At 31.9% G+C, this 70,014-nt stretch overlaps 5 protein-coding genes and 1 pseudogene across 12 annotated transcripts; 2 read left to right on the top strand and 4 right to left on the bottom strand.

Annotated features, from left to right (window-relative positions):
- Positions 1-1,532: 1,532 nt before the first annotated feature.
- LOC123205831 (inorganic pyrophosphatase 2-like) lies at positions 1,533-2,973 on the bottom strand. Its single transcript, XM_044622880.1, has 4 exons — positions 2,782-2,973; positions 2,568-2,689; positions 2,257-2,458; positions 1,533-2,165 (listed from the first exon to the last, which is right to left on the bottom strand). Exons 1-4 carry the CDS (start codon positions 2,923-2,925, stop codon positions 1,791-1,793), a joined length of 843 nt encoding a protein of 280 aa, XP_044478815.1. The 5' UTR covers positions 2,926-2,973; the 3' UTR covers positions 1,533-1,790.
- Positions 2,974-10,756: 7,783 nt separating this feature from the next.
- LOC123205808 (inorganic pyrophosphatase 2-like) lies at positions 10,757-12,150 on the bottom strand. The gene is made up of 4 exons (XM_044622850.1): positions 11,916-12,150; positions 11,702-11,823; positions 11,387-11,588; positions 10,757-11,295 (listed from the first exon to the last, which is right to left on the bottom strand). The coding sequence occupies exons 1-4, from the start codon at positions 12,051-12,053 to the stop codon at positions 10,921-10,923; spliced, it is 837 nt and encodes a 278-aa protein (XP_044478785.1). The 5' UTR covers positions 12,054-12,150; the 3' UTR covers positions 10,757-10,920.
- Positions 12,151-21,581: 9,431 nt separating this feature from the next.
- On the top strand, positions 21,582-30,644 carry LOC123205823 (serine/threonine protein phosphatase 2A 55 kDa regulatory subunit B beta isoform-like). 3 transcript variants are annotated; one of them, XM_044622868.1, is made up of 15 exons: positions 21,583-22,006; positions 22,955-23,246; positions 24,310-24,413; positions 24,528-24,626; positions 24,736-24,855; positions 25,755-25,964; positions 26,430-26,521; positions 27,280-27,398; positions 28,006-28,129; positions 28,311-28,434; positions 28,855-28,923; positions 29,018-29,109; positions 29,197-29,274; positions 29,358-29,425; positions 29,625-30,644. In XM_044622868.1, the coding sequence occupies exons 4-15, from the start codon at positions 24,558-24,560 to the stop codon at positions 29,759-29,761; spliced, it is 1,302 nt and encodes a 433-aa protein (XP_044478803.1). In that variant the 5' UTR covers positions 21,583-22,006; positions 22,955-23,246; positions 24,310-24,413; positions 24,528-24,557; the 3' UTR covers positions 29,762-30,644. The 3 variants fall into 3 exon arrangements, with proteins under 3 accessions (XP_044478801.1, XP_044478803.1, XP_044478802.1); XM_044622866.1 differs by lacking the exon at positions 22,955-23,246 and having other exon boundaries at positions 21,582-22,006; XM_044622867.1 differs by lacking the exon at positions 22,955-23,246 and having other exon boundaries at positions 25,755-25,961.
- A 10,563-nt stretch (positions 30,645-41,207) lies between these two features.
- On the top strand, positions 41,208-42,763 carry LOC123205809 (dof zinc finger protein DOF3.1-like). The gene is made up of 2 exons (XM_044622851.1): positions 41,208-41,497; positions 41,767-42,763. The coding sequence occupies exon 2, from the start codon at positions 41,770-41,772 to the stop codon at positions 42,499-42,501; it is 732 nt and encodes a 243-aa protein (XP_044478786.1). The 5' UTR covers positions 41,208-41,497; positions 41,767-41,769; the 3' UTR covers positions 42,502-42,763.
- Positions 42,764-53,053: 10,290 nt separating this feature from the next.
- LOC123205828 (NADP-specific glutamate dehydrogenase-like) lies at positions 53,054-60,443 on the bottom strand. Of its 6 annotated transcripts, none has more exons than XM_044622874.1 (17): positions 60,205-60,442; positions 59,761-59,789; positions 59,020-59,626; positions 58,283-58,412; positions 57,971-58,172; positions 57,557-57,643; positions 57,398-57,457; positions 57,243-57,329; positions 56,959-57,030; positions 56,717-56,772; positions 55,932-56,017; positions 55,444-55,534; positions 55,189-55,346; positions 54,984-55,075; positions 54,187-54,267; positions 53,737-53,810; positions 53,054-53,469 (listed from the first exon to the last, which is right to left on the bottom strand). In XM_044622874.1, the coding sequence occupies exons 3-17, from the start codon at positions 59,576-59,578 to the stop codon at positions 53,394-53,396; spliced, it is 1,911 nt and encodes a 636-aa protein (XP_044478809.1). In that variant the 5' UTR covers positions 59,579-59,626; positions 59,761-59,789; positions 60,205-60,442; the 3' UTR covers positions 53,054-53,393. The 6 variants fall into 6 exon arrangements, 5 of the variants coding, with proteins under 5 accessions (XP_044478809.1, XP_044478808.1, XP_044478812.1 ...); XM_044622873.1 differs by having other exon boundaries at positions 59,766-59,789; XM_044622877.1 differs by having other exon boundaries at positions 59,020-59,602; positions 59,766-59,789.
- Positions 60,444-64,956: 4,513 nt separating this feature from the next.
- On the bottom strand, positions 64,957-68,860 carry LOC123205782 (annotated as a pseudogene).
- Between the last annotated feature and the right edge of the window lie 1,154 nt (positions 68,861-70,014).

Genomic DNA, 70,014 nt, shown 5'->3' with positions numbered 1-70,014 from the left:
CCCAAGTGACAAAAACACCAGCAATTTAATAGTGGCTTAAATTTAGCCACATGTTCAACAGTATAGGATACACATTGTGCTTGACTCTAATGGCCCTTTTGTCCACCAATATCTTTCCAGTTCATGAACTTGTGGATGATGATAATAAACTGATAACATTGCTTTTAGCCTTAGACTGTTTCCAAATTTTCATTTCTGCCATAATAATGCTCAAGAATTTGGTGGGTTTTCACATTTGAGTGTGTGTATATTATGAAGTTTGGTGACCAAATTCAAGATAAGAAATCAATCCCATATCAAAAAAGAAAAAAAGATTTTATCCACTCGATAATTTGGTTCATTAGAAAAACTTTTATGTTTAAAACTTAGAATTCTTATCAAATTGATGGGCATTTGATTTGAAAAATAATCATGATTTTGTTACATGCTTACATGTTATTTTTATTTATTAATTTTTTTAAAAATAATCTCATTTTTAATTAAAATGACAATTACCATTAATATTTTGAAAAAATAAATATATATTGACAAAGAGGAAGCAATTTATAAAAATAATTTAATTAATTAATTTTATAATTTAATAATATCAAAAAACCTAAAATTATTAGAATAAAAATATTATAAATTATAAACAAAACAAATGTTAACACATGTTAGTTTAATCAAACTAATACTAATTTATACTAATAATAATTTTTTCAAAGTATTTAAGTAAAATAATATTTAATATATTTTTATTAATACCGACCAAATGTAATAATTATTTATATAATTTATACTTAATAATCTTTTAAATAACCTTATATTTGTGCTAATATAATCAAATGAATCCAAAGATAAATGTTTTTAATTTGTATGTCCAAACATAATTGGGGTTTAGCTTTATTTACCATTGGGCAAGGACAATTTCCCACTCAAGTTTTAGTTCAATTTTAAAAATACATCCGTAACAGATAAAAAACTTAAACACTCACCAATTTCTAAACTACTATTAAATATAAGAGTAAAACTTTTATTTAACAATAATATTAAAAAATATATATAATTTTATCTTATTTTCTTTCTCAGGTTTTAAAAATTAACATTTAACTCTCATACATAAACTTTGAAAAGTGACTTCCCCCCCTCCAAATCCCTAATCTTTTCTTTACTCCTCCCTCTTGCCACTAGCGACTAATATGGTTGGTTGTTGGATGATGCTCATCGTCCCTTTACTGGATGATGTTTATTGTCCATTCTAGACAAGAAGTATTGTCCAGATCTAGGTGACAGTCGTCATCCTTGGACAACAATCATCATTCTTTGACGACAGTCGTTGTCCAAAGATCGTCTTCTAGATGACTCCATTATGTTCCTCCACTGTTGGTCAACTGTTTACAGAAGAAAGTCATTGAATTTTAGGGGAAAAAGTAGATTTTTCAAAATTAATTTAGGAAAAAATTTAGTTTTCCAAACTAAAAGGGATAAAATGAGATATAATTTTAATTATTTTAATATTACAGATAAAATGACAAATTTACTTCTTAACACTAAGGGAAAATTTATGGGTGTATTCTAATAAATTAAAACTTGAATGGATATTTGAGTTTTTGATCTGTTATAAATATATATACATCATTTTAACAAAACTTGGGTGGGAAATTATCCTTTTCCCTTCACCATTTGTATGGGCTGACGTAATTGACAACAAGAAGTCACAAGACTCATGTAACTTGGGCAATGTTACACTTTTTTGTGCCACTCTGCTATCATATTTGCATCCGCCTAAAATGAAAATTATCCTGTATTAATTATTGGGGAACCGGGAGAGCTTGTGGCAGAGCCTCATTTGCAGCAGCAGGTGACATTATTTGTAACTTGCAGTCTTCAGAAATCAATTGAGCAGAATTGCTATTGCTATCTTCTGCTGAAATTGAGTTGACCAGTCTTAGAAGAATCTTCTCAAGACCTTCACCATCACTCCAGCTATGAATCTCCGCCTTTACGACCATTGGATTCCGGCAAATCAGATCCCAAACGGGGAAATTCTTCCTCGGCATCACATGATCTCCCTCCACAAGCTTCAAGCTTGGACAGTAATCACCACTGCCATCACCCAGGTAGATTATCTTCTTATTGCTTCCATCCTTGGATAAAGAAGCCTGGATCCTTTCAATAATCAAACCCTGTTGACAAAGTCAAATTTCCTTTTTAATTAATACGTAAAAGACAATAAGCTGACAACAAATTATCAAAATTGATTGAATAATCAAATGCCTTGCACATATTTGGAGGGCAGAGATGGCAGCCATGAGCAGCAATGGCGAAGTCAAGATAAGGGGAGATTCTGAGCCTCCCTTCTTCATCAACAAAGCTGGGATTAGTGTTAATCTCAGAGAAACAATCCCTGATCCCAAGATGTTCCAAGATTGTCTCAATGAAGAACACATTAGCATCACTAACAATCCTCAAATCACATCTGAAAAAAAAATCCCATTATAACAAATGAATGTCAGTTTTTTTTATTTTTCCTCTGAAAGATGCAAAATTTATCTTCAAGAATTGGAAAATTAACGATCCTTCATTACCCTAAATCATGGGCTGCATTAATGGCATGGACAATCCTGGGATGAATAGGAACCTGTTTCAGAGCCTCAACAATGTCTTCAATGGTCTTGCCTTGAGCATGAAGCTCATCCATCATCCTGTCCTGGAAATATTCAAACAAGAAGTATAAACTTCGTGCGGAGAATTTCAAGAAAACTAACAAAATTTATCAGAAAGTGAAAGTGTTACACTGACCATGAGAGAGTTCCAGGGCATGGTGGGGAGGAGCTGATTGAACAAGTCTGTAGCTCCCAAGTGATCAACAACCCAATTATCGCTGTCGACGTCAATAATGGTATTGTCAAAATCGAAGATTACAACAATGCCGGCCATGGACATTTTACTCCAAATTGGAGAGAAAAGAAGAGAATTCTAGACGAACAATTTTTTTATAGGTTACAGGGGAAACTGAGAAGACTATTTATACTCAGAAAAGTGGGCACAATCCTGAAGAATCACTGTTATGCCGAAGGAATATTACGTGAAACAGGTAAAAAACCTAGTTTGGCTTCATCAATCTAGAATAAGCTCTTATTAAATAAAACAATGGGTAAAAAACTTTATGTTATAATAAAATTTTATTCACAAATAATTAGTACAAATTTTATATAAATAATGATATCTAATTATATAATTTTAAATTATAAGTAAAATAATACTATTATATTATATAATAGTATATCACGTGCACAAATATGTTTGGCTATCCATCCGATTTGGTGACAATGATTAACCAAAGTTGTTGATGGGTTGTGGTCAACAGATCAAAGGGTCAAAAGAGCCAAGATCATCAGAATCCGGAAACGCTGGAATAAAGGAATATTTTTTAGGATTTAATCAATTATACTAATATATAATATTTGAATAAAATTATATAAATACCCTTAAATTATTAAAACTAGAAGATGACTTTGATAGTCGGATGAGAATATAATTTTTTCAAACTTAACAGATGAGAATTGCTATTAATCAAGCTGTGGGTGGGAACTAGTGATTTGGCCTATTTTATATTAAAGTGTTAGTAAGTTAGGTTGATTGGAAAGATTTACGAAAATTAAGTGTCAAATTTTTAGGCCAAATAATTATTTGCCCCAAGTTGTGATGAAAACTTATATGACCACAATTTAAATTTGAAAAAGTCATTTTTCACTGGTTTGTCAAAATTAACCGTTAGTTTTCACTAATATCTCTTTTTGTTTAAATATTATAATAAAGGTTAACTATTATTCTTTCTTGAAGCTTAGAATATTACAACAATATTTAGGCCAAAGGACTATTTCCCACCTAAGGTATGCTGCATTCACAAGTTTTCCCTCTTTAATTTTGATAACCTCAAATATTCACTCATGATTAGTTAAAATTAATAGTAGTAAGGGGCGTTTGGTTTGGGTAATGTTTTATTACCAAAATAGAAAGATTACCTTGAAGATAGATTATTTAGAAGATTACTGAGTATAAATGATTACTATATTTGATAAAATTTGGTAGGTTTAAATAATTATTGTGTTTAGTTAAAGGTAATAAAATATTATTAGTAAATTATTTTACTTAAATGCCCTTGAATATAATTATTTTTAAATATTTTTATATTATTTATCATATTAATTAAAAATAAATTTATTTTTATCTCAAAAAATTAATAAATAAGAATATAATTATAATAAAATTAAGATTACTTTGGTAAACTTTAAATACCTAAGATGAAGGTAGTAATCCGATTACCACCTATATTACCTATCACGTCAGTATTGGTAATAGAATATTACTGTACTCTTTTATTACTGATAAATCAAACAAGGGAATAAAAGATAGAATACCAAGGTAATATTCAATAACTTGAACCGAACGCCCCCTAAGGGTAAAATCATTTTTTTTTCTATAATATTAAAAATAAACTAAAATATAATCTCTTTTTGCCCTCCTAAACTTTCCCCTAACCTAAGTTTTAAAAAATGACAGTTTTCCCATAGGGTTTCATTTCAAGATCTTCAGCATCATCTCCGGCTCCATTGTCGGCGATCTCTCCCTCCCAAAGTTTTATCTCCCTCTGGCGGTCTCTCTCCTTCCATTTGGATGTCGGATCGGCATTAGAAGAGCTTCGTCAAGGAGACGAAGTTGTAGTCTTCGTTTGGGAAGACAGTCATCTTCCCAGAGGTCTTCTTTTGGGAAGACAATCGTCTTCCTAGACGAAGACAATAGCTTCATCTTCGTCTAGGAGGACGAAGAACTTCGTCTTCCCCGATGAAGCTCTTCACCTTCCACGGCTCCTCCGATACCAATCGAATGTCCAAATGGGAGAAGAGAAACCGTCAGAGGGAGAGTTCGCCGACAATGGAGCCGGAGATGATGTCAGAGATCTCGAAATGAAACCCTAAGGAAAAATTGTCATTTTTTAAAATTTAGGCTGGGGAAAACTTTTAGTTTTTAAAGTTTAGGGGGGCAAAAAGAGATAAAATTTTAAGGAGTTAAGATCTCATTAATTTTAACTTTTTATGGGTGGGTATTTGAGATTATCAAAGTTAAAACGGGGAAACTTGGGAATGCAACATACCTTAGGTGGGAAATAGTCCTTTGGCCTAATATTTATGTCTAACTTAATTGTGAGGGTATAAATTTTATTTTCTAAAACTTATTAGGGGAAAATATATATGTTTTCTATCTTGTTAAAAAAATTATTATATTTACTCTCGTATATTTTAAAATTTTATTTATAGTTCAAATAGTTTGTAATATAATATTTAAACCACTATTTTGTTACATTTTGTTCAATTCTATAGGGGTATAATTGCCATTTTTAAAACTACCAAGGGGCAAAATGGAATTTTAAAAATTTTAAAACACCTCTGAACTTTTTTTAATTACCAAAACCCCCATAAAAATCACTTTAACTACCCATAATATTTTCAAAAATATAATTTATCCTAAGCATACAATTATATGTCATTGACAATCTTAGAAATGCCCTCCAAGTAACAAAAAATTCACTTTACTATATTTTAATGATCTCTACTTTTATGGTAAGTGCATGTTTAAAAGAGAATTTGTGTCTAATAAGATTCTAATGGGTTTAAAATCCTGCATATGAAACATTGCAAAATTCTTTCAAAACAACTTGAGTTGTCTAGGCTTTCCCATTACTTCTATCTTCAAATACCACAATCTTGAAAATCTGATTTACAACTCCAGAGTCTTCCATTTTAAACTCCCTAGCCAAAAAAAAAAATGCATTTCAAGTTTGCAAGACCATTCATATTGGCATTTGTATCTAATACATCATTGAGAAACTAGTGTTGGGGTCATGCCCTAAGACTACAATGCATTCAAAGATAGTGTAAAAAATTGTTTTATTTATCTCACAATCTCCTTTATTGCATATTTAAATGTATGTTTTTACATCAATGATAAAGGTTTTAAACCTATTGTATTAATCAACTATTGTATGAAAGAGTCAATGAGAGATATCGGATTTTTTCGTAACTCAAAATTGTAACAGGAACTGGGCATTCCATTTCAATAATCAATAGTGTTGTTGTGTTGTATGCCTCTAAGAAAGTCAACTGAAACTGATAAGAAACACCTTCTGGCTGATTGTTCTGTTGGTTTATGATTTCCAGGGAAGTTTTTAGAATATAATGAACCATCAAAGCTTATGGAGACAAATTCATCCCTTTTCAAAGCTGGCAGCTGAGTACAAGTCCAGTTGCAGGAAAAAAACTCCTACCAAAACCTGACAACCAGCAGTGATGATAGTATAATTAGAAAATAAAGAGAGTTAAGCAATTGATATTGTTGTCACATAGCTAGCATTTTTATAGGTTATTAATGTATTTGAATAGTATAAGTATTTTGCAAAGGCTGTTCTATGTGCATGTATCAATTATTGTGAACAGAACTAAAGATGTATGTAATATAATAGAATATAATTCTGGATTTTTAGAAAATATATAAAACATGGGTTGGTTTCCAGTCCCCTAATTTTCACAAGCTAAGTCATCATCCCCGTTGGGTGAATCTTAAGCTCTAGCATTTTGGCCAAAGAGATGGAAGTTTCTGGTAATTTTGGACGAGTGGGAAGCTTTACCCAATTGGTCAATTGATTTGGTTTTGTAACAATCGTGGATTATAAAAACGGGTTGTCGTTTGAAAATCACCAACCATTTCTTTCTTTCTTTTTTTTTTTCATAATGAGAAAACTTTATTTTAGTTAGACCAACTATTTGAGTTATTGATCAGTCCGAGAATCATTACACCAATAACCTCTTTGAGATATCTTTTCTATCTCTTAATTGACTTATCCTCTTATTAAGAGTGTGTGTTAATTTCTTAAAAATAGAAAGTGACAATGTAATAAAATAAACATATACCATCTCTAAGTTACCATGACTCTCTCCATTGTTTATCAAAATACTAGATAATCTTTCTCCATGATTTTGATACTGTTGTCTTAGCAGTCTAGAAAATTTTGCTTTTTTGGATTGTTCTCCCATATGGTAAATTCAGGTTAATTTTTGAAAAAGTTACACAAGTTCTTAATATGATTTGTGGCCTTCAGTATCTTACTCTTATTAGGCTTGATATTACATATTTTTGTTGTGAATTACATTGTTCAGTGATTATCTGCTATACTCAAAGAGACTTGTGTAGTGAAACACAATTTTTTGTACATTAGGGGCACCATGTTTAATGGTTTCAACTTCATCATGACTTCAGTCTTCATCTCTTGGTTTATTTTTATGTTGATTGAGTTGTCGATGTTTCTACTCGGTGATCTATTACTAAAAATTATGTTTTTCTTGATTGTAACCTTGTTTGTTAGATTGTAAAGAAACAAGTTGTTGTATCCTAATCTAGTATTAAGTTAAAGTATCAAGTCTTTGTTCATGTTATTATTGATGTTTGATGGTTCCATTATCTTTTGTGTGAAGTCAACATTTTTCTTTGCTCTTTTTTGATATTTGCTCTGTGATAATAAGTCTGTTTTCTATATGACCACCAATCTTGTTTTTCATGTTTGCACTTAACATATCAACATCAATGTGCGCTTCATAATTGAGTTAGTAGCTTGTGGAGTTCTTTGCCTGCAACATGTTCCTTTGGTCTCTTAATAACTTGCAGATATTTTTATCAAGGGTTTATCATATAAGCACCTCTATTATTTGTGTCTCTAATTGCAGCTTCGTGCTCTCCCACTAAAATTGTTGGGAAGAGTTAAGTGAATATACAATTTGGTTTTGTTTTGATTCATTGCATCTACTTATTTCTGTATTTTGATTGTGACTGATTGTAATTCGATCAATCCATTTTTATAGGATTATGATTCCTTATTGGATTGTATTGTACTTGTGAAAATTATATACATAAATACAATTTTACTCATATTTGTACAATCACCACCACAAATTAGTTTATTCATCAATGAACTTGTTAAATTACGTAGCTCATAACTCAAACAAATTGAAAGAGAGAGAGATAATTTATATATAAAATTAATTACTCCAAGTCATGAGCTGACTTAATGGCTGGAATAAACCCGGAATGTATAGGAGTTCGCTTCAGAACTTCTGTAATATCCTCGATCGTTTTGCCTTGATCATGAAGCTCTGCCAACATTTTATCCTGCAGATTCTGTGCATTAAATAACATGAATTCAGCAGAGTCTTGAAGGAAACCAATCAAGATCTTGCATGCAATATTATGGACTAATTACCATGAGAGAGTTCCAAGGCATGGTATGGAGGAGTAGATTGAACATCTCAGTGGCACCTAACTAAACAACCACCCAGTTATCACCATCGCAGTGGCTTATCAAAATCAAAAACCACCAAATTCCTGCTATTTCTGCTTGAAGAAAAACTATTTTTAGGTTATTACAAGAAAGAGGGTTTTTTATCTTGTAAATGGTATAGGAAGTATATGTGGAGGTCACGTAAAAATAACAGCTGTGATTTTCGAAATATGCCAAGGGACTAATATTTCATCAAGATCAATTTACTGTTGGTTAAAGAATTCATGAGAGCAGGCCATTTCTGAATTTTGAATGAGTCACTTTAATACTGTGGACCTTTTTGGCCAAAAATAAATTCGGATGCTTCCTAGAAAATATAATGTCATGTACTCATTCTAGGTTTATTAAATATTTTTATCAAATATGATATATTGACATGAATATTATATATAATTTGATGCCTACTTTTAGACTCCAAAATCACTTCTATTGTTCAAATTTTTATCATTGAATTTTCATATGTAGTTACCATCCAAAATGTTCAAACTTAATATGTGGATGATAACAGTGATAAGATAGAAAATTTTCCACTATTCCCTGATGCTGTTATTTTTATGATAGAGATCAATCTAGCTACCTTATATCACAATTCAAAATCTTACTTTATCGGGGATGAATTTGAAGGTCAAAAACCAAAGCTGCAAATTGCACCTGGTATGGTAAATTGAAGAAGATGGTCTGAAGTTTCAAATACGCGGAGGCTAGTAAATTAAACAGTAAACAGAAGAAACTAGTGAAATTATTTCAATGTTTATGGTGGCACAAGCTTTATGATCGACTTGTATGCAAAATGGGATGTCAATTCCTGTTGGCTGACAAGAGTCCTCCTTGGTGGCTCCAGTGATTTTTTTTTTTCCTAATTTACAGTAACATTTCTCGGAAACATCTGGAGCTTTAGCTAATAATGCAATTCAATGCATGCACAAAGATATATATATATATATATATATATATATATATATATTTTTTAATATGAACTATCGAATATTTTACCTTGTCTTTGTCCGTTTGACATGCTGACATCCTAAACATGTCCACCTCTAAAGTTTGCTTCCCACAATTTTTTATAGTCATATGGGAGATTTGTATATGTTTTTGTCTTGGTTAATTATAATACATGTCTTTGTCATTATAACATTAAAAAACAACAATAATCTCAAGTGTCGAAGGTTTAGGTTGGAGGTTGTCTTATGTTAATTAACAATTAGAAGACGAGAAATTAGGTCAAACAGAAAAGAGAAAATAGAGGCTGTATATCAAGAATGTTGAGCTAAAAATATGGTCAATAAACGATGATATAATAAGTACAATTAAATTGCTTAGTCACTAAAGATCACAGTGTAATTGTTTTCATTCTCTTAAGTATTCCAATATTCGAATACCCTGTCACTGTTTCACCATAAGGAAGACAAGTCCCAGTTCAAAGTAAATCTGAGGCTTTCATTTCTCCTCAAGAAGGAATAAAAAATGGTGATAGCTACGCAATTATATTAACTAAGTGACAAAAATACCAGCAATTCAATGTGCTTAAAAGAATAGGATGCACATTGTGCTTGACATCACGAAGGGCCCTCTCGCCCACCAGCATCTTTTCAGTTCATGAACCTGTGGATGATGGTGATAATAAACTGACAACTTTGCTTTCACTGGTTCCAAATTTTCATTTATGCCATAATAGAACTCAAGAATTTGGTGGGTTTCAAACCAAATTTGAGTGTGTATATTATAAAGTTTGGCGACCAAATTCAAGATAAGAAATCAATCCCACATCAAAAAAAGAAAAAGACTATATCCACTGCATAATTTAGTTGATTGGGAGGATTTTTCTCAGATTCCTAATAAATTGGAGGGGTGTTTGGTTTGAGATAATTTGATTATTACTTTGACATTAGATACTTAAAGATTAGTAAAATAATCATAATTTTATTACATACTTATATTTTTATTTTTACTTATTAAATTTTAAAAAAAATAATCTCATTTTAAATTAAAATGACAACTATCATTAATATTTTAGAAAAATAAATATATATTGACAAAGAGGTAACAATTTATAAAAATAATTTAATAATATCAAAAAGCCTAAAATTATTAAAATAAAAATATTATAAATAATACATAAAACAAATATTTAACACATGTTAGTTTAATCAAATATAATATTAATTTATACTAATAAGAATTTTTTAAGAGTATTTAAGTGAAAATACTTAATATATTTTTAATTAGTACCAGTCAAACATAATAATTATTTACATATATTAATTTTTTCAAATATATTAATAATTTATTAAATAATATTATATTTGTGTTAATACATCAATTTTTTTAATCAAATGTATCCGTGGATAAATGATTTTAACCTTAGTGATCATTTCTATATGCTGAGACATAATTGGGGTCTAGCTTTATTTATCATTTGTGTGGGCTGACATAATTGACTACAAGAAGTCACAAGACTCATGTAACATGGGCAATGTTACACTTTTTTGTGCCACATTGCTAGCATATTTGCATCCGCCTTAAAATGAAAATTATTCTGTAAATAATTATTGGGGGACTGGGACAGCTTGTGGCAGGGCCTCAGGTGCAGCAGCGGCTGACATAATTTGCAACTTGCACTCTCCAGAAATCAATTGAGCAGAGTTGCTATGGCTATCTTCAGCAGAAATTGAGTTGATTAGTCTTAGAAGAATCTTCTCAAGATCTTCACCATCGGTCCAGCCATGAATCTCCGCCTTTACGACCATTGGATTCCGGCAAATCAGATCCCAAACGGGGAAATTCTTCCTTGGCATCACATGATCTCGCCCAACAAGCTTCAAGCTTGGACAGTAATCACCACTGCCATCACCCAGGTAGATTATCTTCTTATTGCTGCCATCCTTGGATAAAGAAGCCTGGATCCTTTCAATAATCAAACCCTGTTGACAAAGTCAAATTTCCTTTTTAATTAATACATAAAAGACAATAAGCTGACAACAAATTATCAAAATTGACTGAATAATCAAATACCTTGCACATATTTGGAGGGCAGAGATGGCAGCCATGAGCAGCAATGGTGAAGTCATGGTAAGGGGAAATTCTGAGCCTCCCTTCTTCATCAACAAAGCTGGGATTAGTGTTAATCTCAGAGAAACAATCCCTGATCCCAAGATGTTCCAAGATTGTCTCAATGAAGAACAGATTAGCATCACTAACAATCCTCAAATCACATCTGAAAAAAAAAAAATCCCATTATAAAAAATGAATGTCAGTTTTTTTTTTTTTTTCCTCTGAAAGATGCAAAATTTATCTTAAAGAATTGGAAAATTAACGATCGTTCATTACCCTAAATCATGGGCTGCATTAATGGCAGGGACAATCCTGGGATGAATAGGAACCTGTTTCAGAGCCTCAACAATGTCTTCAATGGTCTTGCCTTGAGCATGAAGCTCATCCATCATCCTGTCCTGGAAATATTCAAACAAGAAGTATAAACTTCGTGCGGAGAAATTCAAGAAAACTAACAAAACTTATCAGAAAGTGAAAGTGCTACACTGACCATGAGAGAGTTCCAGGGCATGGTGGGGAGGAGCTGATTGAACAAGTCTGTAGCTCCCAAGTGGTCGACAACCCAATTATCGCTGTCGACGTCAATAATGGTCTTGTCAAAATCGAAGATTACAACAATGCCGGCCATGGAGATTTCACTGCAAGATGGAGAGAAAAGAAGAGAATTCTAGGGTTCCAAAACAAGACAAGAACGAACAATTTTTTGTGGGTTACAGGGGAAACTGAGAAGGCTATTTATGCACAGAAATGTGGGTGCAATCCGAAGAATCACGGTTATGCCAAAGGAATATTACTTTTCCAATAAGCTATCATTAAATAAAACAATGAGTAAAAAACTTTATGTTATAATGGAATTTTATATAAAAACAATGAGCATAAATTTTATATTAATAATATTACTTTAAATTAAAAATAAAATAATATTATTTAATTACATAATAACATATCATATACATCAATATATTTCATGCTGGGCTATCCACCCGGTTTGATGGCCTTGATTTTGCCAAAGTTGTTGGTGGGCTGTGGTCAGGAGATCAAAGGGTCAAAAGGGTCAAAAGGGTCAAGATTGTAACAATTAGGAAACGCGGGAATAAAGGAATATTCTTCAGGATTTAATATTCTTGGAATATCCAGTAACTCCTCCAGTGTTGATTCCTGCTACTTTATGTGGCTGCTGACCTTTGCTTTGCTTTTTTGTAATCGCACTTTAACAGGAGCCCAATCCTGGCAGAATACAACTCGGAATTTTGTTATGATTTATTAATGGGATATGCCTAACTCGAAAACCAATAAAATTTAAAGTCTCTAAATGAGCTCACGTATGATTTCAGACAATTATTTTTTTTATTTTTAATTTACAATAATTTAATTATTTAATAATATATCTCAAATATATATTTATTTAATAATATAAACATAATTTTATTTTTGAAAAAATATGATTATGTATTAATATTATGACATAATAGAATAAAAATACTTTCTTTAAAATAATTTTGAAAAATATTTTGATCAGTTTTTTAGGATGTAATTATCATTTTTAAACCATTGAGAGGATATTAAAATTTTAAAAATCTTCAATTTTTTAAAATTTCTAGAATGCCTATAATTTTTCATTGACACCCAAGTATTTTAAAAAATTAAATTGACCCCTCAAACATTTATCATTTTGAAAAGGAAAAAAGCAAAATAAAAATTCTATGCAAAATGATTGTCTTACCCTTTCACTTAATGGAATTTACTAATGCAAGTGGATGACCAGAGGAAAAAATCTGGCTTTTTGAAACCTAATGAGTGGTAATTTCATTTCAGAAAACCTTGGGAGGGAAATATTCTTTTGGCCTAATTTGTATTCAACTTTGATAGCTATTACATATAAAGGTGCAACAAATATACTCCACCGGCAAAGTAAACTAGTAAAGATATGGCTAGGCATTGATTTCTTGTTGAGTTTGTTGTTATTCTCGTCTAATCTTTACAGGATTTGATTCTAGTTTCTTCAAGAAGAATCATGTTCTCTAAGAGAAAATCAAACGTTTTGAATAATAAAGCACAATCTTCTTCCTAAAAGAAGAAGGGAAATTGTTACATTACTGATAATCTAGTACATTTTAATTGATTTCAGGTCAATTTGACACAATTTAAAACTAAATGGGATAATATTAGAGTTTATACAAAAATATTCAATACGATTCGAATCGATTCAAATGTTTTAAAGAAATGTTATTTTTATAGAATTTATTAGGGATAAATTTAAAAAAAAATTGAAAGACAATATCAGTAATAGCTAAAATCTTTATAGATTGAATATAGTTGTATTTTTATATAATTGTAATTATTCATATTATTCTTTATTTTTATTTAAATATTTTATATTATTATTAAGTAGTAAAAATATGATTTGATTAATTAGATTATCGATGTGTTTTAAAGGTCTTAGTATGTAATTTTTAAACCATTTATAAACAAGACAAAATATTATATTATGTGTTTTATTAACAGTAGATTAGGGTAATTTGGTGAAAAAAATTAAAAAGGTAAAAACGTTTTGGAGAATAAAAATAATAGATAATTTCATATCAATTTAAGTAGGGTCAAGTCAATTTGAATATTTAAATGTTGGCTTGGGGTTAAAATTCTGACATAATTCTAATTTGAGATAGGTTATAATTGAAGTTCTCTGACACAAAATCTGAACTAACATGATATAAACATGATCGGATAATACGAATGGTCAGTTTTACCTACTCCACTGGCAAAGTAAAGGCATGGCTAGGCCTTGATTTCTGGTTGAATTTTTTGTTATTCTCGTCTAATCTTTGCAGGATTTGATTCATGTTTCTTCAAGAATATAAAATAAGCCGCTTGAGTTCTGATAATTGGTATCTTTTAGTCATCGATCTCATTGAAAGCTTCTTACATATAAGATTTCCTATACTTCATCAATACCGTTTGATTTTCTTTAAGAGAAAATCAAACGTCTGATGCTTAACAGCATGGACTCTCCCATATCTTGATATCAAAACTGAATAATAAAGCACAATCTTCTCCCTGAAAAAAGCAGGGAAAAACATGTACTCGTATACCCAGTTGTCACATTATACAGAACCCAGTACGTCTCAATTATTCTCTACGAAAGAGAAATCTCTTTTGGATGGAGAACCTTTATTAATATTAGCAATGGTGTAATGGTTATCTCAAACTACCAGAAGAAGAATGGAAAATGCCACAAGCAAGACCAAAATACAGAAGGGAACTCTTCCATTTTGTAGTTGGTTTTATCTGGGGATCAAGCCTGGAGGCTTCACAAATCAAGATATTAAATAATATTTTATCTGCAAAGTAGTTAACAAAATTTGTCAGCATTCTGCATAACGTGCACATCCAAATGTGACGGGAGCTTTGGCCTTGTTTGCTTTGTGTCCACGATTGCTGGTCTGTCCCCTGGATTTTTTGTGCATCTCAGCCACTTGCAGATAAACAGCTACTTAATGATAAAAGAATGCCTGCCAAACTTATCCAAAGCTATTAGATAGGGTGACTGGTCCTCCTTACAAACTCAAATACGCTCTAATTAAGTTCAATTTTTTATCACGGTTGCTTAATCGATTTCTGGATTTTTTGTAACCTGACAATTCTTATTTGACTTCATAATTGTTTGTGCCTTACATGTGAAGGAATGAATAGCCATATTGAAAACCAGGCTGATTTTAGGTTACTTCACAAAACCAAGATAGAAGAAAGCCAGCCCCATTTTTAGGCCTTTGGCTGGCTATACCCAAAATGGAAATAACCCAATTTTGTAATTTTATCTGAATAAATAATAAAATTATATATTTATAATTGAGTGATTTTAAATTAATAATGAAATAATATTTAATCTTATAATAACACGTTATATGCAAACCCATTTGTTTACTAAAATATATGAATACATAACATTATTCCTGAACAAATTGTATAAACAAATTTCTATACATAAAGCGATCTTTTAATAGTAAAATTATGTGCACAAATAATAAATATAAATTTAAGTACAAATGATAATATGTCATTATATGATTAGATAAATTTGAATTAAAGATAAAATAATATTTAATCATATGATAATATACGATCATTTGTACTTAAATTTATACCTATAATTTTACTCATCTTTTGCCTTTATTTTCGTCTAACCTAATCAAACCATAACCCTTGCAAGAATATTTATATTACTCCTTTATGGCGTTTTATGTCGAAGTGGAAGGAATAGCATTTGGCATCATGTGCTAACACAAAAGCATGAGAACATTTTTTGTTCTTTACTAGTTTCCCTTACTCATTAATTCACAGACAGGATCTATATCAGGTCACATTCAACAGATCAGTCCTCATTTATATGCACTCAAAATTGCTAAAATTGTTGTTGACGATAGCTAGCAACCAATATGGAGCCAACCAAAAGCTCAGTTAGCAAGCCAAATTAACAATAAACTTTCTTCTATAGCTAATTTTCCAAAAGAGACTTTAGTCTTTAGTGTGTGCACTGTGCATTCCATTTAGGAATTAAAGACTAATAGTATTTCTATAGCATTGTTTTTGGCAGGTTCTGTGATTCAATCCATCTCAGTTTTGGTCTTTCATTTTAAAAATTAGGCCTCACATGGTTGGGGATCAATTGGCTAGTGAGGCTTAAACTTCTTACTGAGACAATATCTCTCTGGCTACATATATAAACTATGTATTATTTAATTACCTAGCTATGAGGAATCATTTCCTGATTGAAGACAAATTGGGTTTGCTTTATATAATTGCTCAATCTCTGTACAAATGTTTAAAATTCAAGAAAGATGTATATGGGAAGAGATGCATTAGGAAGAAACAGACAATCAATATAAAACAAGAGAGATGCATGTGGTATAACTTTCTATATAAGATTCGATGGTTATTTAATTATCAAAATGGTAGGTAGTTTTCATGTCCATATATATGCATCAATGTAAACAATAACATATGCTACATTACTTTATTTTAATATAACACCCAAAAGTTAGTTAGAAGAAAAAAATTAATTACACTACGTGTTTTTTAAAGTATAACGATACATATACAAGTGGAAAATGAGCTCAAGCCTTGGGCCTATTTAGGGTTTGCTTGAGGTTTTGACTGGCCAGGTTAGGCTACAGTGATAGGGTTTGTTCAAGCTCTTTTGATATATATAAAAGGAAGGGGTTACGCATATAAATAACGTTTAGAGAGATTAAAAATAAAATTTGTCATGTACGTGTATTTCATTCGATATGTGTGATGCACATGGTGAACTTTTTTGTAATTTTTTCTAATATAAGGGGGTAATTGATAATTTCACATTGGGTTTAATTATTTATTTATTTATTTGTTGATAATATATATCCCGAATACTACCTAAATCATGTAGAAATACCAACTGGGTTTTGGGCCTTTGGCAAAAAACGAGACCAATTTAGATGTTGCCTTCGTCAAATCCATCCAAAATCCCCATTTGACATCTGGCTTCATTTCTGGGCAACAGCTCTAAGTCCATTGGGCTTAGCCTAGTTTTGAGTGAGCCGGCTGGTACCAAACCTTGATGCCTAGATGTCAAGCCGAGCAACATTCAAACTCAAAATCGAATTGGAATTTGATTTCCAAGAGCTCAATTCGAACTTAATTAAACCAAGTTGGCAAATAAACTCGAAGCAACATGGTTTGAATCCATGTTCGGCTAGATCCCCTAAAACAGTGCAAAATTTGATGAGATGAATTAGCTTACCATAAAGCTTCACCGTTAAGTAAATAAATAATATTATATAATATTAAACTCAAAATTAATCTCCTTCATTTCCTTCCTGGCTTCATTTTTTCTTTTCAGTAGCTCTTTTTATTCGTTTTATTTTAAATGAAAAATGACTATTTCCCACCTAAGGTTTGATCAAATAAAATTTACCTTTTATGTTGGAAAAGCCAATTATCCACCCCTTTGTGAAATTTGTTAAAAAATGTTAATTTTTTCTCATAAAATTATTGAAAAGACAAAAAAAAAAAAATCTTAAACTAAATAACTCTTTACCCTAAAATTTTTTATTAAATAATTATTACCTTAATTTATATTATTTCAATTAAAAATAATAAAAAATTCACTAGTACAAGTCTAAATAAGGGTCTCAAAACATATAGTCATATGTTTGGGGCCTAATCATAAATTTTAAAAATGTTAGGACTGTTAAAAAAAGTATTAAGGGATTTTTTAAAATTCAAAAAGGTTCAAGGGTGTTATCAAAATTTTGAAATTTTAATATACCCATCAATAGTTTCAAAAATGATAATTATACTCCAAAGAACTTATTAAAACACAACAAATTAGAAGTGTAAATGTAATATTACAAATTATTAGCACTATAATATATTCAAAAAAATATATGAGGAGAACAAAATAATTTTTTAAAAAGATAAGGGAAATATCCATTTTTGCCTAATAAGTTTCAAAAAATGGCATTAACACTCAAATACTGTTCACAATTTAGGGACAAAATAGAATTTTAAAAATTTGAAACACCCTTGAACTGTTTATAATTTTCAAAATCCCCTTGAAAATTTAATTAACACTTATAATACTTTCAAAAATGTAATTTATCTTAAACATATAATTATATGTCATTAACATCCCTATTTATATTTATACTAATAAATTTTTATTATTATTTTAATAGAAAATAATATAAATTAAAAATACAAAAAATTATCCAATAAAATTTAAGAAAAAAGTGTTATTTAGCTGGCAGATTTTTTTATCTTTTTAACAATTTTATAAAAATATAATATATTTTTAAAAAATTTAACAGATAAATAGAATTTTCAAACATATAAGGTAAGGCTTTGTTATTTTATCAAAACCTTGGGTGAAACATTGTCATTCGGCCCCCTTTTTTTTTTTAATTATGGGCTGATTAAGACTTTTCATATATTTGTTCGCTTAATAATGATTGCTAAACAAGGGACTAATTTCGTCCGTATGCTCATTTAAAATCAATTAAATCCATGATTATCAGAAATATATTATATTAAAAACCGAGCTGTCTTTTTACTGTGATTGGATTTTCTGCTTTTGAAAATAAAACCTTTAAAATATTATATTATATTATATTTGACAATTGCAGCCCTATCAATTTTTAGCTTTTTTGAGATACTTTTGTGAGTCTATTCTCAAAATTTAACAATAAAATTTGTAAACATAATCCTCAATAATCTTCTCATAACTTTTTTAATTAATTATTAATTGTATGATTAGGATACTTTTCATATTATTTTTTTATAGTAGAGAATATATACATGATAATATAAAATATTATTAATTATGTATTTAAATTGATAGAATAATATTGCTAAATTAATACGTGTTTTATACATAAATTTAAAGAGTAATATTATGTCAATAAATAATAAGTATAAATAATAATATTTTATAATATGATTGAGTATTATTTTTTAATTTAATGTGTCCTACACAACTTCTATCTTGTTTCTTTCTATTCAATCACTTACATTCCACAGGACTTTGGTCATTTGGGGTACACCATCCGTCTTCGAACTTTGATGACATGAGCTTCTTAACTTAAAATTAGTTATTTCGGGAACAACTTCCATGTTAGAACTTTGATAATAATCCATGCATTAAGAATTCTCTCGGTCATTTTAGATACATCGTGGATAACTCTCTATATGTAATGCATATAAAAATAATGGTGAAAACATTTTTCTTTTAAAACATATTTTCTAAACATATGGTCTATGTCGTTCAAACTATATTACGAAAGGGATTGGACACCTTGGTTATGTGAGTAGCAAAACTTCATAGTTATATTTCTCTAAACACGTTTATTGGACTACAATACCATCACTCGTGCTCTGTTGCGTGTAATCCCCACAAGTACGTAGCAAAATCATTTTAGTTCTTTTTGAATTTATGAGTTATATTTGATATTAATGAATGAGAAAATGACTAAATGTTGAAGAATTGAGAATTTGGCTTTGTTGAATGGTCATACATGAAAATTGCACACTTATTCATGTTGTGTTAGGTGGATGATATAAATATCATGTAACATCAGATAATTTAATAAGTTGAATGACCGTTCATGAAAAATATACAATTGTTCTCACAGTAAGCTTATTTGAATTCTATTTAAAGAGGCACGTTCTAGCACGACGTCTTATTTTTCATAACATACTTATCCATTTATAAAATTGATATTGTGTCCTCCAGGAAACAGTGTATAAGATGTATATGATCATTTGCCAATTAGGATAGAAATGTCGTATTCAATAAACGGTCATACATAGAACTTATGCATCATTTGTGACACATAAGTTAGGACGTAATGAGTACCCATACAAAAGAGTGCATGCCCATTTATATTAGCAAAAAGTTGGTTATGTCCTTTGGGTCATATATGATCGTGAATGTGAAAGAGAAAAATTGTTCATGGTGTTAAGGATGTACGGTCATTCAAGCAAGACAAATGATTGTGCAAGATAAATAAGCACGAAAGATTGTGAAAAAGGAAGTTATGAATATTCATGTTGAGTCAAAGTGCATGCTTATTCACAAGTAATGGACAATCATACATAAGAGAAAAAATGAATGTACATTCATGGTAAATAGATAATTATTTATAGAGCTATCTTATAAAATATCTAAAGTTATAAAATTGGCCGAAAACAAGCTCAAAGCCTGAAAAATTATAGTGAAATGAGCAAAAAAAAATCTAAGGCCCAAAATATTTTCACAAGCCTCGAAGTTAACTTGTTTGATAGTTTTATTAATGAGTTTAAGATTTAAGGATTTAAAATTTTAAGTTTTAAGTTTTGAGTTATGAGTTAAGAGTTTCAATTTACCCCTGATGATACAATATCAATTTACACCCTATATGATAAAAATAGTAGTTTACCCTATAAACGGTCAAATATCAATTTAAACTCATAGCGATCTTTTTTATATATTATTTTGTAATTAGAGTAACAAAAAATTTCTTAACTAAATGTATAAGTATAATCTTAAAAGAAGTTAGCACAAATGTTGGAAAATATTACATTACCCCTAACATGACAAAATATTGGTTTACTATTACTTTACCCCATATCAAAGTTTCCTATACATATTTCATAACTAAAATAATGAGAAATTGTATGTCTAACTATACAAATATACTTTTAAAAAATTCGATATAAAAGTTGAAAAATATCATTTCAACACTCATATGGTAAAATATCAATTTAACCCCCGTAGTAAAATACTTGTCTACTTGTACATGGTCAAATATAAGTTATTCCCTACATGATAAGTTTAAAATATTAAAAGCCACAGCGTGGTTAAATATAAAAGAACCCTGCATTTTTCCTACCAAAAAAAATATATTACCAGGAATTTCTATCATTCTTGGTTTTAAAATACACTCTGATACTTATTAAATGAACTCAATACACCAAAAAATAATATATAATAATCAAATAAATAAAAAATTAAACTAATATTTGTATAAATATTTGGATATAATGATTTTTCTTCCTTGAATTCGAAACCATAATGTTAGAATTTGTGTAGAAATGTGAAAATATAGATTTGTGAAGTTTGTGCGATTTGCTGGTAATGTTATTTTGTATAAAATATTAAACTTTATATAATAAATATCAATTTAAATATCAAAGATGATATGTTATAATATAATTGAATATTATTTTTTTAAATTTAAAATTATATAATTATATCATTATCGATACTTAAATCTGTATTATACACATAATTTTATGGTTATATATAAAAAGTGTGATAGTATTAATGTATTAAATTTTCTGTTTTGGGATAATCCGAATGTCTTTCAAAAAGTTGGTTGTTTTCTATAGGTCCCTTTAATTTTAGTATTTTTTATTAAATTCCTTTTATATTACTTTTATGCATCCGACTTCCATAACTTGCCACATCACCACCAACTAACTAATCAAACCCGCCTGTCACAACAGGCAAACTCAACACCTGTCATTCTATAACAGATCCAGAAGTTCCATTATTGATAGAAACACACAAACGCAAAGGTGAAAAGAAAGAAAGAACCGAAGAACGTTTTAATCCTTTGAAAATAATAATAATAATAATAAAAAAACCAAAATTCTAAATTTTATAAATAAATAAAAATAAAAATTTAGTGAGAGAAACCGAGACGAGAAGCAATTTATTTTGTTTGTTTTATTTTTTAATTTTCTAGAGAGAGAAACAAAAACCAACGCACAACAAAAACATAATAATAATAATAATAAAGTTTGGTTTTTGTTTCGGTTTTGAGTTGTGTTGTGTTCAATGGTTGAATTGGGAATCGGAATCTCATTGGCTCTGTAATGATGCGATCTTGGGTTTGCTGATTTGCTTTGGCCGTTGATTTTGGTTACTTGGGGTCAACAACAAGGGACAAAAGGGAGAAATGAATGGCGGTGAAGAGGTTCGCACGGCTGCTCCACCGCAGCCGTTGGAGTGGAAGTTCTCTCAGGTCTTCGGTGAGCGAACCGCAGGGGAAGAAGTCCAAGAAGGTAAATTTTTTCATTCTATTGTTTTATTTTATTTGGTTTTTTGGTGTTGGTGTCGTTATGTGTTTTGGATCTATTAGGTTTTGCTTGTGTTTGATGCAGTTAGGGTTTGATTTTGGATCTAAAACGGATCGTGGGTATTGAGTAATCGGGGTTTAGATGTGTGGCTTTTTTTTTAATCATATTCTGTTGAAGTGAAATGCGTGCACTTTATTTTTGTAAGTCGAAGTTATTAGCTATGTTTTAGATCTTGTTTGGTTTTGTTAATTGATGCATTGAGACTGTATTGCATGCATCAAGTTGTGAATTTTTTGGAATTATGATGAAATTGCGATATGGTTTAAGCATATTTTGTTAGCTTGATTTATAATGAAGATAATATGTTGATATTTCTCTTTTGGCTATGCAACTATTGGTGATGCATAGAACCAACTAGGTACATGGGAGAAAGTTATTTTTTCCGTGTTTAACGCTTGGGGATTCTATTTCAAGTTAGTTATGTAATGGCGAATGTATTACCAGCTAAGTAGCTGTCATCTGTTGTAATTATTCAGGTTCAGGGATATGTACATTGCTTCTGAGGTTGTAGTTCTTGTAAGTGGTTGGTTTGTTTTATATTTTGGTAGTTAAATAACTGAACTCAATTCATGTTAAGAAAGGCTTAAACCAGGATTACTTTGGGTTGAGTGTTTAATAACCACTATGTGGAAATCAATGAGTGAGCTCATTTTATGAAACTTGTCACATTGCTGTGGAAGTTGGGACTGACGTGTTGATTAGTCATTTCTGGTCTTGATATCATACATATCTAGGAGCGATAACTTCTGCTGCAATCTACTGACATAATTTATCAGCCTGTGTCTATGTTCTATGTTGATTTGATTAGCATTCACCTGTGGAGAATCTGGATATGAGTTTCAGGAATTATGTGTTATGTTATATCTCTTTCAGTGGTGGAATCAATATAAGGGGGTTTCATCATCTAGTACTTAGACAAGAATGAGGATTCTAATCTGGTTGCGACATCACCAAGGAAAAGACAATAGAAGCAATCTAAAGTAATGTGGAATAGAAGTCAACGACAGTGGGGCACCAAAAGGAATGGTTACAAGATTTGATCCAGGAGCTTGAACAATATCACAATTACCAAAACAATCGTGGCTCAAGTATTAAGTCAAGACTATGATTCCAGATTTCATTGGAGGATATAGCCCTAGAAGACATTAATGACGAGATTATTTAGGTTGAATACCCTATATTTTAATCAATAATACTATGTGCATAACTTTGTGTGTAAACAACGATGTGCCACTATATTATTGAGTGTTGTTTTATTTTTTAATTTTCAACTGTTCAATCACATGATGACATGATGTTATTTGTGAACATAGCACTACTCTATCTTAATTAGTTGCTCTGGGATCTAAATACTTGACCCTTGGTTGATGGTAAAGGGCTTTTACCATTTAGACTAAAATGTAAACTTTAAGACCCATGGTTGGCATCTGATGGGTTCTGATAAAAACCATAAGTTAGCTTATTTTCTGTGATAGCTATGTTAAACCATTGAAGAGTTGAAGACCTGTGCTCAAGAAATTAGATGATGAATGCAATTCAAGTTGATGATTTTCTTCCTGCATGTACTTATGCACCGTGGTCAAGTCTCCATAATTTTTCTTTTTCCATGGATTGTGGCATTAGAAAGTATTTTTTAAGTAGAATTATTGAATAATCAAAGGAGATGGAAATTGTTGTTCACTGTCATGTTATAGCTTCTGGTGGGAATTTGTGGAGACTGAACACCGATTACCTGGAGGGACCGTGCAATGCTCAGAGCAGATGCTCTTGATATAGTGCATATTAGTTTTTAAATAATTTAGTTTATCAAACTGGAAAAATATGCCAGACTCTCTTTTGTGGTATCATTATATATTCACAATGTATTTGTACGGAGACAATTGAAGCAAAGCAGACATTTGGTGGACATGTCAAGTTTTAAACCTTCAGTTATATATAGAATAAATTTATGTATATATGTCTTGCTTTTGAACAAAAAGTTATAACTGTGGCCTAGGAAAGGTAGTTGGTGTATTTGCAGTGTAATCAGTAGTCTTCAAGGGAGAAATTGTAGTTTTAGCATATTCTAGTAAATCAAATCTGTCTCCTACAGAAGAAAATATTTACTCATCATTTTGATCTAAGGATTATGATGATGTTTCTCTTATCATATTGCAGTTATATTTTCATTATTTTATTGGAAGGTATGATGGGATTTCTCTAAATGGCTGCTTTCCTTGTCTCTACAGTTGATATAATATCAGCAATTGAATTTGACAAATCTGGTGATCATCTTGCTACTGGTGACCGTGGGGGGCGGGTGGTTCTCTTTGAGCGAACAGACAATAAGGATGTGGGTTCTTTCTTCCATGTTCATGCTTCTTTCTTTTTAATATAATTTTTTTATATTGCCTTGTTGTTGGCTGTTTCTCACAACAAATAACATCTTTTATACTGCAATTTGTAGCATGGAGGATGCAGAAGGGATCTGGAGAGAATGGATTATCCAATAACTAGGCATCCTGAGTTTCGTTACAAAACAGAGTTTCAGAGCCATGAACCTGAGGTATCATTTTTGGGTTGTTACTCTTGCTTCAATTTCATACATATCCTCGGTTTGCTATTAAGAGTTTGAATTGTTTGTACTCATACTATCTCTGCCTTTTTAATGTCAGTTTGACTATCTAAAGAGCTTGGAAATAGAGGAGAAAATCAACAAAATTAGATGGTGCCAAACAGCCAATGGTGCACTGTTTCTTCTTTCTACTAATGATAAAACCATCAAATTTTGGAAGGTAAGGAGGATGGTTCTATATCTGCAAAAACTACTTCTCTTGTTGTTCTCTTGCCTTTTTCATTACTATATCTTTTCCCAATTTGTTTATAGATTGTGCTGAAGATGACATATCATTAATAACAAATATGGTGTCCAAAACCACCCCCTTTCTGTGTCTGCGTATTCACATATGATATATATAATAGAAGCAGTACATGTAATTTTCTACTTGAATGACAACTTCTCATTTTTGCATTATCTGCTATCTATGGTCATATTGTTTCAAGTTAATATAACTTGCATGCACTGGGAGCCTTTTACATAAGGGCAACTTGCATTATATCTTTGCTTGCTCTGGGGCTTGTTCTTTTGGGGGGATTCTAAGTTTTATAAATAGTCAACTGCACAATTGAAAGCTTTTGTACTTTAATATTTACGGTGGTAGAAGACAACATTCTTTTGATTCCTTTGCAGTCAGCACATTCACTTGTATATCAAAATTGTTTTAGTTTTCTGTGAAAGTATTTTAACACTTGCATAAAATGTGATTTTAGACTTTATGAAGGGTATTGTATCAGTGCGTGAAAAATTGGATGAAACAGGTTTATAAGCTGTAGGGAAGTTTGCATGATGAATCTTGCTAGACTGGGTTACTATTATAAATCATTGCTTTATGTTCATATCCATGTCGTGAAGCTTCAGGCTACTGGATGTCCAGTGGTAGGAATAGTTAATACCAAGTAGGATATCATCTTCAATTTTGTTCATTCTCACCAGCTTTTGTTATAACTAGGATTTTGCATTCATTTATCATTTTCTTTTGTTTGTCATTTTTCAAGCATTTATATTTTGACACTTGTAAATGCATGCCTATGCCCTACATCTTATTTATTAGCAATATCTATCTGAGTTGAGCAGGTACAGGAAAAGAAGGTCAAGAAGATTTCTGACATGAATTTGGACCCTCTAAAAGCTGTAGCAAATGGAAGTGTTGCTAGTTCAAGTAATGCTAGTAGCCCTAAACCATATCTTGCAAATGGTGGATGTCTGGACAAATCATCTAGTTCTCTGAGCAATGAATTTTTCATTCCACCTGGGGGCATTCCATCACTACGTTTACCAAGGGTAGTTGTACTTAGCCCAGTCCGTTCTCCGTCCCTTGATTATAAATTTAGAATAGGTGTACAGAAACTTTTAATGCCCCACGTTATTCTTGTGTGTGATCAATTTTGCCATTTTTATCATATCTTAAAGCATGTGTCGACATTTAGAAAGTTGAATTTCAGCTTATGAAAAGACTTGGGGGATCCTGAGCCGATCTTGCAAAGTCTTTCCTTATATAAAGTGCATTATATTGATGAATTAGTTTTGGGCTTAAATCTGCAACTGAGAGCTAGGTGTGGGTTAATAATCTGTATAATTAGCTTAGGTTCATACGATTTTTAGACATTACCACCTCAAGTATACAACTTCTCCAAAATTTCTTTTAATTAGTAATGGAAAAAAAACATTTCGTGTTGGATAACGGTTAGCGTTGTCAATTGGTGAACTGCTTGTTTTATTACATATGATACTGACTCAAACTTTATTCAGATAACTAGCAACGAGATTAGCCTAATGGCTAGATGCCGAAGGGTATATGCCCATGCTCATGACTATCATATCAATTCTATATCAAACAATAGGTAAATTCATCTTATATTATTTAGTTTGTAACTACTTTTCTGAAGATATTTTAGTCTGTATGCTCTATATTTGATATGTTTTATTGGCTTAATGTTGGAAGGTACATGCAATGGAATTGGTGTTGAGATATGTCTTAGGTTCAGATCTTATTAATAAATAGTTAGCGCTTCAATTCCTTTGCCTTTTCATTGGTAACATAGAATCTGTCACAAAATTTTATCCGTAGAAAATACTATCAACTGATAGAAGCCAAACTTATTTATGGTATCTTGTTGCTTGATTTTAACTTTTTTTCATTATTAGCATTGACGTCCTTTCTTTTCTATGAGGTCAGGATATGAGTTCTGCAGTTTAGACGGTCAGAATTTAAAAAAAAAAAAAAAAGGAATTCTGCTGTTATTTTGAAAGATGTTAAATGAACTGGTAGTTGTAGTAGCTGGCCTTTCACTACTCTCTTTTCTCGCTAAGTTTCATTATACAAGATGTCTTTTTTGATGCCTAGAAATCACTTGACCTTTCTAAACCTTCAAATATCAATGCTAGGGAGTTCAGTGATTCAGATTATATATCGGGGCATTCATTGAGTTTATGCTTTCACTATTTTTCTCTTTAGAACATCAAATTTCCCTCTTCATTCAGTGAAGTGATTTGACTCTTGCTAGCATATTGTATTTTGTGCTATGTGATATGTGCTTTGCCTCATTATTGACATTGATTTGAATGATTTTACTGATCCTCTTTCTTTCTTGCACTACAGTGATGGTGAAACATTTATATCAGCTGATGACCTGCGCATCAATCTTTGGAACTTGGAAATTAGCAATCAGAGTTTCAATATTGTTGATGTAAAGCCTACAAACATGGAGGATCTAACTGGTAAACATCCTAATATCTTGGTATTTTGGGTAGTATTGAAATTTTTCTCACAGTGGGTTTCCTCCTTTTTAGTTGATTCTGATCTGATGAATTATGATTTTTGGTACTTTGATTTGTCATGGAAGCTTTTGTTTCTTGTCATGTTCTCACCTTGCACCTTCTTATGTGTGTCTAATATGAATCTTAGGAGAATCACACCTCAAAAGCTAGGTGTTAAGATTGGTGAGCCCAAAGTCATATAAACCCTACATTAGAAGCTCATACTTTCCAATGTGGATCCAAGTCTCATGTCTTACACTTGAGATCCTAGCATACCACCATGCTCTACAGTCCCAACGCCCACCTGACTTGGCTGTACGTTAGCACCGGGCTTACACTACAATACCGGTGTCACCACCCGCCTGAATAATTTGATTTCCACATTACTAGCCTACCTTTTCTTTTAATCCACACCTCTTTCCATAGATTTCCTGAAAACTACAACTTTCTACATTTTTTCCCCTGTTTTTTTTTGGTCTGCTTGTTTTATTGTTTGTTTTTAAGTTCAAGTTTTTTGTTTACTGATCTCTTGCTAAAACCTTTTACCCCTTTTTATTTGTTCTTGCAGAGGTGATAACATCAGCTGAATTCCATCCCACTCATTGTAATATGTTAGCATATAGCAGTTCAAAAGGCTCCATACGGCTTATTGATTTGCGACAATCGGCTTTATGTGATTCTCATGCTAAATTGTAAGTGTTTCAGTTGGTTTTTGTATTATTAATATCATTTGTGATAGAAGGGGAAAAAGGTGGATACTTCATTGGCTTGAACACATTTTTTCATGGAAGATAGGGAAAACATCTCTTCTGTTATGTTATTGGATATGATAGTAATTTGCTTCCCGTTTCCTCTAATATCCTTTGTTGACAGGTTCGAGGAACAAGAGGCACCTGGTTCTAGATCATTTTTCACAGAGATAATTGCTTCGATGTCAGATATTAAATTTGCAAAGAATGGAAGATATATACTTAGTCGTGATTACATGACTCTTAAGGTTGGGGGTTTTTGTCTATGTTTTTGACTTTTGATTCATAATTGCAAGTAGTTTTTTTTTTGTGTTATATTCTCATTGTGTTACTGATGCTGTGACAATATGCTCTTTCTGAATGCTACTTCCTCAAGCCTATTTCCTTGCTGTTAGTGTTTTTTAATTTGTACTCCTATTTTGATGATTATTTACATCCTTGCATTCACATCAAAAGCTTTAAGCTATAGGTTGCATGCTTTGTTTAGTTGTGGCTGTATTGTCATGTCCAACAATATTTCTGTATGTTTTATTCTTGGTCTGTATCTCAATAATAGTATCAGCGTTGCTCCTAGGACTAGCTGTCTGCACACGTGAATGTCAGATTTTTTGGGAACTTGGATAAACTCTTTTCCTGATTCTAACTTAAGTCATTTACTTCTTTGGCAGCTATGGGATATTAACATGGATTCAGGTCCTGTTGCAACCTTTCAGGTTCATGAATATCTAAGACCTAAGGTGAGGATTTTATTTCCGGACAAAACCAAACCCAATGTATTTCCTTTTTTCGCTAATTGTGTATTGTGATAAACTTTTCTTTTCTTGTTTCCAGTTGTGTGATTTATATGAAAATGATTCAATCTTTGATAAATTCGAGTGTTGCCTTAGTGGTGATGGATTGCGAGTAGCTACAGGTTCTTACAGGTAGATTTTTGTGTATAAATCCACTATTTCATTGCTGTGAGAAAACCCTGGACTGCATATTGATTTTTTTTTTACCTATCATCACAGCAATCTATTCCGTGTGTTTGGTTGTGCTTCAGAAAGTACTGAAGCAACAACTTTGGAGGCCAGCAAAAATCCAATGAGGTAATATAGATATCATAAGAATAGCGTAACTGGGGATTTATGTAAAAACACTAGTGAATATAAATTCTAATATGCCCTTATAGGAGACAAGTTCAAACGCCTTCAAGGCCTTCCAGATCCCTTAGCAGTATAACACGTGTTGTCAGACGAGGTAAGATTAACTTAATAGTTTCTTCTGTTCCAAATTTTAAAGTGACTGTGACGTCATGTGTTGATTCATGAGCTAACTAAAGACTGTCTTTATATTAATATTTATGCCAATTACATGAACTTTTTTACTACATTTCTGCGTCATTTTTCTGTTATCTTTCCTAAATTTGATTATTCTGTGGATTGGGGGACTGTACCAGGAGCAGACAGTCCTGGAGTTGATGCAAATGGAAATTCTTTTGATTTCACCACAAAGTTGCTCCACCTAGCATGGCACCCAACTGAAAACTCAATTGCTTGTGCTGCTGCAAACAGTCTGTATATGTACTATGCATAAAGATGGTACAAGGAGAAATGCATTTCTTGGTTAGTTAACTTTTTTGGGTTGCTGTTGGAGAAGGCTTCTTTTCCCTTTCCCACCAACCAGTGAATCGGAGGCTACATAAAACTGTCACACTTGCGCAAGTGCTCCTTAAATCTGTATCACATGCTGTAGTAGGAAGGTCTTTAAATGGCTGTCAAAGAATCCATGAGGAAGTTACCTGATTTTGTTCCCGGGTGGGCAGCTTGATTCTCTTTTCACTTAATCCCCTTCCCAAGTCCCAAAATTCCTTCTTCCTTTTTCTGTTTTGCACATCTTCTTGTAAAATAGAAGATGCAGTTAAGTTTTATAATTGTGTTGGCCCTTAGTCAAGAAGAAAATGTAATTGTACCTCTCCTACAACAAAAACTAAAAGATGTTCAATATTTGCCACTAGGTTTAAGGTAAACGTAGTGTTTTTTTTTTTTTTTTTCCTTTTTTAACAGATCTTGGTGGGAAGGAGCTGTTGAAAACTTGCAGTGCTCATTTTTTTATTGATTCTTTGTCATGTTTGGAACATAACCCCTTTGTTCAAATGTAGCTTTTGTTTTTCTTCCTCCTGATTCTTTGTCATTAGGTATTTCCGAGTGACTTCTGACCCAAATTTTCCAGGCTTCTTCACGTCTTTGGTGGGATGTGCATTGGTTCTGATAGTTTTAAGAATTATTGCTTCTGTGTTTGCTTTTCTTGTTCATGTTTCGATCATAACTATTGTTGTCCCAGAAAACGAATATGTAGATATGCACTGTACCATTGTAAACTTGTACTCGAATTTTTTTTTTTTTCATTTGAAGGGTAGCATTACTTTCGAGCCATGATAGGCCATTGCTAATATAACAAGGAAATGATGTTGTTACCATTTGCCTCTCTGCTTTTTCCTGCTTATTCATTGTTGATGATTTGCTTCAAATCCTAAGATACCAAATGTAGTATCCTTGATCTAATACTCTGGCTTACTAGCAAGTAGAGTTGGATTCAAATCGAGTTTGTTCAAGTTTAAGTTTGAGTTTGATTCGAATGAGTTCGAAATGAGCTAGTGTTAAATGAACTCGAGCTTACAATTTCAAGCACAAGCTATTCATAAAATTCGTAAATTAAAATTTTTGATACAAAATGATCTTATTTTGATCAATATGTATTAAAACGATATTGTTTTAATAACAAGTTAATTAAAACTCGAACTCGAACAAAGTTAGAGCTTAAAACAAGTCAAGTTCGAGGTCATTTACAGCGAGTTTGATGGGTCTGTGTTCGAGGTTAGTTCAGTTTGAATCTAGCCTTACTAGTAAGATATGTGATATCTTTAAGTAAATTTTATATTGTTAAGCACGAGAAAGATATTAGGTCTCTTTGTGCATTCTATATAGTTTAGGGATAAGAAGATTTGACTGGTTAAATAATTTGTAAACTTTTTAATCTATTCAGAAGTATTTTAGGTTATAAAGCTCATAAGTAAAATCATAATAGATTGTGTATTCAAAACAGATAATATATTGACAATGAGTCTAAGTATTGAATTAGAAATGTTACATCAAACCAACCTCTTAAACATCTAGTTGATGAAATTAAATAAAACTATGGTACATATTTATTTATATAAATTAAAGGGAGATAATAGTTTATAATTTGATAATGTGATTATATATTTTTTAATTTTAAAATTACTTAATTAGATATTATCACATTTTATATAAATATGTTTATATAATTTATGTTATTATTCAATAAAATTAGACATCATTTGTATACTTGATCTCCAATCATGTTCAAGTAGAGCCCACCAAGTGCCACGGGCAGCCTAGTCATCATCCTTGGGCTGACCTACCGGGCTGTTGAGGTGATGTTCAAATGGGGCTTTATGATATGGATCAGTTTGGGACCATTTTTGGTCCGATCCAGCCCACCAAAACATGGTTATCTAATTATTACAAATTCTCCCTTACTTTAAACAAAAAAAGCAAAAACAATTCTGCATCTGTCCTGAACCAAATATTGATGAAGGACAAGTATCATTGTCCTGATATTCTGAAGTTATAAAAAAACATCTTTTTTTTTTTTAAAAATTGCCATCAAACTAATTATTTCATAATTTCTCAATCATATTCCAAAGTTTTCACTAAATAATTATGTAATTTTCTCATATTTCATGTATTATTGGTAGAATAAAATGGTTAGAAATACCGATTATAACAAAGTGATCAATAGTTTACTGTCGAGGTTCAACTTAACAATAATTTTTTACAATTTTGATACTTTTTTTCTGGTAATTTAATTATATTAATAAACAAACAAATTATGACATGGTATTAGGATAATTATTATATTATTTTTAATTATTTAACTTTTTAAAATTACTATCATCCGTCCATCCCAATTAAAAATAAATCATTTAGATAATAAATTTATAATAACGTTCTTTTTTGCTCATTCCCCTTTCATTTTCACTTTCCTTTTTTGGGTGCCTTAATTGGCCCCACTTCTGTCATTGAGTTGCCACTTTTTCTTACCCGACAAGCCACCTCACACTCTAAATCTTACAAAGTCATCCTCTCTCTTGTATCCACCATCTCTTACCTCTTTGTTGCATGTCTTGTCGATCCTTACCACCACTTTGTCACATAAGAGGATCAAACCACTTTAGACATGCTTCTTGCTCCTTCTTGATGTTGCTTCCCATGATCATGGTTTAGTCAAAGCTTCCACTATAGTAATCTTTGGTTTATACTTTCTTAACCTCTTCGATCTTGTCTTTCTCACAAACCTCTATGTCATTTTGATTATCATCCTAATTATCATATTAACAGTTCGATCTCACTTAAGGAGTGTGAAAAACAATAAAATTTGTCTGTTAAGCGCTAAACAATTGACGACATCATTCCTTTGCATGTTGAACATTCACTTGGTTATAGTAGTGGCAATGATGCAAAAGTTGTTGTAATTGTGAGATTCCAATCAAAATGTTGGCTAGGGTTTCGGGGACTACATTGCAAGTTTTTTTGAAATAGCTAAAATGCAAGTATCTAAAACTTATAAAAAGGTCAGATTCTCGTGTTTAAAACATTAACATACGATTTTTTTAAAAAATATTTAAATTTTTGGACAGTGAGCTTACAATTTTGCCTTATAGGGTTGGAAAATGTTAATCACTCTTTGTAATACACATTTCTTGCTAGACTGCTACAAAGAAGCCCACCTTCTCTCTTCGAATCCAGTAACAGAAGGGACAGAGATAAGAAAAAGCTTTCCTTCCATCTCCTAAACTTGCTCATTCTTAAAAAGTCTTGGCAAATATTAATAAAGGTAATTAATCTTAATTAAATAGTCATAACCTTTAATTATGTAATTGTATATCTTCTTTGAAGAATCAAAAGTCTGATTTTTATGAGTCACCTATTAAAATTGTTAATGTGGGTTTAAATAACTTATATTCGTGTATAGATATTTAAGTCTTTGTTCAAGGAGTGGATTAATGGCATATAAGTCAAAGGCGGAATGGACCCTAGGGTTAACAAAAATGGTAGAGCTGCGAGATTTCTCGAGGAGGTGCAATGATTGTGGGTAAGAGGCATACTTATCTTGATGCAAAATAAAACTTTAAACCTAGTATAGATTATGGAAATCAAGAAAATTAATTTCAAAAACTGGATTTCTTTCTCCACATCTTTACATGACTTCGGCAACCACACCTCACGATTTCATTTCCAAAGATAGGGTTTCAACCTTTCAAAAAATAGTGTTAAATTAAATAATTAATATTTAAATATATAAATACTTTTGATTATATTATATTTAAGTTCATCATTAGATATTTGTGGTTTTTTTTTTTCTCTCTTTTCATGTCTTTTATATTATCTCTTTTACTTAAGGATGTGTACTTAAAAAAAAAAAACATTTCATTACTTAATTGATAAATAATAGTAGAATTGTGGACGTAGAGTTAGATCCAAACTAAGTCAGCTCGATTTAAAAAATTTGCTTAGCTTGGTTCAATTTGGTTTGAATTTTTTTAATTTAAATATGAACATAAAGCTTTGGCTTGTATTTTAAACTGACCCAAACTAGAGCTTAGAGGTGTTTGGCTTGATTCAACTCAAATAGGTGGTTCGAATTCATGGCTTGATTCATCTAGCTTGAATTAGTGGTTCAAATTTGTTATTCGGTTTAGCTCGAATTGGTAGTTTTGTCTATTATTTGAGAAAAATGACATTATTTTATCAATAAACCACGAATTTGAATAACTGATTTAAGCTGAACTCAAGTAACCATTAATGTTGGCTCGACGAACTCGAGTTGAACAAAAACCAAATTACCTTTTATTCAAGCCGAACTTGAGCCAATGAGTGTTCAAATTTAATTCGATTTGTATTCACCACTATTTTAATTAATTTTCAAATATTTAAATATATTATTTTAACTTTATTTTTTTATGAGTACATAGCAAAACGTATGAATCTTTAATCTAGACGGATAAGTTTTGATTTAACGACTGAATTTATAATCATAAAACTAAAGATCGATTATTTGTCTAGTAAATTAAATCAATATTTTTTATAAACCTTTAAGTATTTTGCTTGTATAAAAATTGTGATTGAACTCCAAATTTGTGTGAAATATTTTTTATGGATTGTAATTGATATAAATACTTTTAATTATATTGGATTTAAGTCGATCATCAGAATCCTGTGTTTTTTTTTTTTTGCCCTCTTTTCATTTTTTGTATATTATCTCCTTTACCTAAGGATGTGAACTTTTTTTTTTTTTAACTTTTCACTACTTAATTGATAAACAATGGTAGAATTGTGGAGGTAGGGTTAGATCCAAACTAAGCCAACTTAATTTGGAAAACAGACTTAGTTTGGTTCAACTTTGTTTGAATCTGTTTAATTTAAATTCGAACATAAACCTTTGGCTCATATTTTAAACTGACTCAAACTCAAACTATGAGGTTTTTAGCTTGATATAGGTGGTTCGAATTTATGGCTTGATTCATCTTGAATTCATAGCTCAAATTAGTAATTCAAATTTGTAACTCAATTCAGCTCGAATTGGTGGTTTTGTCTATTATTTGAGAAAAATGACATTGTTTTACTAATAAGCCATAAATTCGAACTACTAATTTAAGTTGACTTCAAACAACCATTAATATTGGCTCGATGAACTTAAGTTAAATTCAAATCAAATTATCTTTTATTTAAACCAAACTTGAGCCAATGAGTGTTCAAACTCAATTTCGTTCGTATCCACCGCTATGTGGAGGCCTCCCTCAACAATAATCTCAGGTCCACCACTAGTCTAAGTTGCCTCAAATGCAAGCAAAGGCAGTTCAGGTTTAACAAATTGTGTTTTAAGAATGGAAGTTCATCTATGAAGAATTTGATGGAGCAGAATAAGCACCATGTCCAGGATCCCACCAGCATTAATTGACAACTGCCATCTACTAGCCAAACAATTTTCTACACTCGCCACGTAATTCATGAAACTCATTCAATTCCAGGATAATAATATACTTTATTCTACTAAACATCTAAATCTGTTAGGTTTGATCTTCATTTTCCTGGTTTACAAGTAGATGAGTTGCATCAGAATGAATTCTGCATTCTTTAATTCAGGCGAATCTAATCATCAACCCATAACCAATATGAACTCGAAGTTTCCTTTGCAATGCCTCAATCTTTACGGAACCTTAAAGTGACTATTTCATTATATTCCAAATTTCAGGATTAAGGATTCTGATGTTGGTAAATAGAATAGCCTGATTATTCTATGTTTTGTATATACATTACGTTGACTAGTGAATTGTTGAACTTGCTACTGGCAATCCTGCAGCATCCCTCATCGTCGCGAGGCTTTCTGGAGGGAACTTGATGGGGGTGAAGCAGTTCATCAAGAATAGGCAAATGGAGTTGAATCTAGAGAATGCTGACCTTGCTGCTTTGTTTGGAGTCGAGTGCTTTGCCGGTGAGATTTCGGGAAGAGGCTTCACAGTTGCAGGTTACTATGTTTAACTGCAGTTGCTTCAGGATTTTCAGAATTTGAATACTGATATTCCAACCATACCAGTCTCCTAGTTTGTCCAATGCCGCAAAAAATTGACACATTTCTGATACTATTGCGCACAATTTTCTGGAGAATTTGATTCCTGAGAACATTCAACAGTCAAATTAAATAAATAATATTCCAGGCATTTCCGGAAAAGCTTCCAGGTCATGAATTAATCTGAAGCAATTTTTATGATCCATCAACTAAAAATGTAAAAGAACTGACTTTGTAAACAAGCATTTCAAAGAATCAAGCTGGCACGAGAATTAACAGCCCTTGAAAAAACCAGCGAATTTGTGCTAATTGGTTTCTTGAATGATCAAGTCAATGACACGTGAAACCAGCAACGTAGAATACAATGTTCACCGAATAAATTCTCTCTGGAACTGATTCTGCTGCAACTGGGTCCGGAAATTAGAAACTGGGTTCAATTCGTGCACTGAAAGAATCTGAGCATGCATTTATGTATGCTTCAAATGTAAAACGATAGTGAAAAATTGCCATGTTGTCGAATGTCGACAGAATTTATACACAATTTCTGTGAATAATATTGAAGTCAAAATAAACCGCAAGGAAATTTCTAATGGGGACTATGAGACGTTTACTTTTAGCTATTTTTGATACAAACATGCATGCAGCTTATGTTAACTCCAACTTCTAAGAAGAACAGCCTTTATCCATGCAAGTACTAACTATCATAAAAACAATACTCGATTGGTAAATATTTGAGTACAAATAAATTGCAAATAGGACTAGAAAGTGGTGTTTCTTTTTAGAGTGTTTTACTTTTCTTCCACCAAAGTTTGGTTTTAAAACACTTTTTCACCTACGATTGTATAAATCACACTTTTCATCTAAAACTTAATTTTGTTAACGAAATTTTCATAAAATAAAGAAGGAAATATCATTACGATTTCTTTGAAAATTTAAATCTATAAACTTGTCATATATCTAAAAGATACGAAAAAATGAAACCTCGAATAAACTTAGTATTCCAACTTCAAATCATTGTGACTTCAGTTTCTTCTTAATATATTTAAAAACTTGCAAATCAATCCATGCAATCTGGGATTCTTCCTCCTAAAGGTGAGCATGGGAATTAGGAGGAACCATAATCGTCAAGTATAGTTCTGGTTCTTGCTAGAATTTGTCTATTCTAAGTAGGTTTTGGTTCAAGTTTCGTTTTTGTAAAATCAGTTAATTTCAATTCTAACCTTTTAAGAAGTCGCAACTAACTTGAAAATCATATCCAAAAAAAATTTAAAGTTTTCGAATCTGCTTCAACAAAACAATGTTGTTTTGTTCCTACATTCATTAATAATCTACAAAAGCCAGAGTTTCTTCTTCAATCAAACCTAATTAAAAAACCTTCAATAATACATGAGACTCATAACCTCTTTCATTGAAAAGTTTCCAATTTTTCCCACTTGAAAACCAATCAAATCACATAATCAATCTCATACAAGACATTGAAAAGGTTGTCTTGTGATGTTGATTTGTTTTTCGCCCCCAATGAGATGGGAGATTTTTAACCCTTCAATGAATGAACCTAAATGGTTAACAGGGAAAGCGCAGGAGGTGGGATTGTCATGGTAGTCGAAGAAGTCAAAATCAATGGAATTTTGCTTGGAGTTGGTGTAAACACTGGTAGTGGTGTAAGGGAGGAAAAGACTTGCATTGATGGTAGTAAAATCACGGGCAGCGATTTTGAAGGAAACGATGAAGGTGAAGGAGATTGACCCATTGCTAAAAGATCTCTTAAGTGGATAAAAGAGTATTTTAAGGTAAAAACTTAAGTGGGAAAATGTGAATAACTATGTGTGTGAGAGAGAAAATTTACCGAGAACCTCTCTTGTATATCTCCCTAAGAAATGTGGTTGATTACCTGTTTTTTACCACCTTTCTTGATGCTCATTAGGTTGACATGGTTTAAAAAAAAAATTATCTCAATCCACATTTTAGGAGACAATTCTTGTTTTGAAGAACCACATTCTTAAAATACTGTTGAACTATCTTTTTAGGGTTAAATCAATCATATTGAAAAAATAAAATCTCTCATTTAGTAATTGGTTTTACGATTACTACATTAAACAAGTCAAAAATTTAATATTAAAATATTATGAAAATTGATTTGAATTCATTTTCTTATTTTTTTTACACATGAAATTCTCTCTATTGTCTCTTGAATTATTAGATGGAGGCACATACTTATAATTTTACTAAAAATATTAGATTGGAACACAAACAAATTTAAATGAATATACAAATAATAATATATCATTATATAATTTAAAATTATTTAATTATATAATTGTATATAATTATTTATATATAAAATTATCTACGTTATTCATGCAGATTACTGCTCCTGATACTTTGTCAGTGTATTTCATTTCCGACACAGAACGTTCACGATCAGCATGCACGAACAGGACAGGACTATTCGAAAGTTGAAAACACAGTTACGAACAATAATTATACTGGTAAAATCAGCGGCGAATCCGGAGAGAAACAAGAGCATGCATGCAAAGCAAAAGCAGCACGCCAACTGATGCGTGTTGCGCGCACCCCAGACATTTGGAGCCCTCCAGCCGGCCTCAGCCACCGCTTTTACACACCACCACCACCACCACTACCCATTTACTCCACCATGACCCACCACAATATCAATCAATCAATGGCTCTCCTCTCCCCCCTTTCTTCATCATCATCCTCTCTCATTATCCGCCCACTTTAATCCCCACCATTTCAGTCTCGTGCTCCTTCAATCACTGCATCTTTTTCCTTTGTTTACCATGTGTGTCACTGTGCATTTTTATATGCACTCATTCAACCACAAATCTTTAGCCATTTTAATTATAAAGTCCATAGGGATCATCAAAACATTCATAATTTTACTTTAGAAAAAAAAAAAAGGTTCCTCGGTATTTGTAATTATCCTATTTAATTACATATTGTTGTATATTCATATCAAAAATTTCAATTCTATGGACCATGTTATGTTAGATACAGTATAAATGTATGAAGTTGAACTTTCTAATATTAAGGCCAAAAGACTGGATCCTACCCAAAGTTGAGTGTAATCTCAAATTCATATATTTTAATTTTAAAAACTTAAACTTTTACTTATGAGCAAAATTATATTAAAATACTCAAATAATGTTAGAAATATTATTTACCAAAAAAATTTTAAAAACTAAAGTTTTATTGTATTTTTTCCCTCCTAAAGTTTGAAAAATAGCAATTTCACCTTTAGGGTTTTGAAACCATCATCAGAGATAGTGAAGTTCGTTGTCTCCGATCATGTTGACTCTTCCTCATAGTTTATCTTCTTTTGTCTACTTGTTTTCATCCATCGACGACAATGATATCCTCTAACGAAGATGAAATTGTTTTCATCTAAGACAAAGACATCTTGATGAAGGCAATTTTGTCTTCGTTGAAGTTAAACACTTTAATCAATGGATGGGAACAAATTGATAGGGAGAGATAACTATGGTGGGAGGACGAATACAGTCAGAGACAGCAAACTTTACCATCTCTGATGATGGTTTCAAAACTTTAAAAGTAAAATTGTTACTTTTCAAATTTTAGGTAAGTGAAATGTTAGATTTTTAAACTGAAAGAAAAAAAATGTAATGAAACTTTAATTTTTAACATTATTTTGTTAAATTATTATTCTACCTTTAATTTTAATAAAAAAAATTTATAAAATTAAAATTTTAAGTTTTTAAAAATTAAAAGATAAAAATTTAAGATTACACCTAATCTTGTGTGAGAACAAGTCTTTTAGCCTAATATTAATTATCGATGCAACCATAATTTCCCTTGAAGTTTCCAAATTTAATGTGATTAATAAATAAAATATAAAATACAGATAACTATTAAATACAAAAACAGATACCACCGATGGGAGCCACGTCAGCGATCCACCGTGCAACTGTCACTTTAGGAGGGCACTGTAGTGTTTCCTATGATACTCATGGGGTTCTGCCACGTGTTAACGGTGACATTGGCTACTGGGTGACGGCAGCTTAACGCTAAAATTACTAAACTCGTTCAAACACTTGGACGGCTGAGATGTGACTAATGCACATGGATGGTTATGATTTGTTGATGGAATTCGAATGATGGGCTGTCTTGCTTTATATGCACGCTAGCTTTTTAAGATCTCACAAACTTGGCCCATTTGGGTTGGCTGAAGTAGCTATTGAGGCTTAACGGTAGTCAATGTCACTATGAGTTTATAACAAAAAAATAAAAAATTTTATAAAATAAATAAATAATAATTAATGAATACTATTATGTGAATATATTTATATAATTATTATATAATTAATTTTTATTTTATTTTTATTTTAAAATTATTCAATTATATATTAAATATATATTTATTTATGTATTTAAAATAAATTCACATAATTTTATTAATAATTAATTAATTAAGTTATAATATTATTACTTCTTACGTTGAAATTTTCTGAAATGGATATTTAAGGAATTTTAGTAATTTTTTACTTCAAATTTGTATTTGATAGAGAATTTATGAGTTAGTAAAAATAAAATTACATTTATTAATAATTTTTTTACTTATTCGTATTAATTGACACAAATGTTTTTTAATTAAATAGAATTAATACAAACAAATTAATAAGATTATTAACACATATCATTTTACTTTTATTGCATACTCAAACTAAAGTTTAATATCCAATAAAACTAATATTTCTTTATTTTTTTATTAAAAAAGAGAATGAACGAACGAAGTGATATTACAATTTATTATTTACTATAATAATTTAATTAATTTTTAATTTTTCATGTTTAACTTGTTCCCCCTTGATTAACTAAATCATATATATATTTTTAGTAATAAGAAATCTTATTCGAGTTAGACAGTCACATAAAATCACAATCAAACATATCAAATATAACAAACTTCGGATTCAATAATCAATCCTATAACTATTATAAGTAAATCAAAAGTTTGATCTTGAATTATATTTGTACTCAATCATTTAATGACCACATTATCCAATTGAATACTTAAAACTGAATATGTTTAACATTTTTTTTTAATACATTCATTACAAAACCTTACTAAAAAATACCCATTTGTCCAAAATCTCTATAATAATAATTTTCAAGCAAAATATTATACATATGCCTTTAAACATAAAGAAAAATGATGGCACTTTTAAGCAACAAATTGAAGAAGATGATAAACAAATACTTTATGGTTAATGATACCCACTAATTATTAATTAAATAAGAAAACATTGCATAATGGAGTGGAAGTTGACATTTGTTCTCTCTTTTAACTATAAATTATTCAATCTCTTTGACGTCGGCTATGCTTACAAGAATCAGAACCATTCTTGTTACTATTAATTTAATCTAAAGTGAATTACTTTCTAATTAATTACTCGCAGGATTAGTGGAAACCTCTCTGTGGGGTTCCCCTTGTTTTTTGGCTTCAAAACAAACAAGCGTCTCTGACCCAATTCACACAAAATTTCCACTGTCTTACTCTCTTCTCACGCTTTAACTCACATGGATTAGATTATCTTCTTCCTCCGAACATTTTCCCTCATTCAACCTGAAGAAAGTTGAATACCCCCTTGGAACTTGTGTTTCAGTGAGATTTTGTGGCAAAATTTGAGCTTCTTGGAGGTGGGTTTTGCTTTGGTTTGGTTGAGTTTTCTAGGAAGCATGGAATTGGAAACAGTTTTTAAAGCTTCCGTGTTTCCTTATGTTTGTGTGTGAAAAAAATTTCTATTCTTTTGTCCTCTTCTTAGTTCCTGTTTTGGCTTTTTAGCACACTTTCAGATCTTCAATTCATCACTTTCAGTTTCATTTTCTGAGCCGAACCCGCTTCGCCAAATCGTCAGAAATTCTTTAAAGATCAATCAAAATCCAATTTTTTTGGTCTTTGATAACAGAAAATGCAAGATCCAACGTTCCAGGCAATGAAGCCGCATTTTCCAGAGCTTGAGCAGCTCAAATGTCCGCGCTGTGACTCCACCAACACCAAGTTTTGTTACTACAACAACTACAATCTCTCTCAGCCGCGCCACTTCTGCAAGAATTGCCGCCGTTACTGGACCAAAGGTGGCGCACTTAGAAACATCCCCGTGGGCGGTGGTACCCGCAAGAACACCACCAAGAAACGCCAGAAGCCTGATCCTGATCCCTCCCGGATCAACCCGACCCGGAAATCTCAAGAGCCGTCGCACTCACACACGCAGTCATTACTGGGGCCTACTTCTTCGCAGGCAGCGGGCGGGGTTTGTGACGGTTCGAACGAGGACGCGGGGAGGATATACGGATTGCCCGTGGATCAGGATCATAAGATGCTGGACATTTCAGGGAGCTTCAGCTCGCTCCTGGCGTCGAATGGTGGGCTGGGAAGTGTCTTGGATGGGTTGAACCCAAATGATTCGGGTTTAAAAATGGTGCAAATGGGTGGCTTTGGCGAGAGTTATAATTCAGGTGCTAGTTCGGGTCGGGTGTCCGGGTTGAATCTCCAGGGCGATAATAATGGTGGTGGTGGTGAGAATTACATGCAAAGTGGCGGCAGTGGTAGAGGTGCGGGTGGTGATTCCAGCTGTTGGAGTGGTGGTGGCAATGGGTGGCCTGATCTTTCTATTTACACCCCAGGTCCTAATTATCAATAGAGAGAAAAAGAGAGAGTATTTTGTTTATATAATTTGGGTTTAATGATGTTAAGTATGGTGATTAATTATGGTAATTAGAGATTAAAGTGGTAAAAGAGAGGAGCATTTTGAGGTGCTATATGCCATTCTAGAAATTTACATGACATATATATATATGCATAGGTAATTTTATTCTTGTTTTTTTTTTCCCCTCTTATGAGGCTTTCCGTGTTGGTTTGTATGTGTTTTCTCTAAATGAAAGAAGAATGGGTATTTTTATTTATTTATTTATCTTATTTATTTAACTATAAAATTATATTATTAGATAATTTTAAATTAAAAATAAAATAATATCTAATTACTTAATAATATATAAAATAAATATATATAATTTTACTCTTTACTTAATTGTTGAGTATTTGACTTTAGCATATATTGTAATTTAATGACCATTAATATCATTAGGTAGATTTTTTTGGTGTGTTATTATATGTAATTTAGATGTCTAATTTATGGTAAGGCTTTGGTTTTGTTTTATTGTCAAGGAATCTTTCCTCTCACCTTCAATGGGATTCGGATGTAGATTATACTATATACAATACAAGAGAGATAATATTTATTATCTAGGCCCTTTTGCTTTCGAGTAAATATCAATGACATATCTATAATTTCTAAAAAATTTTGTGACATCTCATACACATTAAAATAGGTTTGTAATGCATTGAAATAGGAGTAATATTATACATATATATATTTTAAATATTTAATTAATATATTATTATATAATTAGATATTATTTTATTTTTAATTTAAAATTATATAATTATACGATAATTTATTAATTATGTACTTACAAATATTGAAATTTTAAGATTTTTTTGGCTCCCTTTTGGAAATTGACTTAGAAGATATTTATTATCCGTTAATGCACAAAAATGTTTATAATAATTGTTGTGCATTAGCTTTCTAACCGTGAACCCTCTCCTCGAGAAACAATTATCTGGGGAAGTGACAACTTATGTTTGGATTAATGGATACACATCCTTCAATTAAGGAACTTATTTCATCAATTGGTAGCCCTTTCATGTCATTTATTCACGATAGAAAGTAATAATTCTTTTAGTAATATTATATATATAAATAAATTATATAAATCGAGATAATAATATTTGATTGATTTTGAACCAAAAAAAATAAACAATCACATTATTCATTTAAAAATTGTCATATCAATTTGTATAAATAAATTTATACACATAATTTTATTCTAATCTATTGTCTTATCAATCTTGATTTTAATTTTATCTGTTATGTAATCCCTTAGAAAGTTAATGTTTTTGAATTGTAACTAGTAATATCATAACCCAATTTCTATATCATATAAAAGATATTAAAATTCTAAGACAACAATTCCAATAAGACTTATATCCAAAATCAAGTTCTTAAGGAATTACTATTTAGTCTATGTACTCACTCAATTGGAGCATTCTTCTAGAGTTGTTAATGTCATAATCGTGATATAAGCTCTCAATTAGCATATCAAACTATGTTAAAAAGACATTCAATGTCCAACTTTCTCTTTGCATTTTTTTTTGTACCACCATAGCGGATTTTAGAGTCCATTATCAAATTCTTAATGCCACTGTTGAAGCTTTTATTAGGCAAGGCTTTGATTTGCATAGATCGGTTTGTAAAAAGAAATCTCATCAACAATATAGTGCTAAAAGAAAAGCCTCCCTCTAAACACAATAAGATGTCATCAATTTTTGTTATATTACTCCCCTGAACACTTATTTGAAGGCAAACAATTTCCTCTACCCTATCAATCTTAGGCAGAACATCTCTTTTGAAATTCTCCATAGAAGAATACCAAGGTGGACCAAAGACTATCATATTCCCACATGTGCAAATGCAACCCACAAAAGATATACACCTTGAAGAGGTCAAAACTCATGACCTAAGTGTGTTCCATGGCTTGTAGTTTAACCTACAAATGGCATGTAACACCTACTGCAAGAGCACCCATTGGTAGTGTTTGTCTCAATCCCTAGAGTTTCCCTCGACCTTAAGCAAGATGTTCTCATGCATTTTCCATCAAGTATAAGTTTTTTTTCCATCGTGACTTCAAACAAAAATGTGCAACTTGTGATATGAGCCAATAACTCATGATGTAATTATGGTTTGTGTCATCCTCAACATATAAGCCAAAAATATATGCCACCTTAATGGTGAAATCAAGGACCCTAATCACTTTAGTCATGTCATTAGAACAAAACCTTATTTTGCAAATAACTAGCAATTATTTACGTTAAAAAGCAAGTACTACAATCCCAAATCATATCTATTATATGCAAAGGACCATCAATCATTCATAATGACAACTAACATATAAACAGGTGTGATATCTCTCTCATATTTTAGTGATATTATCTACTTAACGCCCAATGCATTGACACCCTAAGTAATTGGCTAAACTATCAAGAGTTGTAAAACTCATTGATTTGAATGGTGATTTACGAATACCATCTCTAGATGACCCATGCCTTGACTAGCAAATGAACATCCCTTGATCAAAGAATGTAATTTACCAGTTGACATCTCTTTCATGTCATCTATCAATAATAGAAAATAATAGTTTTTTACTTTATCTATCCTCATCATGATCTTAAATCTGATATAACCTCGTAGAAAGTTAATATTTGAATTTGAATTTTGAATTGTAATTGATAAAAGAATTGGGGGAAGATACAATAAACAAATAAAAATATTATCAATACTTAGGATTGGTTCCTTCTGTTAAGTGGTGAGACCCTCAAATCCAACACTTCCCTTTAAGTCTCCTGTTCGAAGTCATTTTGTCAAAGTATTCTCTTAGATTCATTAATGTCATAACAATGATCGCAAACTCCTAAACACGGTTGTCAAAGGCAAAAAGCATCGAAAGGCGATAAGGGGTTTTATTACTTAGGCGAAATAGGCTAAGTGGAGGCATTGCTTTTTTACCTTAGGTGAATACAAAAAATCAAATCTTCCATTAAATTAAATAATTTTTTAAACATCAACATTGAAAAATTGACCAACAACTTCATCAATAGTCTTAGATTAGACTATCAAATATATATTATATCTACATCTTACTGATAACCACTAGAAGGGATAAGTGACTGACAATCTATCTAATGATATTAGATCTCTTTAGTAACCTCTTGGTAACATTATAACTCGTCGATAATCTCTTTGGTAATCTTAGAACTTGTTGTCAACCTCTCAACAATCAAATGGCTTATCAGTGTTCTCTCGGATGATCTCAAACCTCACTAGAAACCTAAAAAATTTCCTATAATCCTCACATCTTGCTAGAGATTGTTCAAAATATACTAAAAAGTCTAACATTGTCTTGAAAACTACCTAGAAATCGTTGAACACCCTTAAATCTAGTCAGAGATAGACTATATGATAATAAAACTCACTTTTTTTTATGCCTAAAACTTCTCTTAAGGCCTAAAAAAAGTGTTAAAAGGCGATCGTCTTTAAACTAATAGTCGCCTTGACCATACTCAAGGCGATATGACTATTACCTTGCGTAAAGTCTCACCTAGGCCCGCCATTGACAACTATGCTCTCAAATGGTGAGCCAAATCAAGTAAAAAATTTACTCTCTATCCAACTTTCTTTTGCATTTATCACGATAATGGATATTAGGATCCATTGTCGGATTCTCAATGCCTCTATTGTAACCTATTTTGCAAAGACTATGAATTATTTACATTAGTTAGTCACGAAAAATCTTATCAACAAAAAAAATTGGGAGGCTTTGCTGGCATTTACCTTGTATAGTTTGCAAATTAACAATAAGATATTGTAAAATATGAATTTTGATTCTAGTTAAGCGTAATATCTTGCATGGAAGAGTAAATATCAATGATATATCTATAATTCAGAAAATCCTTAACATATTTCAAAGATGTCGGTCGGTGAATATTTTGACTCCTAAAATTTTAAGACTATTTCTTGTCTTTCTAAAGTTAACTTGAAGCATAATCATAATCCATGGATAAAAAAAACGTTAGGTGCTCTATCTGAAACCATAGGGGATGACGTGGTAACCCTAAATTTGTGGAGTGTTTGAGCTATTCACTCTCTATTGGTTACTAAATTAACATATTCATCACAGGTTTTGATGACTTTATGGAATTGTTTTATTTGTCTGGCATGCAGTTTATTGAGTCAAGATAAGTTTGATGGAATGGGAGAAAGATATGGGAAATCCAAAGTCCATAGTCGAAGTTGTTTTGTTCCAATTTTGTCTTGTAAGCACAAGACAAACTTCATTCAACTTTCCCTACCACTTGGATTTTGTTTCTGATTCTTGTATGTTTCTTGTTCACAACTTTGTCGAAATTCAGTGTGTTTCAATATTCTTTTTGACCATATCCTTGACAAGATTAATTGGTATGAAAAGTCTATGGAGAGCTTTTTGCTTCTTCTATTTTTTTTTTCTATTTTTTTACTATTAAAGGAACAAATCGACTAGATAATTATCCACCATTTTCATGGTTAAGAAGCTGGTAATTTGGATTGAACCCAAATCTTTTCTAGCCAATCTCCTAATTCCCTATGTTGATATTTATATAATAATTATAATTTGTTTGGTAAAACAAGAATCAACATACAATTGAAGTTTAGACGTTCGTCTTTGACTTATGGATTATTTTTTACAAGTCTTGTGTTTTTTGAATTCAATTTTCTAGATATAAAACGGGGTTTCGAAGCAATTGTTTCTCAAGTTTGGTATGGACAAGTATAGATCTTAAGATCATTTATGTATCTATAGGATAATTTTATCAAAGAGATACATATTTATAAGTAAAATAAGCTAGTTGTACTTTTATATATATACACACATACTCTTATTCCCACCCAAGGTTTGGTAAAATAGCCATTAGAGACTGAAAATTGGCAAGAGAAGAAGAGGGTGGAAAGGTTGGTTGGAAGAAATTGTTACTTTTTCAATTTTGGATGAAGAGAAATTATTAGTTTTTTAAACTAATAGAGGAAATACGATAAATTTTTGTTTTTTTGTTAATAATAATTTTACCTTTAATTCTGTAAGTAAATTTTAAAATAAAGGTAAGTAATTGAGTTTTTTTTAAATTAACGAATGTGAATTTGAGATTTCACCAAACATTAGGTAAAACCAAGTCTTTTGGCCCTGTCTCTGTGTGTGTACATATATATAAACTTTAAGGCTGTAGGTCCCAAGTGAATTTAGTGGTGTTTTACTAAGAGTTGAAACCTTAATTTGGCAAAGAATGCTAAAATCTCAATGATTTCTTTGGTGATCAGTCTATTTCAGTTGAATTGATGTAATGATTTTCGAGTAGATGAGTTGAATAATCAGAGGGCTTTGTCCTCTCTATTTTTTCTTATGGCCCATGCTATGTGCTGTGGGTAATTGGACCACTCTCTCTTGGTGTTACATTTCTATATAAAGCCAACCATATGTGGGGCAGTGGGGCTCCTGCTTAATCACTTTGGCATTTGAAGAAACTTGGCATGCACACTATGAGTGATTTCATCCAAAATAAGAACAAAGAGTAGATATATCTGGCCCCCATTTCATTGTTTTTTAGCCCATTTATTTTTATTTCTTCCTTTTAAATCATAGTGTTCATATTTATTGTTAGACTTTGAGATAACAACACTTGGAAGTATTTATTGGTATTCGAGATCAAAATTCTACAAACATGCAGTGCATATTTACAATAAAATTTAGTTGAATATCACCAAAATTAGATTAAAGGATAAAAAATGCATTCAAAACAAATATAAATGTGTTTGAAATATATATCGATATGGGCAACTTCTTCTCTTTGTATAAACTTTACTAGAATCTTTGTTTATCCGTTCTAGGGTAGAATGACACCTATTCATATACATGAGAAGCAAGAAAACTATCCTCAATGATGGGGGAAGCCAAGAATGGACTATAAACATCTACTAGAGTGTTTTTAGGTGGAGGATATTTGAGAGAGCAATGGTTTTAGAGGAGTTGTTGAGTGATACATCAAAACTTTTGCAACTAGGGAATAGGTATTCATTAACCCTGAACAAGTTCACCAAAGGTCTAACCCGAATTAACTTCTCACAAATATTATTTTAATTGTTCAACAACCTCATACAGATCAAAATCACCATTTTGAAAACCAGATCTGATTCATTTTATAAATATATTTGGGAAACCAAGAACAATTGTGATACATTTCTTAGCTTATGTTTCCATAATTTGTGTGCACATATGTTTCATTGTGTGATCATATTTCTAAGATACGAATCTTATTTTCAAGATATTGACAGTATACTAATTATTATCATTTTATTTGATAGTATTTTGAAAAATACTCCTATAATTATCTTATGATACGACATTCTCTTGATATAATATTATTTTATTGGATATTTATCATATATTTGATATTATTCTTATTCCTATTTATTAGATATTGATTAAATACTCACTATATCTTATTTTATTTCTATTAGATAACAATTAAATCTAAATATTTTATATATTTGTATCTTTTTTTTTTGGAATTTGTGCATAATTATCCTAGTATGATTTCATTACAAAAGGGACAATTATGTTGTTTTTGTGTAGAGGTTAGTATCTTGACAAAGTAATATAAAATATAAAAAACCGGTTTACTCTCTTTAGTTAGAACATGATTATTTTGTGTTTCCTGATATAAGACTTTTTCCTATAATTTTAATGTAGGTTATTCTATGTTTTACATTTCCTTTACCCTCTTTAGTTAGAACATGATTATTTTATGTTTCATAATATAAGATTTTTCCTATAATTTTAATGTAGGTTCTTCTATGTTTTGCATTTCCTTTACTCCAATTTTCTAGTTTCTTGTGATAGATTGCTTCTTTATACAAATCATGGGACGTGATTTTGTCTGAGGATTAAAAGGATTTCAACCTTAGTAGAAGAAGGGATTTTGACATAAAAGTTCAAGGAGATCTTGAGTGAGATGCTTGTAAAGTTTTAAATCTATGAAAAGTGATTGTCAAGAAAGTTTAGGAGTTAATTGAGTGAGCTTATGAGCTTGGCTTTTTGAGCTAAATTCCTATTTGTATTTGACATTTATTTGAGCTCAATTGATTTGAAAAATCTAGACTATGTCTCATGGATGTAGGCTATAATTGTTGTCAAACCATGTAAAAAAATTTCATCCGCTTTACTTTTCTATAATTTATTTGTTTTTATTGTGTGTTTTATATTTTGTATGAAAGAGGATTATTTTATTCAAGCTCGCTATAGTTTCATGTGAATTGTACTTGTATATCGTGTTTACAAATCATCTTGTAGAAGACCAAATTTTACACTTTATACAACCTATAAAATCTTTGTCATGTTAGCAATTGACAAACTAAGACTGATCTACAATAAATTAAACCTTTATTCACAGGCCAAAATTAGTCTCCATCAATATGGCAAAAAATTAATAAAAGTCATGAACTTATCAACGATCTTATTATCGTACTATCAAATCTTTTTATCAATTGATATTTCATCAAGCTTAAGACATAAAAGTATTGTCTATTTTAGAATATCCCTAAAATTACATGTAAAGTGTTATTTGTGTCTCAAACTAATGAGAACATTCCTGTAATTAGACGTTTAAAGGGCTATGATGTCATTATTTTAGGATGTAAAAGAATTTAAGTAAAATCAAGAGTTAGATATTATTAACCCTTAGCACAAAAGAGGGCTTTAACCCAAGCTATTTTTTATCACTTCATTTTTTCGCATATGTTTAGCTCTCTCTCTTGGTGAGTTCCGTAATTCTCTCTAAAGGCTTTTTAAGGTTTCTAATTTGCTTTGATTTCATTTGGTTTAAGGTTCTCAGTCCGGTGAGAAGTTTATGTCTTCTTTGCTCTTCTCTATTTCAGTTAATATTATACATTGTATTATTAATCTTGGGAGCATTGTTCTGTATTGTTGTAACTGATTGATAATAGTAGATTAGACTAAAGGAAACACCTTTACCTTGCATGTAAAATTTCATTTACAAAATCTGAACTGAGTATTTACTTGTGTTGTTTTTCTTCTTTTAACTTTTATTAATCTTGAATAATCAACAAATCCTAGTAAAAGATTATAATATTACATTATCTGATTTTTGAAATAATGATTTATTTTATTTATATTTTTGTTATGTTGGTTTTTACTACACAATCTAAATAGGTTTTTATTCTATAGATATTATTTGAACGTTTCCGTTAATGTTGAATAATTGAAGAGTATTCAGTAAAAGAGCTGTGATGTTTTAAATTTTGCATTTTAATAAAGTGTATTATGCTAATAAGGTCAAGAGTCATAGTGCTTTCCTTCAAAGAAGTATTCTAGAAAGAGGTGTTACATATAAACATTGGGATAATTATCCATATAGTATCTTTTTGACATGTCAATCTAGTGGACACGTCTATATAACATACACTTATATATTGCATCAAATTGTCTATAAACAGTTTTAACACGTAAGATTTGTCGTCACCTTTCAATAGAGTCATTTAACATTATGTTAATTCTAATCATATTAGTAGTGTCTTTGATTAAGATAATATATAGACTATGGATCTTTTTAGAATAATCACTATTTATGAACATAAAATTATCAAGATTAGTTAATATGCATTAATCATATCATCACAGTTCAACCATTCTAAGAATATTTATTAATAAAAGAAAAGGAAATGAGACAAGAAAAACTATTTTATTAATTAAAGTTCATTACAATCACAATTGCATAGAAGTGACAGTTGGCTTTAGAGAACCTATTTATCAGTATGTCCTCCCAAATCCCTTTTTATTTTTCTTTGTTTGTCAATTTCTTAAAAGCTCTAACTTAATTCTTTATTTTATGTTGGCAGAATAATTATCTTAAACATTGATGAAATGATAATTTCACACCCTGTAAGTTTAAAAAGTCTATTTTTTATAAAAAAAAACAAACGTTAGTTTTAACAATTAAAAGGTTTGTTTTTTTTTTTGAGTCATTTTATACAATATATAATAAGATTAATACCACGTATACCCTTAATAGTATAACCAAGTTATATTTTCACCCTAACAACTTTTTTTTTTCCTTTTTTCGTCCATATCTTCCTTTTGTCCCCTTTCTTCACCATTCACATTCCTTGACTGTTGGAAAACACCTAAGGGGAGTGAATGGATCTAAAAGCAATAACTTCTAGATTTAAGATGTGAGTTGCAAGTTGGAGGAGATGCAGGGCGACATCCTCTACTAGAGCGGGAGCTTGAAATGGTGGAAAGGAGATCAAAGAGGAAGAAGCCATAAGTGTAAGAGAACAAACTGATAGAGAAGGAGAAGGCAATGAAGCAGCGACAAGAAGAGATCGAGTAGTCGTCAGTGTAATCTTCAAAGAAGATGGTGTAATCGTTGGTTGAGTCTTGAAAGGGGACAATGTTACAGATCTCAAAGCCCAAAGCTTAGGTTTGAACATGTGGTGGTAATGGGAGAGCTCAATCACGTAGTCACGAAAAGTTAAAAGATTGGTTGGCGACAATGCAAGGCTGGCAAAAGTGGGAGAGGAACAATTATTAGGGACAAAAACAAGATTCATGTCCTACCAGCGGTTTTTTATAACTTTTGGTTTTTATAATTATTAACTAAGGACGAATATAAAATTTCCAAATTTTAAAAGGTAAATTGTTATATAACTTCATAAAAACAAAAAACCTTTTTTTTTTTTTTATAAATGATTAATTAGAATGTTTTACAAGAATGACAAAAATTCAAACTCAAATTTCCCTTAGAATTTTTAATACTCTACCAATTTTGTTAATATTTCTCTAATAAAAAAGGCACTTGATCTTCTCATCAATTTTATAAAAAAATTAACATAAATTATTAACAAATTTATGATACGGGTTCGAAAAAATTAACGTAAATTTTTTTCCGTCAATAACGTGCATTTCCTAGGGAATTGAGGCAAACCATATCGACCCGCTTAGTCGTGTCAAGCATTTGAACTTGTTAATAGTTAAACCACCATTAGAGTGTCACAATAGAAAATGCAGTGGATTGCTTGCTCTGGATTTCACCACATGCAAAGACTCTGTCGATAAAATCTGACGATGCAAAAAGTTTTTGTTTGAGGTACTGAATATCCCTTGTTCCAGAGTTTCATACTTGATTCGTGCTGTAAAAAGGAAACATTATGCTTTTATGAAAAAAATTTTATTAATCATTCTTTGTCATGTTTATGCTGCCTTCTTAAACAAGGTCTTGATAAGATCTTTTTGTCCCAAAATCATCTCCCTAACATTTATAAAATCTAGTGAATGCCCCTTTATCATTCAATGCAAATTGCAATCCAAGAACTTACCATACTTTGGTGAATCAGCAGAACTAGAATGCTGATGCTAGTCATTGAAACTTGAAAGATCTTCTTCCACAAATTATCCTTGCTTGCATCAAATTCTCAGTCAAAGGAATCCATAAGAAGCTTATTTCTCTCACTTTCCCTAAGCCCACAGCCGTACAATACATGATTAGATTTTATTTTCAAAGTCACTAAATGGGTATTTTACAGCATTGCAGTAAAAAATTGAGAGAGCTCTTACATACTGACAAACAAATTTTTCTGGAAACAAATCAATACACTTCCTAGTCTAGTGCTAACTACACATTGTTTAAAATAAATCTTATGCTTGATGATCAGATCTCCAGATTTTTTTGGAAGAGACAATTATATTACATACTCGTTACAAAGTATCTTGATCATAGAATTTTTACTGCAAGCCTCTAAGCCCGTGATAGACGTCGATCAACAGAAATTGAATCAGGGGAGCTTGCAAAGAATTGTACATTGTTCATGTTCTATACACACCCTTGATCAGTCATAGCTTGTGCAATAGTCAGAAAAGCTGAGATAACTGCTCCATGTACTAAAGCCCTGGCAAACACAAGAAGAAAATAAGAACAGTAATACAGTCTCTGCTGAGTACAAGGTTGAGTACAGTTTTGGCTAATTAACAATAAAAATGCCCGATGATCATTACACCGACTTGTTTTGGACTAGAAATGGCATCATATTGGAATTAATGTAGACTTAGTTAAAGAGTTGATAATAACAAGAGAAGAAATGGTGTATAATTCACAGAAAAACATTATAGGTAAAAAAAGGTGTTACAGAAGAGTAAATCTCTGCTTCAGTACTCACTCTGGATTCTCTTTCTGATAGCCAAAATCAGTTGCTGCTTTTAGGGCTCTCTGGTATGTCTGCTTCATTGCTTCCTGTAAAAATAAGATAAGCAACCCATACAGTAATGACCATTTAGACTTACGAACTTAATTATGGTTAATACTACAGCACGATATGGAAGATCCTAGAGGAGCTGAACTAAATGCACTATTTCCTTATCTTCACATGAAGACCCACTTTGAAATTCTAAATTTTTCAAGTCATTTTAACAGTTAAATAAGTGAATTTTCACAGGAGAAGGATGGTTTTGGTTTCATAGTAAATTCCACTATAACGAATTTCTTTGGGGTCCACTCAAAAACATATAACCTAATATTTCATCGATGCGGTTAAAAGGCCCAAAATATTGAGAAATATGCTCAAATCTATTTACATTTTTTAAGTTATAGTTAAAATATATAGTCAAACCTGTAATTTAGATTCGAAGTCCTCAGGTGACCAGTGCATCAAATTGCACTCATGGTTTAATTCAAGTTCACCAGCAACAACCTGTAGCCAAGTTGATCAACAATTCAAAAAATATATACATATAAGAAAAAGACAGCAAAAAATTTTATCAAAACAAATGGACGAATGTAAAACAGCCGAAGCAGCCATGGCTTATATATCCCAGCCTCAACTCAAAACACTTGCAACAAGAGTTCAAGAAGATAGTTACCCACTTTTGGGATGAAATGGCTATTGAGTGGATTGAAGTGCATCATATTCTTACATTGTTATGTAATACCATACACAATAATTCAGCCCATTTACTGGTACTTGGGACTGAATCTGTATAATTAATCCATAGGTTGAATTACTAATCAACAGTTCTGGAATGTATCTACTTACGATTACATCTATAGTCAGATTCATTTTAAACAAAAAGAAAAAAATGTTCTTAAACCTGGCACTCTGACAGTCAATGAAAGTGTGGTGTAGAACCTCTATTGGTGACAATAAAGCATTTCAAAAAAAAAAAAACCTATCATGTCACAACAGTGCAAAATTCAATATTAATCATTATCATAACATATAGCAAGCTGTACACCAAGCTGTTAATGCAGAAAAAGTTTCAAAACCTATAGAAGTAAAGATGCATATGCCTTCTAGAAGTAAAGAACACACCCCTCTAGAAGTAAACCAAACTCTTGGTAGGAACCTATTAACCAAACTAAAAGCATAAACATAAAGATGCATATGCCTTGTAGAAGTAAAGAACACACCCCTCCAGCACCAGCAGCCATGGCAGGTGCAGTAAGCACATTAGCTTTTCGCAGAACATCAACCGCCTCAGGGGTACACGGCATATTTGAACCTAGACAGCACATAATAATATATAATAACATCAGTTCATAGATATTTATTTTTCTCATAAATTCAGGAAAAAAAAAACTAAAAGCCATTGCACCTTATAGAGTGAATTACTACCTTCTACAAGTATACGACAACCTGAATTAACCAAATTAATGGCATCAGACTGATCTATTTCATTCTGAGAAGCACAAGGAAATGCAACATCACACCTTTCACTCCAAGGTTTTGCTTCATCATAGTACTTAGACCGAGCATATGTCTTTGAGTAGTCTCTGCAGATGCAAAATAAAGATAACATTGACCTAAGAATATCAAAATTGACAATTTGATTATAGAAGATGCAAGATGAACCCCAAAAAAAAAATACACCTCAAACTTCTCTGCTGAGCTTTTATATCCCTCAAAAATGTTATTTTCATGTAGTCAAATCCATCCTCATCCACCAAATATCCTTTTGAATCTGTGCAAGAGGAAGGCAATGACTAATGAGAGGTAACTACACCAGTAGCCATTCACTGGAAAAGACACTAAATAATTGATAATCAACACTGTCTCGACAAACTTTTGCAGACTACAACCATTAACTAAAACAAATATGTGACAGTTTTAATTGTTTGCTTGGTAGCTTGTGTGCATGTACTAATAAAACCCTCAGCTTAACTAGTTGGTCTTGTTTATATCATAAAAGAAACCATGCATGCATACCAGAGCAGCAAACATGCTCTCAGTATAAAGGTCTTGGCTGCCCGTCCAAATTTTGGAGTAAAAGATATAAAGGAATAATTAAAAACCTATGTTAATCTAGTTTCAGCACTAATCTTATACTTCTACAATGTTCACCACAAACAAAAAATTACCTGACACGGTAATGGGGACAGCACCATAGGCAACAAGCTTTTCTAGAACATGCATGGCAATTTTTCCAGATCCACTTACACCACATCTGGATGAGAGATTTATAGAATAAATTAATAACAGGGAATTTGAAATACAACTTTCAACAAGGAAAATTCTAAGCACTTATAAATTGATCAAGCAATAAATAGATGTAACCAGAAAGATGAGCAAGAGATGCTCATAAAGGTAACGTTACAACATATAAAGATTCTATGAACAAGAAAAAACTATATCTTAAATGCAGGTCAAGAAACCATCAAATAAATATCGAAGTCAAATTGCAGTCTGATAGGATCCTAGCCAATTATTCCACCAAATAGTAGCAAAAACACAAAAAATAAAGAGAATAGAAAAGCTTTTTGTTGATAAAGGTGGTTTACAATAGATAAACTGGCAATTCAAGGAGCTGAGACCTCCTATTTCCAATCATTCGAGACGGCAGAGACCTCCCAATCAGCCCTCAAAGGCTGCTCACAGCCTAAGCTGCCTAAAACACCATATTTTTCTTCTCCCCCTGGTTCCTCCTTATGCTGCCCCTTTTATTCCCCCATATCCTAATTCAATCTTTATCATAGTTCAAATTCCATTATTTCCAATCCTATCATAATCTTTAATTATAATTTCAATTATTTCCTAATCGTATCACAGTCTTATGGTCAATATGGTAAAATAACCCTACATTAAGGTCATGAGTTATCAATCCTAGTATGCATAAAATGTAATAATAGGAAGTTCAGAGAGGAACCTCAGTCCCTTGAGCTCCTTATTCATGTCTGCAAGAATAAGCTGGGCAAAGAAAACCTACAAAGAATAGGCCTTGTTAAATTGCAAGATGTTTAAAACAAGGGTAAAAAATTAAAAAATCAATTGCCCATGATGGCAGAGTCAGAAAACAAATGCATGCACTCTCACATTTCTTCACTGTAGTTCCCATGCACCCACCAACAACAAAATGGAAATAAAGAGTTGAAATGAACTATTAATTACCAGACCATAGCCAGTTGCTTCAGTTCGAAGGCTAGAACCAGACCAAAATATCCTTGGCCCTGTAAAACTTCCCTGCATAAAGCATACACATGGAGCCACGTGAAGTCTTAAACTTATGAAAGCGTTCATAGACTGAAAACAATGCAAAAAACCACTCATAATTAAAAAATAATGATGCCAACAATAATAATAATGGAAAAAACAGACAATAAAGAGCATACAAGAAGAAAATTACAAGACAAATCTCACATGTTAAACAGCCTCTTTCAAGTGTTTTTAAGTACCTGAAAATGACCAGCAAGACGTCTATATTGCCCAAAGAGATACCCCATCTCTCGAGTGCCAACACCCATCTCTTCTGATGGAAGGTCCTAAAATCACACAAAACTCAGAGACTTCAAAAAGATTAAGGAAAAAGAAATGGAGATCTGTAAGTTACCTTGTCGGGACCCAGATATCTATAGATCTCATTCATGAAACTTTGGCAAAAGCGCATGATCTGCCAGCGTGGATTTCACAAAGAACTGTAAGAAAAACTTTCAGAATTTCTAAGAAGGAGCTTACTGAAATACCATCTAATATAGAACAAAGATCTTACCTCATTATCACTTTTTCCTTTAGGATCAAAATCACTTCCACCTGCTGCCCCTCCAAGTTTGTATGGTGATAAAGCATTCTTTAACGTCTGTAAAAGGAAGAAACTATGATACTGTATAGCAGTTGAAGCACTTCAACCATTTTCAATGATATTATAAACTATGAAAGCTATTTTGTGTTTGCTAACATCTATGAAATTAGCTTAATGATAATTTATGTATCTATTCATCTTCAGGCAGTACTGGTTCAGGAGCTGGCCTGTTATAAAAAAGGGGAGCTTTCATAAACCACTTCAACTGACATTGCATGTCATCCGAGAAGGATAGAGATAAAGAACTATAAAGTTAAGGCATAAAGTTGGGACACAGAACTATCAAGCAGTCAAGGAACATTAACACTGGACTTCAGACAGAACCTGCTCAAAACCAAGAAATTTGGCAATGCTTAAGTTCACTGAAGGATGAAAGCGGATACCACCCCTGCATGGACCCAATGCCTGGTTAAATTGTACCCGAAAGCCTCGACTAACATGAGTCTCACCCCTGTCATCCACCCATGGAACTCGGAAAACAATCATGCGCTCTGGCTCTAACAGCCGCTCCATGATATTGACGTAACTGAAAATAAATTATGGAAAATAAAGAGATCAGTGATATGCTCAACCATAGACTCCTCTCTTCTGGATAAGATAATACAACATGCAAAACTTCATATCAATGGAACTCACTGGGAATTTTTTGCAATCACTCTTTCTAAAGCATGGACAGCTTCTTGCACAGATTGTATGAACTCGACCTCATGAGGATCCCTTTTCAATGCAGCTTCGACAATTGATCCAGCCGTTTTTGACATAAGAGCTTCATTAGGTTGTAAAAAATGTCAGACTGTCTTAAAGAAGACTGTGGCATAAAAATTTATAATTGTGTCGTAGTGTAGTGAGGATATGAGATGTTAATGCAAATTTGAAAATAAATATGGATGTAACTAGCTTGATGTTTCAAATATGAATTGGCAGAAGATGGAGAATGAGCCAAAAGAGCCTCAAACTGTTCATTTTGGTGTACACAAACTTTATCTTGCAGGCACAATATTAAGAATGCTCTAGTTTCAGTCTATTGATTACTTTTTGTTGCAAAAGTAATTATTATTAAAGAAAGGAGAAAACATTTAGTAAATAATAAGACACAAAACCAATTCCTTTTCAAGTAGCAAAGTTATTATATTTCATATACCAAAAGCCAGCAAAGTCCACTATCCCCTGCAGACTATTCATCAAACCACTTATTTTCTCTAAAAGTCTTATCAACATATTTGAACTCAAACAAACTTCAACTTTTGTAAAAGCAGAAAGCAATATTAGAGCAACTCTTAATGAAATAGAAATTAATAATTTCCAAAGACCAATGGTGAATGCTTTCAGTTTCCACACAAGCCCACAAGATATATCGGAATGGGATGGCAGACCTTTTACATAAATAGGTTTGTCAACAATAATTTTATCCTTGGATGCCATCTGAAGTCGAAGAGCCTCTTTGTGAAGTAAACTGTTGTTGTGTTCTTCAAGTGCACTCATCTGCATGTTCCGACTACCCTCATTCCCATAAGGATTCCTTCTATGCTTCCTACCATACTCTCTGCAAATGGAGCAGAATATCCTTGGTGTTCCTTCTTTCACATCAACATAAGCCCACTTGTAGGTATCAGCCCATTCCTCCCTCCACCTTTTCACCACTTTTTTCTTCCTCTTTGCTGGTTGCGTCTTTGACATGTCTTGATCATCATTGGGGAGTTGAGAAACCATTGCCATCTGCTTGGTATCATCATGCTCGTCAGCAGTTGGTTCACGAGGGCCACCCATGAGAGGAGTATTGGCAAATGATGGGTCATCATCCCCTGGTCCAATTTCCAGATCAATCTCCTCTCCAAGCTCTCTCACAACCAGGTGGTGCCTTTGTGCCTGCTGAATCAAGTTCATATCATCCATAGTGGAATTCATTCCTAATCCACCGACCGGTAGCAACATTCAGCATGACAATTTTATGCACACCTGAATTTCACAGTACTTCACAGTCTGTTACCACAAACACACTTCACAGATTTTCATTTGGCCTTAACAACAAATCCTCAAAAATCACAGCAAAGAAAAATAAATGAATAAAACGAAACAGCACAAATCATAAATTGAATACTTAATAAATCCTTCACCTTACCAGAAACTAAAGGCAGCATCAGCCCTAAGAAAAAAGCCAAATATCAGACCCAACAGTATAACACCATATACACTAAACTAATCAACAACAAATAGTCCCAGTAAATTATATCATTAACACCAATGATTAATTAAAGTAGAAACAATTGGTTTATTTAGTTAATTATGCAATCTAATTTTCATTAATTTCTTCTTCACTGTTCGGCAAACATTCCAACAGTCCCCCAAACACTCCCCATAACAAAAACTAAACACGCTTCTCACTTAATCACAAAATCAAAATCAAGAACGACAAGAATTCATAGTTTAATCAAAACCCACGAAAGAAACCAACCCCAGAACTGAACAAGCAACAAAGATCAATTTTTTAGCAATACCCGAAAGAAAATTTCGAGTTTTGATCAATACCCATGGTAAAATGACAAGAACCCGTAAAATACCTGAAGAATCCAACGAAAAGTAGAGAGCTTGAACAATAAATAACCGACTTTCTAGAGTGAAAAAAGGATTCCTTTATTCGCTTCTGTTCAAAAATTAAATATTTTCACTTGCTTTGCTCAGAGTTGTTGCTGATCAGATATCTCAGAGGGCTCTGTGACCGTGCGTGAATGAATTTATGGAGAGATTTTAGAAGCAAGAAAGACAGTTTTTTATCATGTGTTGTGGCTCGGTAGATGGTTTTTTATTTTTTATTTTTAAATATTTAATATACTTATCTAAAAATTACTGTTTGTGCTGGTGTTGTGCTATGTGCAGAGATGTCATGGGGTGGGTGGATCAGCCTTGGCTCGGGTTGTCATACCAATGGACCATGCCAGGTTCAGGCCGCTACAATATGGGTCTTGTGGTCAGGCTGATCGCAACCCGTAATATGGTAAGTCATGTCGTATCAGGGTCTAGTTGGATTGGACCATGGGCTTGTAGTAAACTGATCAAGTTTTTTAATACTAAATTGAAGTTTTCAATATAAATTAAATTTTACTAATTTATATTTACTTTCAAATTAATACAATAAAGGATAGCACTTCAAAAAATAATAGGGCAACTCTTCAAATTATATTTTTTATTTATTCTTAAATGATATAAAATCAATTATATAATTATATTACTTATATTCGTATTCTAATTAAAAAACTCTAAAATTTTACTTAATAAAAAAAACTCACTCTCTGGTAACTTCATACTCTCTTCAATCTCTTAATCCAATTTTAATTAAATTTAACAACTTAGTTTCCATTTTGTTTTTACAATTTTGTTAGTGTATTAATTATATCTATCAATCACTATCTCACACATATGTACTCATTTCATAAATCACTCTCACATTATTCCTTATGCGCCAACTCTCTTCATCGCTTCAAATCCACCAAACCCTCAAAAGTTCACTTCACAATTTCACGTCCAAAAGCGATAAACTAATAGTTTCATGAAATCTCCACCCAAGGTTATGTTTACATCATCGATGACACAATAATGGTGAGAGTAGCGTCCTCGCTATCATTAAACATAGAGATTTCAATGTATTGTGTGGAAAAAATCTAGAGTTACAACTTCATAAACAAGTGGATTCTAGAAGAATCTTTGATGCACTCTTCGTGCCCTAATGTGGCATTGTATTAGTGGTTGTAGTTTATTGGTGATGTCGTCCTGGGACTTGTTTTCTCTAACTATGTCTTTTTGGTTTACTCGACGTTTGATTCAAGATAGTTGTTCCTCATACACACCGTCAACATAAGCACCAAGAAACTTGTAAGCGTGGCTATTAGATAGTGTCACTTCTGACTTTTGTTTTATCCATTACTTTACCTTTTTCATACCAATCATTTAAACACATATTTTGTTTAGACAAATTTATCAAAATATTTAAAAGGAAAAGAACAAAGGAAAAAAATAAAAAATTGTAAAACAAACGAAAATTAAGTTATTAGATAAAATTAAAAATTGATTGAGTTTGAGAAGGTTTGAGATTGAGAAATCAAAAAAAATGAAGAGAGAAAGATTGGAAAATTATGTTGTGGGGATGAGGAGGGGGAAGGGGGAGAGTTTGTATAAAAAAATTGATTTTGGCAATGACTACCGGTCTCTTAGCCTAGCCAATAATCGTTGGGTGGCTAGCCATTACCATTTTTTTTTTAATTTTACACAACCTGTTACAGTAGTGAATCATGTTGATCGACCCATAGACCTAATTTATAGGCTCTGGCATGACCCATTACAGTAGTGGATAACGGGTCGTGCCCCTTGTGTTAGGTTAAAAAAGGTCTTACCCCTTGCCATGTCTAGTTATGTGTATGTCGAATTGCAAAGTAAAAAGATTGAAATGTAAAGGATAAGAAAATAAATGCAAAGGATCAAAGAATAACATATTAAAGAGAAAATTTTTTCTTCAACTATTTCTTTTTCTTTGAAAGCTTACCTTCAGGTAAGTACCAAGTAAATCCATGTCTAATTTCAAGAGATATTTCCTTTTTCCCTCGTAGTGAGGATATTATCTTATCAAACTAACAATTTACAAAACTTATAATAAAAAGATCACATGTCAATAGTTCAATATATCTGATAATTTTGGGGTCTCATTTTAGTGCATTAAAGAGATGTGATATGAACATAAATAACACAATAAAAAATCCTCAAATGGGATATATTAGGTTAGTATCCAAAAACTAATTGTAAAAGAGAACATTAATTATAAGAAGAAGGTTACAAATGAATTAACAATATAACATTTAATATAGTATGTCCCCAAGTAGAAATTGATAATTTAATTCTTAATAATAAAATACGTGTAATTACTTAAAGATGTTTAATCAGGGATTCAGTTAATCCATTTTGAGTGTAAACATACAAGACTCAATGTTCAACATCAATTTCTATAGACATGTAATAATTATCAAATGTCTTGAATGTAAATTCATTAGTATTGTCTAGTTGCATTGACTTCATTAGGTAATCTAGGAAATATATCTTTAATTTGATAATTTGTGTTAATAATTTAGTAAAAACAACATTAGAAGTTAATAGTAAACAAACATAAAATTATAGTGTAGATGCATCAATTACAATAATAAATTAACAAAATGATCCACTAGATGAATGAATGGATCCACATATATCCCTTTAAATCTTATGTAGGAATAATGAGATGCAACTCTAACTTTGGAAAGAGACGATCTAACCACTAATTTACTTTGTGAATAAGTGGTACAAAATTTATTACTAGGACAATAAAATCTTATGATTAGTTGGTGCATGCATATTTAAATTTTCGATAATTTTACATATTATTGTGGATTCTAGATAATCTAGACGGTCTACCAAAACATAAAAAAAATTTATTGGAGAACTTCCGATTCAATATTGTATAGGTTTCTAACATATTTTCTTTCTATAACCTCAATTAGGAAATGATTCTAAACAAGGTAGAGTTGTACTCGCAGATTCATAATCTTGTAAGTATATGGGTCCATTCATATTAACCACTAGGAGTATTATTAATTTCTTATATTAAATTTTATCTTTCAAATTTTTGTACAATTCTAGTGAATTTTTTATATTCAGATATTCGGTTCACAATCTTTCCAGGATGTGATACCAAAGAAAAATAGTGATTTTAGATTTGTTATATTAGTACTTTTTATTTCTTTCTTTAACTACTCTTCCTAGGCTTATAGATTCTATGGGAAGAACCATATTAAGTGTTCATTCAATGTAATTTTTCCCATCCAATCTTAGAGCAATATACTGAAATTAATTTTTAAAACTTTAAATTCATATTTATCTCATTTTCACAAAATTTTCAGTTTTTTAATTAATATATACAACTTTGAGTTTTAAGTTACAATATTGAAAACTTTAGTTCTAATGATATTTAGAACTTTATATCCATATTTTCCGTGATTTTGCAAATAGGATATCATTATAATTATGATTTATATATCCACAATTTGCATTCATTGTATCCACAAACATTTACAAAAGGAATATAAACATAAATATGCACAATTTGCTTTTTTAAAAAGGAAAACAATTATAATAAAAGCATAAATGTAAATATCCATAATTTGTATTTCATAAAAGGGAAAATAATTATAATAAGAACATAAATATACATGTCCACAATTTGCATTTTGCAAAAGGGGAAACAATTATAATAAATAACATGTATAAATTAAATATTTGATAGTTCTGGTATTGAAATATACTTGAACACTTTGTGTTAAGACCATGTTGTGTGTATAATGGAAGAAAGTAAAACGAGACTGAAATACAAATGATATACTAAAGAGAGATTATTTTCTTCAAACTGTTTCTTTTTTCCTTCAAAGCTCTCCTCAAATTACATAACATCAAATTGAAAGGGGGTGGGGTATTTAACTATTTATAGAGTTTGCCCCACGGCCTTTAGTTGCTTCATGGTGGGAAATCCATTATTATAGTGATTGGTATACAAATTGGGAAAATAAGTTTCTTTTTTAAAGCAAGTCATTTTGATGTTTGGCCATTTTTGAGTGTGTAATACACCTACCATTACCAACTATACTTTTCTGCTAGCTAGGGTTGGTCTTTTGTTGAGAGAGCAAATATAGCACTCCATTTATTGAATGAATTATTTGAAAATGAACTAATTGTTCATACTTGAATGAATATTAGGTTAAAATGGTTTTTAGATAATGATATAACAATCACAGAATGGTTCATCACTTCAAATAGCATTTCATAAAAGACATTAATCTTTCAAAATGGTTTACATTGCATTTTTAATGGAGGACCATGAAAAGAGAGTACTAAGGTGGAAAACATTATTGGTATCAGAGCATAAGCTTACTACTTTTGTCCTGCTGTAATTTCCCTTTGTTTTGTGGTAGTGGGCTTGACTATAGTTGTTGGCTTATCTAGGTATTAATCCCACAATGTCATTGAATAGTAAGAATGAATGTTTTGAAAGACAAATACTATCATACTTAAGCTAAAGAACCATTAAGGAATTATAGCATCCTTTGATTCAGAATGTAGAGATTCAATGTAGGCCTCTAGAAGTAGAAACATTGCATTGGCCTTTGATAACTTAGGGTTATTTATCTTCTAGAATTGTAAATTTGTATGAAACAATCATCTACCCATATATCTGAATTGTGGCAGGAAAAGTACAATCCTGTTTCTGATCAATAATGCCATATGTAAATGTTCTGATATTGTACTTGCTAAAAATTCCATTCCATTATAAATGTAAATTACAACCACTAACTTGATTGTCACTGTTAGTCCAACATATCTTACAAGGGTGATTCCCTTATCTTTTGCCCAACTATACAATAGGTTAATGTAATTAAACTGAAATATCATTTCTGAATAATGTACATTAGTGTGGGCATTTGAATATCTTTTGGCTAATCCCCAAACCTTTATATTCCTTTATGAATGAAAATTCTCTAATCTTTTTGGAATTTTAGGTGGGGAGTGCAAAATGCCCATTACCTGGTTCCCCATGCTGTAAATCATCCTGTACTGATAGGTTTGCAAAAAAATTAATCTTCAATCTTTATTGAATGATGCTGCAAAGTCTTTCATCCTCTGTTTAAGGTGCTGCAATATAAAAAACATACAGTCGTGAACCATCTAGAAAAATGTACTCAAGCAAAAGATTAAATGACTAATTAAGTAATAACCAGAAACTCAGTACAATATTTTGAGGGATCACCTTAAGTTCTTCATGTAGCACGAGGAATATTTTCTTCAACCTCTTATGTTTCTGAAAGATTCATTGTTATTTCAAATCAGAACACTGAAGTTGGCAAGAAGAAATGAACAAAAGGAACGCAGCTGAAATGCATATACTTCAAAATCCCTGGAGTTCTCATTAATTCATGAACTTGTGCTTTTCTACTTCTGCAACATCTAACCTTCCTCTTGATAACTCACTCTTACAAGACATGACCCATGAAAATATGGTTTTTCGTTGCCAATATTCTGTCCCAACAGGTTACAAAAATGCAAGACCAAGAGAACATGGGCACAATTAACTAGCAGTGACAAGGAGCAAGACCAAGAGAACATTAGGTGAAGTTTGCGCAAAAGTTCTAAGTGTATATTCCATGGTCTATCTAGTTGAGAGTTTAAAATCTGAAGTTAAGAAAGATGAAGATGGTGGCATTTTAGAGATCTAGAAAGCATATGTAACACGCCTATTCTACTAATGGACTAAATCCTATCCTACTGTTCTAGCTTGGTTTAAGAAATGCCATGATCCACTTTCTGGGCAGAATACAGAAAAGTGCTCTGCCATTACAGCAATAACCCATCAAAACCTATACCTCTTAAACTTCATCATATCCACAATTCTATATTCCCTTCCATAAAGCTCATGATGATTCAAACAACCCAAATTTAATTAAAGCAGAAAAGAGAATGGTGAAATGACCTAGTCACTGGATTTGATTATTTAAACAGGCAGGTGAACAATTAGGAGAAAATAAAATATGAATCCTGAGAAGCTGGATAGAAGCATACCGGTCCACATTGATGATAGGAGTTCTCCAATTGCCCCAAGAGCTTGTAATATCTCTCCATGTCCCTATCTTTTGCAAATTTAAGGTCTTTTCCAAGTTTATGGAACTTCTTTCTACAAATAGTCTATGTTGGTCAAACAAGTAACAGGAAAACAAATGGCAATGACACCCAGAAAGAAATCTTCAGAATACCTGTAGCTCTCCAGGATCTTGTTCAAAGATATGTAACTTTCGTACTTATCTTGGTACTCCTGCAAATATTCTTCATACCTAACATAAAACCAGAAAGAATATACAATTCCTGATTAGACACCACAGGCTCAGGTGATCAAAAATAGCAGCAATAATAGAAGAATAAACCTTGCAGAAAAGAAAAAGAGAATTCGTTAATGTATAAGATCAGATATGAGCACTTACTGAGAAATATCCTTAATTGGTCCCTTGAGTTCTGGTTCATCCTTTTCATACTTGTAATAAGAACAGTTGTCTTCATCTGAAGAAGATTCCCTCTTCCGTCGATCAGTATTATTGCTCTCTGTCAAAACTGTGTCCTTGCGCACATCAACCAAGTCTGCCATTGAATTAGATGTGTGCATTTTACTCTCCTTTACTGAGTGGGATACTAATCCGCGTTTAGAGTCATGCTGTTGTGAAGCGCTAACAGGTGCTTTCCGATGGCTTTCTCCGAATCCTTCAAGACCACCACCTAATCTCATTCCAGCTTCACTTTGCCTGAATTTACCACTTGCATCCATTGATTTGTTAAACTGGGACCCAACTTCAGCTTGATCTACTCTTGAAAGATCTTGTGGCTGAGATTGTGTGGGCCTATGGTGTGTTCTTGTCGAATCTTCAATATGATTTTCTGGGGTCCTCTTAATACCAATGCTGAGATTGGGTGGAGATGTTTTCCCTGAGTCCAAAGGGGCCTTTCCAACAGGTTTTCCCTTGCTCAAATCTGAATTGCAGTTATCAGAAGTGCTTGACTTGTTCTCCGACTGTTTAATTGAACCTTTTCTATCAAATTGCTTCTTAAATAGTGCTTCCTCATCCAATGGTTCACGAAGTTCACCCACCTCCAAGTCTGAAAGCTCTCTTTGGAGTATGCTGCTTCTTCCATTTCCCACCTGACCAGTCTCATTGAATTTTCCTGCCATTTCACCATATTTACCATTATTGGAATCAAGTGGCACTGAATTTTTACTTCCAGGACCACCTTCCCTAAGATTTCTAGGCCCCTTTTTCTCCTTTGTAAAGCTGTCCTCATTTTGAGAATCCCTAGATGCTTTTTCTCTTGGGGAAAAACATCATACCCCCAAGAATTCTTTACAGAGACCTTACGGTCATGTTTATTTGGTCTCTCTACTGTATCATGAGGCTTTGATCGTGCACTTTTATCAAAAGACTTTTGACCTGACTGCTGAAAATCAGAACCAGATCTCCCAGAAAATTCCTGATTGTAGCCCTTTTGGAAGCCAAAATCAGCAATACCCTCCCTGTCAGCTCTATTCATCATTTGAGCTGTGGGGCCCTTATAAGGATCTTCAATAGATCTAGTTGGTGATGAATTGTGAGGGCTGTCAGGGAACTGAGAATCCCAAATCCCAGTAATAGGGGGTCGAACTGAGCTATCAGCTTTAGACCTTTTAGAACGGTCAGATATCTCATCAATGTGCTTCAAATCAGGACCCCTCTTGAATTTGTTTTTCAATGTCTTTTCAGGGCTATCAGACCTCTCACTCTTGAAGCTGTCCTTGACAATATGTTCCTTATCATCAAACAAAGCTCCTATAAAATATTGGCGCTCTTGAAGTTCATTATCATCAATCAAGGATGTTGTAGCTTCCACTGGTTTTTCAACTTCTCTGCTGGGAATCAAACTAGTATTCACATCCATTTCAACTTCTTGTCCATCATCAGGCAAGTCTTTCTCAATGTCAATTGCATCAGATCCTTGCCCCACAATGTCAACTGCATCGGATCCATCAGCATCTTCCTTTTCATCTCTCTCTTTCTGTGTAGGTCTGCCATCATCACTTTTCCAGGGAATAGGCGATGTTGACAAACCTGGTTCAGAGGTTGGTAATTTTTGCTTGTATTCTTTGTCATCATCACTAGTCATAATATCCACATCCTCATCAGAAGCCTCCTTGCTGTTGGAAGAAGCATCAGTTTCACTATCACTGCTACTACCACTCCCACTTCCAACAGGGCTTCTGCTTCTGCTTCTGCTTCTACTTCTACTTCGACTGTGGCTTCCACTGTCACTTCCACTATCACTGCTCCCACTGTCACTGTCACTGTCACTTCCACTATCACTAGAGCTAACTGGATGCCCTTCACAATTATCAGACACTTTTTTCTCACCAAAAAAATCAGGTGAAAACTGTTGGACATCAGCTTTCTCCATTGCAACTGATTCTTCTCCAAGTTTAGAGTTTGATTGAGCCTGCTCCCCCAGGCCACCAGTTGGGACTTTATCCAACAAGCTTGGTCCTGGAGCAGGTTTCTGGCCATGGAAGTTATCAGGAACTGATGTCTGCTGATGATTATCTTCAGGGGAACTGAAAAACAAGACATAAAAGAACCAAATGCATCACAGAAATACCCAGAAAAAAAACACCATTTTTTATTTGAAACAGGAAACATAAATTACTAACAATGATAAATTAAGTCAACGTGTAGGTGCGCCGGAAGTCCAACACTAAAAAACTACATCCAAAACAAGAGATAACAATGAAACCACAAAGATTTAACCAAACCAGCCCCAGTTTGACAAGTTATAGAGAAAAAAAAAATGCCCTGAAATCGTCTCAAAATTGAAGTCAATAAAATATGCACAAAAATCACATGTGCACACAGACCATTCACTTGAGGCAGAATATACAAAAGACTCTCCTAAAATGATCACTTAACTTTTCATAAGTTTTTTATAGGGAGAATAGAGATCACATTAGACAACTAACAATGGAGTTTGTTGGAGAATCTTGGATTCTTTGTTTAGGAGATTGTATATGGTTGTAAATAGCTAATTGACAACTAATAACTATAATTTAGGCTGACTGTGATTTTAATTTAGACAGATTTAATTAGTTTATGTCAGTTATTAGGAATTAGTTTTTTCCTTAAATAGGACATTGACCTTGTACTATATTAATGTATTCTGTTTATGATCAAAAGTGAAGAAGTTTTTCAGTTTTCTACTCATGGTATCAGAGCCTCTCTACGGCCATTCTACACCAAAAATCTTTCTAAATCTTTGGTGCTAGTTGCTGAATTCTTCTTCAGTTTTTTCCTCTCTGTCTATCATTATGTCAGAGGGTTATTCTGAGAATCAACCTACTGTTACAGAGGCTAACAAAGTTGAAATGCTAGTTGAGTCAAAAGGAGAACTGCAGAACATTCAGCCATCCTACCGGCTCAATGGCCAAAATTATATTAAATGGTCTCAAGTTGTTAAAACCTTTCTCAAAGGAAAGGGAAAATTGAGTCATCTTATGGGAACTGGACCTGTTGCTGAGGACACCACGTTTGCAAAATGGGATGAAGAAGATTCCATGATCATGTCATGGTTATGGAACTCCATGACACCCGAAGTGAGTCGGACCTGCATGTTCCTCACAACAGCAAGAGAAGTTTGGGAAACAGTTCACCGAACCTATTCAAAAATACAATATGCTACAGTGATCTATGAGATCCGAACTAAAATCAACACCACAAAGCAAGGCAACCTTTCTGTCACTG

This window comes from Mangifera indica, unplaced genomic scaffold, assembly GCF_011075055.1.
Source record: "Mangifera indica cultivar Alphonso unplaced genomic scaffold, CATAS_Mindica_2.1 Un_0016, whole genome shotgun sequence".
NCBI lineage: Eukaryota > Viridiplantae > Streptophyta > Magnoliopsida > Sapindales > Anacardiaceae > Mangifera > Mangifera indica.
This window is presented reverse-complemented; position numbering and strand designations above follow the sequence as displayed.

Coding starts and splice junctions, on each gene's coding strand:
- LOC123205809 (XM_044622851.1), top strand. CDS start 41,770: ATGCAAGATCCAACGTTCCAGGCAATGAAGCCGCATTTTCCAGAGCTT.
- LOC123205823 (XM_044622866.1), top strand. CDS start 21,901: ATGAATGGCGGTGAAGAGGTTCGCACGGCTGCTCCACCGCAGCCGTTG. Junction 24,414..24,527: donor AGCGAACAGACAATAAGGAT/GTGGGTTCTTTC, acceptor TGCAATTTGTAG/CATGGAGGATGCAGAAGGGA. Junction 29,426..29,624: donor AACACGTGTTGTCAGACGAG/GTAAGATTAACT, acceptor GGACTGTACCAG/GAGCAGACAGTCCTGGAGTT.
- LOC123205831 (XM_044622880.1), bottom strand. CDS start 2,925: ATGTCCATGGCCGGCATTGTTGTAATCTTCGATTTTGACAATACCATT. Junction 2,690..2,781: donor TGCCCTGGAACTCTCTCATG/GTCAGTGTAACA, acceptor GAATATTTCCAG/GACAGGATGATGGATGAGCT. Junction 2,166..2,256: donor GCCCTCCAAATATGTGCAAG/GCATTTGATTAT, acceptor CTTTGTCAACAG/GGTTTGATTATTGAAAGGAT.
- LOC123205828 (XM_044622874.1), bottom strand. CDS start 59,578: ATGTTGCTACCGGTCGGTGGATTAGGAATGAATTCCACTATGGATGAT. Junction 55,076..55,188: donor TTGTCGTATACTTGTAGAAG/GTAGTAATTCAC, acceptor TGTGCTGTCTAG/GTTCAAATATGCCGTGTACC. Junction 54,268..54,983: donor TGGCTGCTGGTGCTGGAGGG/GTGTGTTCTTTA, acceptor ACTTGGCTACAG/GTTGTTGCTGGTGAACTTGA.
- LOC123205808 (XM_044622850.1), bottom strand. CDS start 12,053: ATGGCCGGCATTGTTGTAATCTTCGATTTTGACAAGACCATTATTGAC. Junction 11,589..11,701: donor AATGCAGCCCATGATTTAGG/GTAATGAACGAT, acceptor TTTTTTTTTCAG/ATGTGATTTGAGGATTGTTA. Junction 11,296..11,386: donor GCCCTCCAAATATGTGCAAG/GTATTTGATTAT, acceptor CTTTGTCAACAG/GGTTTGATTATTGAAAGGAT.